Source organism: Ochotona curzoniae, unplaced genomic scaffold (assembly GCF_017591425.1).
Source record: "Ochotona curzoniae isolate NIBS_2020 unplaced genomic scaffold, NIBS_Ocur_1.0 scaffold_4505, whole genome shotgun sequence".
In the NCBI taxonomy this organism is placed as follows: Eukaryota; Metazoa; Chordata; class Mammalia; order Lagomorpha; family Ochotonidae; genus Ochotona; species Ochotona curzoniae.
In genome coordinates this window covers 26571616-26643704 of record NW_024467118.1, presented here as the reverse complement: position 1 = coordinate 26643704, position 72089 = coordinate 26571616, and positions in this window count along the sequence as shown.

Genomic DNA, 72089 nt, shown 5'->3' with positions numbered 1-72089 from the left:
AAAATGTTTTGCACTTCGGATGACTTTTTTTTATTTACCAGAATTTACTATTAAACTTCTGAATATACAGGGGAGGTTAGAGTGAGAGGGAAAGAAGAAAGTACAGGGATACTATTAAGGAAGATTTTTTTTTTTTAAGGCACAAAAATTGTGGGAAAGTGGGAAGGTTATTTTGGACAAGTGGAAGGATAGGCTCTTTGGAACAGGCATAGTGAATACTTGTATGAATTCTAGTGTATGGTTGCCAACAAAATAATAAAAAAAAATTTCTTTCAAAAAATCTTTAAAAATGCATGAAGAAATGAAAAGTTTGAGGGGGAAAACCTTTTGAGAATTATATACATTTAAAAACTTTAATCACCAAAAAATCTTGGTTACAATAATGAAATATGCTTGCTTAATTACTTGCCTGTGTAAATGGTTTTGAAAGTATGCTTCCTTGACAGCTGAGAAAACCAAAAATTGGACATCATTAACCTCAAATACCTGAGGCACTTGTTATTTATGCATACTATAAAACAATGGAATCCAAGTCTGGACACATGAGAACAATTATAGGGCAAGCTGTTTATTTTTGTGTCCTATAGTACCTTTTGGGAAAGCCATGATTTCTACCTGAAGAACAAAGCAAAATTCACTTTGGAGTTTTGTTTTCTGTCATTTAGTTGCATCTCACGTTCTCTTTTATGTCCTTATATGCTCACTTTTGTTCCTGAGAAGAAACTAATAAAACTTTTCTTACCAATCATAAACTTGGAATCTATGAAGGGTTTAATGAAGTTTCCTTTCAGTTGGCTTCTATACAAAAGTCTCTCATAGTTTTGTGATGCTTCTAATCCTATACCAGTACATATGATTGTGTTTTAATTTCAATGCAACTAATATTGTTGCTAACTATCATAGTACATGCTCAGTAATGTGCTAGATATTGAAAAATGTTGAGATCAAGACAAGAACCCTTCCCCTCAACAAAGGTACATATTCACCTCAGCAAGAAAGGCAGAACCTAGCCAGCTGGCCTGGTAGTCCACCAGGGGAACATGGATCTATGCTATTTATTAGACTTTCTGCAACATGGGGCCCTTTCATTCTAGAATTGAATGAACTGCTCTTATTCTCTTCCTAAATAATAAAAATTTTAAATCAGAGTTGCTAGAGTTACTACTTTAAACTATGGTTTCAAATCTTACAGTATGGGCCCGGGATGGTAGCCTAGTGGCTAAAGTCCTCACCTTGCGTGTGCCAGGATCCTATATGGGCAGCCCCGCTTCCAGCTTTCTGCTTATGGCCTGGGAAAGCATTCAAGGCTGGGCCAAAGCCTTGGGACCCGGCACCTGCAAGGAATACCCAGAAGAAGCTCCTGACTCCTGGCTTCGAATTGGCTCAGCTCTGGCTATTGCGGCCGCTTCTTTGTGTGGTCCCCATCCAGTCATTATGGTCATTATGGTCTGGAGTGAACCAGAGGATGTTCTTTCTGTCTCTCCTTTTCTACTGTAACTTTGCCTTTTTCAATTAAAGATAAATCTTTTTTTTTGAAGGATATATAGCTGGCAGATTATTTTCTAAATCCTTAGAGAACACATTTTGATGTGATTATTATGAGAAATAATCATAGTGTTCAACTTTTGGAAAACTGTAGCTCCCATACTTTCCTTACATTATTTAATACAGTGATTTCAGGGTATTGTAAGCCTCAGGGTCACTGTGTGACAAAATAGAAAATGAGTGGGTGGCATCAGTGCTGGTAGGGAGATTAATGATGAAGGGGTGGTTAAATTTATTTTCATTAAGCATTTATTAGAAAGTATTTGATCACTTTCAGTTATATAGCATATCTTGTCTTTGAGCCAGAAAGAAGACCTGTAGCCTGCTAAATACAATTGAAAAATTAATGATAATATGTGACACTCTAATTAAACTGCAGCAAATCAGATAATAGGAAACATTTGTCATGGAAATGTAAGGGGGATCAAAGCATGGTCAATAGGGACTGTTCAAATCAATGAAACTGATGCTTACACAGGAAGCTGAAAAGAGAGATCACATCATTTTTGAAAAGCAGAGTAACACACAAGGAAAGGAAAGAGATCTTTCATCTGCTGGTTTGTTCTCCAGATAACCTCAGTGGCCAGCGCTGGATTGGACTGGAGCCAAGAGCCAGGCACTTCATCTGGGTCACCAGTGTGGGTAGTACGAGTCCCAGAACCATCACGTGCTGCTTTGTTGGGTGTATTAACAGGGAGCCAGATCAGAAATGGAGCAGCTGTGGACAACACCTGTGGTGGTTTAATGTGTTGGACCACCGTGCTGGCTAGCGTATGCTATACAGTGAAAAAGGTAAATGATTTAAGAACATAATTAATCATGAGAATTTTACAGAAAAACAGTACCTTTATCATGGTGATAGGCAAACAGAAATGCTAGAGAGAAGGTAAGAGATCTAAAAATCATGATGTCTTTAAAATGTCCAAGAGTTCCTAACCATTTAATTTTATCTGTTTATTTTTTTAAAGATTTATTTATTTTTATTACAAAGTCAGATATACAGAGAGGAGGAGAGACAGAGAGGAAGATCTTCTGTCCGATGATTCACTCCCCAAGTGAGCGCAACAGCCAGTGCTGCGCCAATCCTAAACCGGGAACCAGGAACTTCTTCCGGGTCTCCCACATGGGTGCAGGGTCCCAAAGCTTTGGGCTGTTCTTGACTGCTTTCCCAGGCCACAGGCAGGGAGCTGGATGGGAAATGGGGCTGCTGGGATAAGAACCGGCGCCAATATGGATCCCGGCGTGTTCAAGGTGAGGACTTTAGCTGCTAGGCCACGCTGCCGGGCCCTTATCTGTTTATTTTTAAGACACTGATGAGAAGAAAACTTAGCAAGAGATAATCATGTTAAAATAATAGCTATATGCAAAGTAGAAACTTTTAAGTACAATGTAATAAGTACTGAAGTTTATTGCAATATGAGAAATACTAAATAATAAAAATTAATGTGCATCCTAAAAATGAAATGATTTGTGATAATTTCCAGATATGATCTACCAAATAGAATAAGATTACACTACTAGCAAAAAATAAAAATTCCAAGCCAATGGAACAACTACGTAACAGTGTGAGAAACACTCCCACTTATGTAGACAGAGAATTACTGATATTTAGCACTTGAAAGTGCTAAAATATTTCCAAACCCCAAATAATTCCCCCATATTCACCGTTACAAGTTACTGTGTCACTAACACAGTATAAATCACATGGCTTTTAAATTTTCTAGTCTTTTATAAGGAAACATTTTAGTTTTAGTGTAGCTGTAATAAATACTAAAACATGGGCTATAATTTAGTTGAAAACTGTAAATTTCAAACAGAGTAATAAAAAGAGTCTATTAAGAAGAGATAAATATTGGGTGCAAAGTTGCTTAGACCTTTGATTGACACTCAGCTTAGGTCTTTCTTGACAAAGACATGTAAGAGTTGAATCACAATTCTTGAGTTAATGTTTGTGAATGCAAAACTAGTCTTGCTCTAGCTGATGAGGAATTTCTGAGGACATTTTTTTTTCTTAGTTGCAATGAATCACACTCTAGTGTGCACTAATGACAGCTGCTCTAATTGGCTGAAGGCTTTGGGGGAGGTGAAATCACATCAGAAGAGTCGACTCCCATGATTGCTAGCCAGGGGAGATTAGGGGATTATGTATGAAAATACCAGCACTCTTTTATTTGAGAATGGGGAACAAAGGAAGAGAGAATAAAGACTGCTAAATAGAATAGCTACTGAAATTGATACGTGAGTTAGTGTGAGTTTTATGATGTTTCCAACTCTGTACACAATCCAATTCTGCCCAAATACTTTCATTGTGCATTTTGTATTGAGGCCATTGGGATTGTCTTTGGATAGTTTTGGACCTAAATTAAGGAGCAGAAATGGAAAGTAACACAAGGGTTTGAGTGGATTAAAAAGGGTCAAATGGAGAGGGGAGGGCAGGGAATGAATGAATGAGAATGTAGAGGGTGATAGCGAATTTAGCAGCAGTATCTTCTGTAGGTAAATATCTGCTATTCAGAGTAAGCAGAATGTTGACCAGAAAAATTAATAGCCTTTACTCCTCTTCTGTGTATCTGTCTCCTCCTCTTCCCCTAATTCTATCCTTTATTTTAACAATTAATTTATTTCAATTTATTTGAAAGGTGCAGAGAGATAGATACAGAGATTTTTTTTTCTCTATTCTACTCACTCAATGTCCAAGACCATGCTAGGAGGCTGGTTCTTGTTTCAGATTAGTCAGCTGATTGTCAGGGACCCAAGAATTGAGCTATAACCTATGGCATTCTAAGGTATGCATGAAGAGAAACTGGATCAAAGTCCAGTAGCTGAATGTTGAATCAGGCTGTCTGACATGTGCTGTAGATTCCCAAAGAAGCATCTTAACTGCTACACCAAATACACAAAAACACACACACACACACACACACACACACACACACACACACACACACACACATTGCCATGTTTAAAGACTTTAAATTTTTCATTAGATTGAAAGGAAGAACAGAGGTCAATGTTAGAAGCCAAGAACTGCATCTATGTCTGTACTTGGGTGACAGGGGTCACACAGTTCAGCTAACATTTTTTACTCCGAAGTGCATTGTCAATGCTTATCCAGTGCTACATTGGATATGGAGTAGTTGGGACAGAAACCAGGACTTAGATATAGAACATGGGTTTGCTGAATGACACCCAAGTACACAGTACAATACCTACCCCCCACTTTAAAAATAGACTTATTGATATTTTTTATTGGAAAGTCATATTTACAGAGAGAAGGAGAGACAGAAAGAAAGTTCTTCTGTCTGTGTGGTTGCAACAGCTAGAGCTGGAGCCGATTAGAAGCCAGGAGCCAGGAGCTTCTTCCGGGTGAGTGCAGGGTCATAAGGTTTTGGGCCATCTTCTGTTGCTTTCTCAGGCTGCAGGTGGGGAGCTTGATGGAAAGTAGAACAGCAGGACATGAACCAGCACACATATGGGAACCTGGTGCATGCAAGGCAGGAACTTGGGCCAGTATAATACTATTGCCAGGCTTTTTTCTTTTTTTTTCTTTTTTTTTTTTTTTGATTTTTAACTTCAGTAAGTCAGAATGCTAGATTCCGATGAACACCAAAATTTCAGAGCTCCCAATTAATTAAAAGAAACAGTAGAAAATCTTACACAACAGTGATGTGATGTGTGAGGAGACAAAACCTCAGATCACCATTTTCAAATTCTGGTGTAAATAGTTGAAATTTTTTAATTCAGATTTGAGCATAATTGAAAGAACTGTTAGTTCCTTGTTTGCTTAAGATAAGCAAAACTTAATTCATTGGAATGGAGGCAATCCTTTTGAAGCTGATCTCTGCATTGTCTTTTGGCAAATTTAGGAAATGGCATCTGTGGGATGTGCTTTCATTGAGGTACTCCACTGACTTAAGGAAAGAATATGGTCTTGATTTAGTATATGGCTTAAAACTGAGAATTGTCACAGATATCTAAGAGAAGGAAAGATTTTTCCTAAAGATCTTAAGCAATTTTCCAAGAGCAAGGTCAATTATGTCAAGAGAGTTTGGCATGGAACGTTGTAGAAACCTTATGCCAGAAGCTTATGGAATTAAACTGCCAGAATCAAAGATAGTAATTACAAAGAACAATACTGTCAGTATCCCAGGACAGGGTCTAGTTAAGAAATAGTTCTGATCTTAAAGCACTTCCAAGATGAGCTGAACTTCATTGATAACCTCTTCAATGTAGCTTGATCTATTTTAAACTATATACTGAATTAAACTTGTTCCTCTTATTAGTTTTTCATTGTTATGAATGCTCTTTAAAACTTCATCCACTGACACATCATCTATGAAGGAAATAATCATAATCTCATTTATTAAATATATGCCTGATGTTCATAAGTGGGAAGAGATTTAAAATTTAATTGAATAGGTTTGCTCTTTTACAGTCTGGTTTTCATCATTTGGACTTTTCAGTGTAATACAGAGCATCTTGGGGGTTAGTGAATCTTTATTGAATTAATTAAAATTTAGCTTGTGAAGTAGTCAGATACTACTTGGAGCCTAGTGTTAGGGCAGATCATAGATGTAGCAGAAATATATATGTATCTCTAGAGGGGTGATATTTACAATGGCTAAATAATGATAAGGAAAGATTTTTGACATTTGGAATTTTGTAGTTATTCTATTTGCTATATTATATTATTCATAAAAAGAAAATTAAGGCAATATCTTCTATATTGCACATTTTGAGAAAGAAATGCATACACAATGATGAAATATTACATTTACTTTTTTGTTGTGTTTAGTTCGAATAGCACTCCATCACAAATCTAATTTCTTAAGGAGGCATGAGGATTTAGTAAAAAGAGAATTTAAAATGAGTTACCAAGTGGAGACTCTGAAGCATTTTTTATCCCCATGTTCTAGTGAAATTGCCTGGCCATGTCAGTTACTTTGTGAAAGTTAATCTAAGTAGACTAGAAAAATGTTTACCTTATCTGGGTCTAAATTGATTGGGCTTAGGCCAAATAAAAGAACTAAGGTAAAGGTGTTTTTAAATGCAGTGCAACATCGTACTTCCTGTCCACAGTCTTGCCTTGTTTTGAGATTATATGTTCATTTACATAATCTCTGAACACGGATGGATGGCAGTGACAATAGATTATAGTATCCTGCATGTAAACACACTCCAAGTTTCTGTGGCTTGAATATCAATGGCTTACTTTGTGCTATGTCCTTTGCATTTCCCTGGGACTGTGGTCTGTTCCTATTCCCCAAGAGATGAAACAGCAGCCACCAACCACCTGGATGCAGACAGTGTTTGTGTCTTGCTGGATTACTATCAGTATGGTAAAGAGAGGTCATGCAAGACAGGTTAGCAAGGTAACACTCACAGTGCATGGGGACTGAATTTATTTGCTGGAATTGACATAACAAAGTGCAACATACATTTATTTTCTCCAATTTCTGTAGCCTGGAGTTCTGAGACCAAGATGTTGGCAGGATTATTTCCTCTGAGGCCTCTCTCCTGAGTTATGGATGGCTGTCTTCCTGTGCCTTCACATCACTTTCTTGCTGTGTATCCTGTGTGCTGCAGTATCTTCTTTCTATAAAAATACTGGTTTTATTGGGATATGGGCCCCTATTGTGATTCATTTTGATGCAGTTACCCCTAGAATGAACTATCTGCAAACACAGTCCCATTCAGAAGTACTGAGGGTTAAGATTTAAACATACCATTGGCCAATCCTGTAAGTACAGGACTAGTTTCCGGCTAGGAAACACCATCTCAGCATCAATAGTTTTAACTGGCTCCTGCTGCTACCAGAAGCCATGAAAGCCATAGGTAGGACAACTCAGAGGGCTGAGACGGCACACTCTGAACTCTGACTTTGGGCATAAGCCTTGGAGCTAAGAAAATCACTGGTTGTGGCTGTGTTCCCCTTCACTCACTCATTCTGGCTTCTGGGGTGAGAGCCTCCTGCACACTAGGGACAGAACCCACAGAGAGGTTGTGGCACGTACCTCAGAGTGAGGCAGTTTTTGGACTGTGTATGTATTTGGGTGGGTGCAGTGTGCCAGTGCCATGAAATCACTCTAAGCTGTAAATCACCTAATTCACCCTTGTACAGAGAAAAGCCATGACTATGAATAGAACACAACGTGGCAGTATCCCTGCCCCTCTTACTTATTGTGGCCAGACATATTGTGCTATACCCATCAACAGTGGCCAGAACTCCGGGTGTAAGACTTTGGTACTCCAATGAGCCCCAGGGATAGATTTCCATAAATAAAACTGTCAATCAGCCAAAAAGAAATTCTCCAGAATAGACAGCATTAAGTGATCCTTCAGAAACACAAAAATCAGTGTAGCTTTACAAAAGCAACATGAAGACAGACCGTAGAAATGTCAAAAATTAACACAATAATACATTAATAGTGTTACACGTAAGAGGAGATTGTGTGCCAGAAAAGAATTAAAAGGGATCTTTGCAAGGTTACTCAGAAAAATACATAGAAATTCAGGAATGAGATACTGAAAAATAAACACAAATATTAGAAATAAAGTATTCAATATGTCAAATAAAAAATACAGTAGAAGCCATAACAGTGGACATGGTGAGACAGAATAATGCATATGTGACCTAGAAGATAGATCTTTAGAAGTATCTGTCAGACAAGGAATTGGAAGAAAAATTAAAGCCAAAATAGATATTCAGGATCTATGGCATATCACCCAAGGATCTAATATATAAGTCTTAGGAGTTCCTGAAGGTATGGGAAAAGAGCTTAGAAAATCCTACTCAATGGCGTAGTAGCAGAAATTTTCCCAGATTTGGAGAAACACGTGGACATCCCATTATAAGAAGCATATAGAACTCAGAATAGGCATAAATAGAATAAATCCTCTTCACAAAATATTGTAGTCAAAATTTCAAAAGTAAAGCATAAAGAAAATGTCCTAAAATTTGCAAAAGAGAAATATCAGGAAAAGTTTATGGTAACCCCCATCATATTGGCAGATACGTATCAGGAGAAAATGAGCTTTGTAGTCCAATTCTTACAACCTGCCAGTGAAGACTATTTTACCCAATAAAGATGTCATTGATAAATGAAAGTGACATAAGGTTCTTCCAAGACAAGCAAAAAGTAGGAGTTTGTCACTTCCTGGCTAGCCTTATAAATGATACTGAAAGAATGTACTACACACAAAAACAGTGAAAAACAACTACAATCATGAAAGAAAGGGAAGGCAGAAATTATTCTAATAAAAGAACAATGGAGATTCAAAACAAATAAGAATATTTAGGGGAAAATGTCAGGGCCAAATCATTACTAATCAGTGATAACCTTGAATGCAAATGGGCTCTATGCTCCAGTTAACATAAATAGACTATTTAATGGGTAAAATATCAAGATCCACCTATATGCTACTTCTAAGAAGCAGCATACAAATGCGAATCAGAAGCAAGCAGAAGCACCTAAACTCATATCAAACATAGGAGTGTAAGTGGAAAACTTAAAAGAATTAAGAAAGGTCATTATGTAATGACTAAGATATCAATTCCACAGAAAGATGTGACAAATGTAAATATATATGTGTGCAACGCTAGAGCACCCGGTTTTGTAGAGTGGATGTCAGTGATACTGAGGGATGACATAAGCATCAATGCAGGAATGATGGAGGAATTCAACATCCACTCTCATCAATGTGCAGATTAGACAGACAAAAATCAACAAGTAACACAGCTAATCTTCACTGTAGACTAAATGGATCTAATAGAATTTTACAGATCTGAAGCTGCAAAACATACGTTCTTTTCTTCAGTATATGTGGCAATTCTAGGAAAGATCATGCACCACAAAATAAACTTAAAAAACAAAAAGAGTGATGTCATATCATTTATCTTTTATATGTAGAATGAATTGAAGCTATAAAGAAAAGATTGCACCAAATATACAAACACAGGCAGACTAAACCAAATACTCCTGAAAGAAAAGATCAGAGGATATGAAAAAATCTTAAAGTCAATGACAATTAAGGTTAAATATATTAAAACTTCTGTTATACAGAAAAAGTGGTGGCCAGGGGAAAGGTTACAGCAAATAAATGTCTACATCAAAAAAGTGATGGAAAAATGTCAAATAAATGATCTGAGAATATGTCTAAAAAAGCTAGCAAAATGAGAATGAACCAGTCTCCTCTCCCAATACTGGAATTAATGAAGTAATAAAAAAAGATAAAAAATAAATAAAATAAAAATATAAAATATATAACATCAATTAAATTAAGAGATGATTTTTTGAGTAACTAAAAGTGAAAAACCATTGCCGAACTAACTGACGACAAAAAAAAAAAGACAGATTAAGATCAGCAAACTCAAAGATAAAAAGGAGTTGCTACAGGTAAAAAGTAACACAAAGTAAAAATAGTTGTTAGGAATATGTTGTATAAACTTGATGGAGTAGTAGCCTGCCATAAAAAAGAATCAAATTCAGAGGTTTGCAACAAATGGATGGAATTATGAGCAAGCGAAATATACCAAACCTGAAAGACAAATGTCACCAATTTTCTCCCATTTTTGGAAGTTAAAACAGAGTATAAAAATTATATTAATATCTTGTCAGTTGATATTTAAGTACAAATACTGCTTCACTGGATCATACCATGTAAAAATAGATAATATATTCTTCTTTCTTCATGATTAAAAAGAAATAGAGGGGTGAGAGTTCTTGGGCTACTAGCAGTGTTTTGTTTTTAATTTAGGTGCTGTGTGTGTGTTTAGAGGATAAAAATTCATTTGTACCATTATGTGATTTTCTTGGTTTGTACAGTATATGTAGTAAAATGTTCAATTTAGAAAAAACAAAGGAAGCAAAATGTCTGTTTCCATTTGAAAATTGGAGAGGTAATATTATCTATGTTTTACAACAGATGCAGTAACAATTGATAGGACATTTGGAGGCTCTAAAACATCTATATTGTCTTAATTTTCACCATTATAAAGGTTGAACTCAACCCTCCCTGCCTCTGCAAAAAAAAAAAAATACTTCAAATGAGCAATAAATATCTTGACATTGGAGATAAATGAAGGGTTAATTTAAAATAAATGAGCAATTTGCAGGGATGATGGTGCATGTCATCTTTTGCCTTTGTCTCACTTAGGGGCTGATCATTTCTTATGGGAATTATTAATCACTGCAGCAATCACCTGACCTCTAGCCTTCATTCACTAGAGAAGCTTTGCACAGACCATATAATACTTACATGAAGATGTTTAATATTTTCCCTTCTAGAGACTTCAGAAATGGTTTTTAGCCTGCAGCCATCTTTGCCCTCCATTCTACTTCTCTAAGTTGTTCATCATAGTTATGTGAGATGTACACTGCTATACTCTAGAACTATGGTAGTTTTCCTCCCCCCTCCTTTTTTTTTGTTGTCTTGTGCCATAGGATATGAGGATATTTCAGAAAGTTTGAGAAAAATGGAACTAAAAGATCAATTTGTTTTGATGTTTAAGTTTTTGAAATGAAACATACAGGGGGCCTTAAAAATACATAGGAAATACTTATGAAAAGAAACCTTATGAGGGTTTAAAAATTATTTTCTTTCACAATGAATGTACCTTTAAATTCCATTTTCACTTAATTTTGGAAGAATTTTAACATAGTTGTTTTTACCCAGCACACTTTTCCTAACATCTGTTTCTTTGTTATTAATTATTTGAAAGGTAGAGATAGAAATAAAAGTGTAGATACACATATAAGGAGAGAGAGAGAGAGAGAGAGAGAGAGAGAGAGAGAGAGAGAGAGAGAATGGTGAGTGCATGTTTGACTTTACTTCCAAAATTCCTGTAGTGCTGGGAACTGGGCTAGTTCAAAGCTAAGAATGGGGAACTCAGCTCAGTTATCCCAGAATACGAATGGCAGCACTCAGTTAGTTGAACTTCCCTGGTTCTGCATTAGTTGGCTCTGGAAGCAGGAGTTGGAATGGGAACTTGAACATATCTACTGTGAACTGAAAGATGTCTCACAGGTATCTTACCAGTAGACCACATGGCCTTCTCTCACTTCCTATTTTGTCTGATAATTCTTTACTATTTCTTTTCATAATTTACATTACATGTTACATTTTGAAATCCTTCTTACTGTTAGTTGATTTAATATTAGTCTTCTGGGTTATTCTGTACACAATTCTAGTGTCAGACTTACATTTGTTCAAACTTGTGCCTCTTTCACAATACTTTGAGTTCTTCAAGGGCAGAAAACATGGTTTTACTTGTTCTTGAAAGACCAATGTCTGTGGTGATGTCTCGAACAGATTATGAATGACTGTTGACTGAATAAATGGATTAATAATTGAGTATAGTAAATCTTTTTAAAGATTTATTTTATTATGTTTATTTTCTTTTGAAAGGCAGATTTACAGAGAGGAGAGAAGAATCTTTTACCTGCTGATTTACTTCCCAGGTAGTAATACGGCCAGTGCTGAGCCAAACTGAAGCCAGGAGCCAGGAGCCAGGAGTTTCTTCTGGGACTCCCATGCTGGTGCAGGGTCCCAAGGCTTTGGGTTTTCCTTAATTGCTTTCCCAGGCCACAAGCAAGGAGCTGGAAGTGAAGTGAAGCCAGGACATGAGCTGGCACTCATACGGGTTTCCAAACCATGCAAGAACAGAACCTTCTCCACTAGACTATGGCACAGGTCCCAAACCTACATAAATTTTTCTCAGATGAGTTTCTACTATTTTAAAAGCATTTTTATTTTGTTTTCTATTAGATTTATTGAAAATTAGGTAATAGAGTTTGACATGTAAATTACTATTGAGAAGTAAGTACACACGTTAACATACATGATTTGCAGAGGTAATAAGAGCACTTATATGATGTCATGGACTAATATGAGATGAGATATGAAAAATCACCTGGACTTCTTGCTGTCTACACTTGTGACATCATTTACCTAAATATATTTCATATTTGTTGAGAATAAATGTCTCAGAATATACTGATAAATAAGATTATGCATTTGAAGATGAAAGCATTCAAGAAATGTCCATTTTTTTCCCTACTGCAACCATGTGTGCCAGATCTGTTAAAGCAGATAAATATTGATGTAACTTATCAAACTCCAGTATAGCACTTGATAAATTCTTCTGGGTTTGACATGGTCTTAGATAAGATAGAGAAATGGGTGTTAAGGTATAACAGTTCGATAAATTTCACAGTTGGCTTAATAAATAATTGTCATCTTGGAGAGAGGCATTTTATGCCATTAGGTTTCTTATTTAGCTTTATAATTTTTTTTCTGTGGCTTGAATAGAGAGACATTTATCAAATTTTTAAGTGATCTAATACTAGCAAGGGAAGCTAAAGTTTTAGGTGACATCATTGTGATGCAAGCATTTTGTCCAACAGCCTTAACTTGTAGGTCCACATTACAAAGAATTCTGATAATTTATGAAATTTTAAATTTATAGCAAAAAGATAAATTGGAAAAGTATAACCTGGGACATTTGGCCAAGCACATATCAGATTGTATGTATTTTTAGCATAATAAGAGCTAATAACAGAAATATAGATTGTTGTTGATTTGTGTAGTCTGCAGTGGAATGCCTAAATATTTGCATCCTGAGATTTTAGTACAGATCTACCAATATCTGGACCATTGCTATATAGTCACTGTCTCAAATGTTTCTTGGAGGAGGGGGACTTTACATATTGAAAATTATTGGTATGATTGAGTTGGGTCCTACCTTTAGAATATTCTCTACTAACCTGGAAAATGCAACCAGAATCAAAATTCAATTTGGAAAAGGATGAAGGAATCAAGCTTTGTATGGAAACAAAGCAGAATTGGGAATATACAATGTGGATGATAATACCAGCAAGGAGCATAGCAATCTTATTCAGCCTCAGAAAGGTTTTTGTTTAGAAGCAGAATTAAGAATTAGCATCAGGGAGAAAAAAACTATGGTATCATCTCAGAAAGAAATTTTATTTAATCAGATAAAAGTGCACAGAAATTTGAGGGTTCCTGAATTTAGTTGGGTGGAGACTAGATCATCTTACAAGACTCTCCTCCTTTTGGTAACATTTTGTGAGATGATCTTTGGTGGCTGTTTTCTTTTGCAGATTTCCCACTCCTTGTTTTGGTTTCTGGTGTCTTCTGGTAACTCACTGTTAGGTATCTCCTAATTTCTGTGATAATAGTTATGAACACCACAACAAAAATATTTGAATCTAATTATTAAATTGAAATTCAGTTGGATATCAATGGAGTGGGAGCTTTTGAGTTTACGTTGGGAAGTGTAATAGAATCACAAAACCCAAAGCATATCCACTTAAAATATATACATACATATATACGTATGTACTACATTGATATTTGAGTGTACTGTTTAAAAAGATGTTTAGTATGCCATTTTCTCATGTATGAGTTTCATATTATTAAAAATATCAACTCTGCAATAAACATATCCAATGTGTATCTTTAAATCTTCCCTACTATCTCTTTAACAACATTAACACTTTATAAATTGATTTGGAGAGGATACTGTTTGTTCTTTTTTGTGGATAGATCCACTGCTGACACATTTGGTGAGCATTTGTCAAGGAATTCTACAGAGTGAGCATTAATGTTGAAAAGAGATATGGTGTGTTCATTTCCACAAGTGGGAAAATCATTGATTTGTGTTAGCTTCTTCCTGTTAGTATCTTCAGAACCGACTGACCTAGAAGAAATGCAGAGTCTATCTTCCTGTATCTTCATGGCTCTGTCTATTGCCCTTGGATTAAGGTTAAGAATTAATTGAGCTCTAGGGTCAAATTTTTATCCACATCATTTAAAAAATCAATTTAGTTTTTAAAGTGTTATATTTATACAGAGCTCATAAACTATTAATATTTATGCTATTTTTGATGGAAATTGTATTTATAGATAATAAGTTCCAGAGTGATTTAGCCCTCCTTGCTGTGAATATAATTCACTTGGCAAACAACCATAGAAGTGTTTTTTTCCAATTAATTGTCATGGTGAACAGAGCATATATGTATGTATGTTGTAAAAATGCCCTGAAAATATAGGTGCTAAGCCCTCTTGCTCATATTACTATTAGCATAGTTGGTAAGAGAAAATGTGAAAATGAAATTAATTGAACATGCATCTCAGGAATACATAAACAAGTTTTAATCTGTTCAAATCAGGATTATCAGAGGAAAAGTAGTATCAAGAAGTAAGGGTGTAACATGTGTAATAGTTGAGTCAGATTTGCTGTTATTTCTACATTTGAAGATGAGTGAGACATAATGCCACTAACTTGAGAGTAAATGAATAAAATCAGAGAGAGAAAGCATGAAAATGAACACATGTTGATTGTATCACAGAGTTGTAAAAGATGACCACTGTTCAAGTAAGAATGATTTGTTCACCTGAAAGATTCACTGCAGCCTTCGCTGGATTATTATTCTAACAAAAGACTGGCCTTTGGAAGTTCTGCTTGGCTGCAGAAACAGGAAGAAGAGAATCTCAGAAGCAAATGTTGCTGATGTGATGTAATCCATCTCTGAAATTTCATGGAAGCATTAGTACCATTTTTTTCCTCACAAAACAAATATTCTTTTCTATATTTGCTTATACTTGCACTGCTTCTATATGTTACTGTTTGTTCTGTCTTTGCATACTGGCATAAAACAGTTACCCCAAAATTTCTGGTGCCATTCATAAAATTCAGTATTATACATTTTTGTCATGACAATGAAGTCATTTTGTCTGCTACAAGAGAACCACACACTGGTTGTTAGCATTTATAAACTTGACTGAAGGAAGAGGGCTGGATTTGAAGATTTTCACAATGATGTCTTCTCTCATCTGCAGTGTATGTTCCCTAAATTCATTTCCCTCCAGAATCGTGTCTCAGAAATGGAAATGCTGGAAGCAAATATCTCCCTAGAAAGACTTTCAACTTTGGCTATAATTTTTATTCTTATTACTGTTTGTACTTTTTGTAGTTCTATAGCAAATCACTTTATGTCTTGGTTCCAATATTGCTTCTTTGGGTTTCGGCTCTATCAGAGCAGGTACTTTAGCTGTCATTTGCCTACCTCTTTACTTCCTTTTCAACACTGAGTTTGACCAGAAAGTTATTATAACAATCTCTTGATAACAACTTTCTTGTCAGCTTCCATGTAAAACAGGGCATATCCAAGTAGAAAATAAGACTCCTTGTCTTAAGTTCTTTCTTCAAAGTAGAATATACATTGCTTGAGGACTCAACAAATCATTTTTGAGATGTCCTGTCATCATTTTTGTAAACTTATCAGTTATTTTTCTGCATATAGATATAAATATAAATATAAATATAAAATTTATGTTTCAGACAACACTGAAGCAGCAGGTGTATTCTTAGTGTACAGAAATTTAGGTTTTGAGCATTGAAGGTCCAAGGTCAAGCTGAAAACCAGTTCTGTGGCTGAGTCTCGCTTGGAGGCATCTTCCTGGCAGTCTTAGGCCATCATACTCCCTAACACTGTCTGATGACAAGCAGTAACTTCCTAAAAAAGCCAATGTATTTGGCTATGATTTTTTTCAGAACTAAGTATGTGCTGAGAACACTGTTACATTTTATATAAGTTGCTTATAATGTCACAAGTCTAGAAAGAGTTTGTAGTAGACTAGGAGTTATATTCATCCAATTATCAAACAATATAAGATGTATGAATCATATTTACAAGTCTGATTGGAACATCCTGCTGATTCTGCTTGAAGAGCTATTAGAAATCATGTTGATTTTTAAATACATAAAAATAATTTATAATTGTTTAATATTTCATGTCAAATTGGACTACATAGCAAAATTTTTGTTAGAATATGTAGAAGGAAATGATAAAGACCTTAATTAAATTACTAGATTTATGACATGATCTTGAAATTGATATAATGTTAAATATATTACAGAGATTGGAATTTATTTATCTACAAGTAATTTATAATCTTTGGCTTTTAGTGAGATTTATTGTAAATGTATGCAATTACCTAACAGTCCCTGATACTGGTGAAAGTTCTTTACCTGCAATAGGTTTTCACATTAGAATATGAAAAATCATTCTATTTCCTTGGAAATTTTCTAAGATGGGCTCAAATCTAGTCTGGTTAAGCCATGGGGCTATTTTTTGGGGGGATATGGGTGGTTGCTTATTTGATGTCATTTGTATTAATTAATGATTCTGCCCATTATGTTATGTCATTTTTTTTTCCCTCATGGATATGATCTGTAAATCTGCTGTAACCTTTTGGTCTCCTTTCCATTAAAATCAGATCAACCTTGGCAGTTATTCAAAAGCCAATCAGAGAATTTTTTTTTGTTTGGAAGTAGAGCATACAAAATTATCCGCAGGGCTCTATAAAAAGGGGGAAGGGAGAAAGTATATTGTTTTTGCTGAGAATGTGTGTGCTGTGCCAAGCAAGTTCTTAGATGTGTAAAACTTCTCACGTAACAAATTCCTTGCATCTTTGATACATTTTTGTTGACGTTAATAATCAGTTTATCAGAGCCCTATATTCAGTAGATTCTTCATTCCAAATAACCCACATTTTGTGAATTAAAATTTCACTGTCGTGTGTCTCTGGAAAACATTTCTTCACTAGCTGACTTTTTGTTCTTATCCAAGTCATTTGGGACATACAATAGCTCCAATATTCTCATCATGTCCCTAACAGTTTGTTGACAGAAACATTTTAGTTAGGTTTGACAGAAAGTAGAATCTAAAAGGGAATTAGTAGTCCAAGAGTCTTATTTTAGTTAATGTCTGGAAAAGACCAAAGGATTTAAAGTCATGAGTGGATTACAAAATAAGATCCTGACATTGATATGATTCCTTGAAAGAGAATAAAGGAAAACATGTCATTTAATGAAGTTCCATAATTGCCACACAACAGTCTGTGAGTCTCATTTCTGTTTGAGCACATCACCCTTTATTTCAAACATTGGAAATGGACTCTAACAGATGTTTATAAAAAACTTATTGAAAATGTATTTGATTGGAACTCCTTAAAGAATACAGGAGAGGAGAACAGAAAGGGAGCGGAGAGGGAGAAGAGGAAGGGAAGGAGGACAAGGATATTGTTATGTTCTTAGCATTGTATCACACCAGGCCCTTAGAATTTGATCTACACATCACATTGGATTTGTTAAAAACTAATTAAACATTGAAATTAAAAATTTTAGAAAGTAGGGAAATTGGGCAGCCACTATTTCAAAGACAGAGATGACCCAGTTAGGAAATAGAAACCACAGGTATGGAAACAACAAAGGTGGAAGCCCACTTGACTTCCATTATAGTTTAGGAAGCTGTGTGTGTTCATCAGGAATCATTCTGCCAGTGTCCCATAGGAGGGAATCCAAAGCTCTTATATATGGAATTAAGCACAAAGGGCACTGGGAATTCCTGAAAGTCCCAAAGTCTTCATGAGGATATATGGGCATAGTCACTACCCCTCTTTTTTTTTTAAAGATTAATTTTATTTTTATTGGAAAGTCAGATATACAGAGAGGAGGAGAAACAGAGAGAAAGATCTTTCGTCCAATGAATCACTCTCCAAGTGAGCGCAATGGTCAGTGCTATGCCGATCTGAAGCCCGAAGCCAGGAGCTTCTTCCAGGTCTCCCACATGGGTGTAGAGTCCCAAGGCTTTCCCAGGCCACAAGCAGGGAGCTGGATGGGAAGTGGAGCTGCCGGGATTAGAACCGGCACCCATATGGGGTCCTGGCACATTCAAGGTGAGGACTTTAGCTGCTAGGCCACCATGCTGAGCCCGTCACTACCCCTCTTAATGCAGGAGGGACAGACCTTCAAGATCTAGGTGTATGTTAGGATCTCCAGTACAAAGGAGATGAACCTGCTCAGATAGAGAGAGACATAGATAAAGAGAGAAGGAAAATTACTTTTGATTTTTGTTTTGTTCTCTAATATCTCCCACTCGGGTCTTGCATTAGCTCCTCCTAACCAGAGGAAAATTCTTAGAGGATCCTAGAAATCATAATTTTCAGGACAATGGCACATAAAACAGCTAAAACAAATGGATAAAAATCTTGTGTGTAGAGTATGGATGCCTTCTCTATGGGACTGTATAAGCACCAACATTGTAAATGCTAGCTGTACTGCCTTCCCGATTAAATACTTTTTGAAAAACAAAAATATAAACCACTTCCTCTGCAGTGGGTCCTCCACAAATTACTTATGTGACACACAGAACTAGTCCCATGTCTTAGACCTATTCCTTACTGAGCATCCTTGCGTGTTTTTGCTGAGACTATTAATTCTTGTAAATTTTCAGAAACTCTTGTCATTGATGCATACCCTTAGCTTAGGATATCTCTCTGCCACATAAAGGAACAGCAAGATACACTACTGAACTTCATCCTAGTAGGAAAATATCAGGTTTTATTTGCCCTACTCTACTCTGATTGCTACAATTCCACATCTGGAACTACAGCTTCAATCAGAAACCTCATCAAATTAAGTTTATAATAATTCAGTCATTCTTAAAGATCCATCTGTCCTTGAAACTGGTTAAATCAGGGAGTGAAATAGGCCATCATAGAAACCATTATTCTGCATCATTGGAGTCTTTGTTATTTGTACTTACCTCTTTAAGTTTACTGCTGGTGCGATGTTGCTTTTCTCTTACTAAGATGGATTATAATGGGTTGGTTTCTGCTTCCATAACCAGTTCTTATTCAGAATTCTGAAAGCTGGCTGTATTATTTCTGGAAATTATACAATTGGAAATGAGAAAGTTGAATATCACTTGAACTCAGTGTCTCAGTGTGTATTTCAGGGAGGTGGGCATGGGTCAAAGTTACAATTTTGTTTGATCTTTTAGATTTCATGTTTATTTATGTAGGAGCAAGGATTCATTCAGAGTGTCCATAGCACATTTGACAAAATCCCTTGAAAAAGACCAGGAGATATATTCTTAGCATTGCTTTGTGATTACGCTGTAAAATGTTTCTGCAAAAGTACTAGATACCCTCTTATTTCAAGGGTACAAGCTCTGCTAAAGGATTTAGTTCTGAAAATCCAATGAGAATTTATGATGTTTTTATGACTTTCCCTAACAGTAATTCATTTGAGAATTCAACACATATTATTTGGCAGTTTGTTTCAGCTCCATTGGCATATTTATGTAAAGCTATATAAACATATAAATTATGATCCCAGTATACTTTCTGTGGCCAAGGAACTTGCCACAGAGGTCACTGGGGATTTAAAGGTGGTGACAGTCCGGATGCTTTGGTTGCCTGAAGTGGTTACCACAACAGATTGGCGAAAGGAACATAGGCCACTCTTTGACACACCCATCTGGTACATTTCTATGCAAAATTGGAGAGCTCATTTCAACAGAGGAAATATATTTACTTAAGTATTATTAATGCTATGGTACTCCCAGAAACAGTCTCATTCTCAAGAATTCAAAGCAAGGTTTGTGTCCTTTGAGAAACTTATGAGATAGATATGGAGGGGAGAGGAGATATAACTAACAAATCTCTGTTGACATTTGTGCTTCGCAGATGTTTGGATTCCTTTTACGTTACACCAAATTGTGTCTCTGTCATCTCCATTCTGTTTATCAAGGACTCCTCTGTGATAAATATTTTAGTCAGACAATGCCAACAGGATCATTCTCAAATGCTCAGAGTATCACACTGATTCTGAGATCTGTAGTAAAATTGGTAGCCTCATTTAACACTTTAGTAGTCCCTCATTGTAGTGGCTTTAATGAGGGTGACTTCTATTTACATACAATTTTGGTTATAAATGAACAAAGTTTTAGATATTTGCACCACTGTACTTCCCAGGATAATTTTAAAAAAGCATTTATGGTAAAGATAGGGTCAGGGAGGGAGTGAGAGCGAGTAGAAAAGAGAGAGAGAGAGAGAGAGAGAGAGAGAGAGAGAGAGAGAGAAAGAGAGAGAGAAAGAGAAAGAGAAAGATAGAGAATCTTTGCAAATAACCACAACCACCAGTCCTGGACCAGGTGGGAACCCACTACTTGGTTTGTGTCTTCCAGTTGAGTGGCAGAAACATAACAGGGCTTTCTTCTCTTGGAGATTTTGGCAGACAGACTTTGTGGGATAAAGCCAAGTATACCTTTAAGATGGAGACCCTGCCATGCTGTGATGTTTAAAGTTTGATTTTCCTTAAAACAGCTTTGCTCTCCAGACCTCCTTCTGCATTTTGACAAAATCTTGAGATATCTAAGGATACACAGGATCTTCATAAAGTTTGTGGAAAATGTAAATTATGATAAAGATGTGGGTTTTAAATCTTTCAGCACCTACAAGGAGCCTGTCATTCCATTTTACTTTAGCATTAATTTTTTGAAGCACCTTTATATTTTGGAGATTTTATCTTGCCATTCTCTTCCTATAAGGTATTCAGTGCTACCCAAAACCCACAGTTCTTGAGTTCCTAGTGTACTTTTTGGAAGTCCTTAAGTCTTGCCTTCATTTTACAGAGGTGATTTAGTTAACTGTTTCAATATGAGGTACCATAGAGGGCAAAATTACCATCCATTATTAACAGAATTTCACTCCACTCATTAAAAATAAATAAGATTATTAAAGGTGGTTCAATAGTATACTGCTGAAATTTACATCCACATGGAAAGTCAGACTGTGAACTAATATGCAAATAGAATCTATGTAAGTAAAATTAAGATTAGGATAGGAGTGAGATCATCTCCAATTGGGCTAAATCCAGTGAGAGTGTCCTTAAAAGAGGCAGGAAAGGACACATCAGGGCAGAAGGCCTACGAAAGTACAGGGGAGAGGGAGATGACTCCTGCATAACATGCTTGAGTCACCAGAAACTGGAGGAGTTAAGGATAGAGTTTTGTGGCCTTCACAGGGAACTTGGCCCTGCCAGCATCATCACTTCAAATTTCCAGCTTTAGAACTGTGACAAAATAAATGTCTGTTGTTTTAGTCTGTCAGCCTTATGTGGTAATTTATTGCAGAAGCCCCAGGAAGCTAACACAATAAAAAAAATAGGGGTGTCTTTATTTGTCAGAGTTATGTGCACTATTCTGATTTTATCTCCTTTGTACTAGTAAGGATTCTGAGTTACAAGCAAAACACTGCAAACTTTTTTTTTTTTAATCACAGAAAAACAAAATTTACTGAGGGATATAGACCACTCACAGAATCCTTGCTGAGTTTTGAAGATATTTAGAAGACTGGTAGGGACTCCTAACCTAGGCACTCAGAGGCAGAGGCGCCAACCAGAGACCCCAACTGACGACAGATCCCGTCTGAATCTCACCTGTGGCTGTCAGCCCAGCTACCATGGACCCCAATCCCCAAGTACTGTGGATGCTGTTGGATTCCTCTTGTCCGGATTCTTGCTTTTAGAGAAGTACATTTGGAGTCCTAGTGTGTCCTGTGAAAAGGAGCTCTTCTAGGTCAATTTCTATGACCTTGTTTGCTGAAAGAAAAAACGACTGAAGATGCCATGGCCTGACCTCACGTAGGAGAAGACTCTGCCTTCCAATGGATCTCATGAATGTTGATGGCTGTTGTAGATTTTTACAGTGACAGAAGGCACTGTGGATATTTAAAGCCAGTTCCATTGAACGAGGAGAAACTCCTTCCTGACTCTCAAAAATCACCTTAGTCTTGGTGAAAAGGTGGGAAAACTACATTAAGTCTGTTAATCAGATACAAAGGTCAACAGCATCATTCCTTGGAGCTATGGCATATTTATCTTTCTAATGTGTTCCCAATAGGTTTTGGTCCATATTTAAATGCCATGATATCTTTGTTAATGCCATGTTCAAAAATAAAAATGATTAACTAATAATCTTAATAAAATGAAATTTTGTTCACAAACATGTAAACACATCAGACATATTTCTGAGACTCAAGAAATCCTTACTTTTTATTTGAGGGCATTAACTAAATAAATTAAGTGTCAAGTTATAATATTATTTCAAAGCATATTAATTTACCATAATAGTTTAAAAAGAGAACATGAAAAATTATTAAAAGGTAGCTGGATGGCTGGGGAATCCTCCACTTGCAAGTATTAGCATCCCATATGGGCCCAATTCATGTCCAGGCTGCTCTTCTTCCATTCCAGCTCTCTGCTTATAGTCTGGGAAAGCAGTGGACCATGGCTTATGGCTTTAGGCTGTTGAACCCAAATGGGAGACTGGGAAGAAGCTCCTGGCTCACAGATTTGGATCAACTGAACTATGGCCATGTGACCATTTGGTGAGTGAACTAACAAATGGAAGACTTCTCTGTCAACCTTTATCAACCTTTCAAATAAAAACAAATAAAAAAGTGAACAAATAAATAAAAATAACTAGTGATGAAGTTGTATTTTTCAGCTATGACAATGTCATCTAGCAAACCAGATTCAATGCTGTCACTGTTGGTACCAAAGAAAAATTTGCTTATCAAAAATTAAAAATGCAAGTCCGTTTCCATGGTCTATGCAGTTCCCTCTAGTAAAGTTTTATTACATTTGACTAAATGGCTGTTTCTTATGTTGCCGCCCAACAGCAACACTAAAAAGAGGAGGCACACTCTTGAGGGTCTGGGAAAACCCGGAACTGCAACCGGACCCCTCACTTCCAAAAGCGGCCACTTTTAAACCCTTTCCTTCACTGCCCCTTTCCCCGTTTCGTCCATCATTCTTTTCCCAGTCTTTCTCCTCATCGCTCCCCAGTCTTTCTCATCCTCGTCATCGTCTGTCCGTTCTGTCTGTCGTCTGTCCGTGCATCATCTGTCCGTCGCCTAGCTTTTACCAGCTACTTTTATATCGTTCTCCACCAATTACTTCTCCCTGTGGGTCCACTTGGTGCTACATGATAGGCCAGTAATCACAGCAAGGGCATTAGCCTATCCCTGTGACTTCCTGTTTACCTGCTGGTGAGACCAACTCCGCCTCCTGGCCCTGGGCCAGCTGCCATCTTGCGACGGCCCCTCTCAATCCTGGAGCAGCTTCTGCACCCCACTCCCCACAATCTTGTGCTTGTGATAATTGTAAAAATTTAAGTTATAAATGCAGCACACAACACTTAATAAAGCCTGAGGAGCTGAAAAAAAAAAGCCCAATATGTCACATAATTTTATCCCATAAAAATGTGAAATCTGTGTATTCAAAGGATCTTCAAAAGGTCATGGAAAATTGGTATTAAGGAAACAGTTGGGTGATTACAATATTTTTTTCTTCGCTAACATGAACTTGTCTTTTAATTCCATTTCTATAATTTTCTTGATACTTTATTTGTTTAAAGTTGTATCTGTGGTAAGCATTGAGGATGGCTTTAGTGTTCCTCCACTGCCTTAGTATTCAAGCAGATGCAAATGTTTTTTTAGAATCCTTTCTAAAGCAAATACTGAAAAATTCAAAGTTACGGTTTCAGTATTCCTTGGTAGTTAAGTTCTGAAAGCTAATTCCCACAAAATTTATTCATCCAAATGAGAATGAAGCCATATTATTGCCATTTTGGTTACTTCTGTTGGTAAGAAAGGTCATTAAAATATGAAAAGTATTGCATTTGTATTCCAGTTTCTCTTATTCAGGTTTCACATTGTGGAAAGGCTGGTATAAACTCTAGGATCCAGGTAAACATTTGCGTGTAAAGAGTTTTGGATTTAGCAGTGGTCTGCTGGCTCTGGCCTTTGGAAACCTCACATTCAACCATGTCAGTGATAGCTGTTTAACAGATCATTTCTGAGGGATCCTAGTCCATTTGTAAAAACTGTTTACAGGCATTCACATGGCAACACTTTTGAACATTTAAAAAATTTATACTAACTTTATACAGTGTCTCTTCTGGACGGACAAATAATACTTTACCTTTTCATCTATATCCCTGAGTGAATTATGAAATCTAATCAAGTAGAAGGAGTTCAGCTTGAAGGAGAGACATTTTTTAAATCTCTGTAGAGTTTTTGACTCTCTTAAAGTTACAGGACATAGGAAGGATAAAAAAACTGACCAATACCACTTGCTCAAGGGGTTGGTTAGGGGAATCACTGTCCAGTCTTTGTGACCCTTAGTCCTTTCGTATCACTAGCATATTTATATCCTTGCTGCTGTTAACCCTTCACCTGAATTATGGATAATGAGGAATCTGATATGTAATGCAAGGATTGTTTTAATATGGAAATCAGAGAAGGAATAAACATGCCCATCTGTCTGATTTTCAAATTGAAATTTATTGTAACTTTTTAAAAGTGATTTATTCAATTTATTTTGCTCCACTCCAAATAAGTGATTATATACTTGTGAAAGATGACTAGACTTGAGAGAGTACACATTGTGATGACTTTCTTGTACATTTATTCTCTGTTCATCTGCATTAATTTTTATGGAGGTGGTAATTAGTGAATTTTTTTTACCAAAATACCTTCCTGCTTATTAGGACTTCATGTTTTGCAATTTTTACTGAGTTCCATAAGTAATAATGATGAAAATGTATTTTGACTCATAAAGGATAATGTCATTTAATGAAATTTATAGTCTATCTTGCCAAAGTCTTACATGAAATAATACGTTGCATAACAGAAGTCATGTTAGTAGGAATAAACAAACACTGGTGTGAAATAAATCTGTTTCTGATTTTGTATACAGTTACTTGCAATATTGTTCCTAAGGATGAGAAACAAATGATGTCAATGAATTTGTGTATACATTTCATGGTTTTCTGCTGGTGTTATAAGACTATAAAACCTGGCTTTTGGCAAGCAGCTATTGGGGGAATTTTTTCATGCAGCTCTAACGCATGGTAACTGCATTTTGTTTGTCTAGATTTCCTCTGACAGCAATTCCAAGTGTCTGCTGAGAGAAGTCAGTGTGATTTTTATGTAGAACTGTTCAGAAGACAGACAAGTGCTATCAGGAGCAGCTCACCCTGATTTGCTTCTGAGAAATGAAGACTCTTGATGGTATAAAAATGTTACCCTCAAAGACCAGGATAGGGAGGTAGTGTGAGCTCAGTGTTTTGAGTGGAAATACAGAGAAGTTTATGCTTCCCATTTGGGGTCTGAAGATATGTCATATACAGAATTGCACAAATTTAAGGATATGATTTAAAATACTGTCATGTGAATAAATTTAGTTGAATTCTTCATTGTCAGGCTTTCTGCCAATCTTCTTGTACCTTATCCATGGTGTGAGTTTGTTTTTCTCATATTTGGCTCAAAAGACAGACTACAACCATATTTTATTCCAACATTAATATCTACATCTAACTCTTGGTGAGGTAGTGGGGGCCAAATTCTCAAGGATCATCTATGAATTCTCGACCACATCTGTATTTCTTTCTTCTCTGCATACTGCTTTTCCTGGTCACTGTTCCTTGTGTCTGACATGTAACTGCCTCCATATCCTAGTTCTTATTTCTTGGTCCCTCTCATCATTTACACTAATTCTTTGCAAAAGGTTATCCAAGTGCAATCTGGAAATATGATCTCCATGTTTATGGTCATCAAATTAACATTACTAACTCAGACTGATTTTTGGTTCTAGACTTCTAGATTTATGTACATATCTAATTTTAATGTGTTTGGAAAATAACTCCAGTTTTTATGTCTGGATGTGCTTTCTTCCCAGGTCTTTACTTTCCACTAGTTTCTTTTTCAAAAAAAAGCATTCACTCACTTATTTGAAAGGCAGAATAGTAAAGATTCAGAGGGAGAAAATGCACACACCATAGAAATGTTCTGTCTGCTCATTCATGTTCAAAATGACATTTATTTTTATGTTTCTACCTTATTAATTGACAAAATTGAAAAGCACTCCTCAATGGCTGCTATGGCCAGAGCTGAACTGATCCAAAGTTGGGAGCCAAGAGCTTATTCTAGGTCTCCCATGTGGGTGCAGGATCCCAAAGCTTTGGGCAATCCTCTGCTGTTTTCCCAGACTATAATCCTAGGGTAGGATCAGAAATAGAGCATCCAGGATACGAACTGACACCCATATGGGATGCTGGCATCACAGGGCAGAGGATTAGTGCCTGCCCTATAAGAAGGCATTTCTTTCTCTTCTCAATAGCAAAGAATGATGCTACTGTTCACCCATCCATAATTCATGACTTTTATGGATCCTACAGGGATGATAAGTTTCCAAGCTTTGGCACTCATTCTGCACTTCTCACAAACCTAGTGCTCAACAATCAGGAAACAGAAAATTGAATGTCACTCTAATGCATCCTGTATTCTCAGGCTAATGGGATCTAATGACCTTGGGCTCACACACTTCACACACAGGTGATAATTTTGCTATTTGCAATAATAATTTTCAAGATTCTCACTGTAATAACCCAGAAAATAAGTTGTACTTATTTTATGTAAGTGAAAACTAAATCGTGAAAATCATTATAAAAATTTAAAATCCAACAGCTATGTCTAGGGCTAAAATATGTTTCCAGTCTATATTTTGTGTTTTTTGTCATTGGGGTAAGGACAACACAGAATCTTGACCACCATTTTCAGTGAAATGTATTTGTTGCTGCCCTCCAGGGTCCCTGAAGAAACTAAGTAGACACAGTTGGTTTCTGGCTGCTTTCAACTTATGATTCCTCAGTCTGTTTCTTATATTCATCCTTTCCAAGGGGTCTTTAATTTCCAATTTTTGGCCCAAATCTCCTACTACTGTATTGCATAGAATTGTTTTATCTTTGTTGCCAGGAGGAATTTCCAGAAAACTGTAGTTTAAGGGCTGGATTCCCTTCCCTTTCTTTCCCTTCCTTACTCTTCCCTACCCTGCCCTGCCCAGTCCTGCACCCCTATCATTTGTTTTGCTAATAAAACTTTGACAAAACTATTAACTGCAATAAAGGTCAAATAACAACAGTGGTGAGACTCATGAAATATTTGAGGGGTGCAATGGCAAGGTATTTATTCTTATACATTTATTAGTCTAAAGAATGTGGACTACCTTTTGGAGGAGGTGGGACTTGACAGGGTGACTCTGAAGCTTGGGTGTTCCATATTCAGCTCAAGGTTGCCTACCTGGAGCCTTCTGAAAAAGTCTATTGTTGAAGGGGATATTCCACTACATATTCTGGTAATCCTTAAGCCTTAGGTTTGCATCCTAGTTCCTAGCAAAGACATTTAAAAAAAAAAAAATAAAAGTTATGCTACTTTCCAAGCACATTATTGTGAATAGAAAGCCAGGTAACAAATTTTTAAAATAAACAATTATTTGTGCAGCAGTGTGACTGTGCAAACATTAAAGTAAGATATCAGGTTCATTTTTTTTTAATACAGTAGGAACAAAACACACATCTGCTTAGAAATCAATGCTGAGTTATCCTTGTACTGTTTAACATTTATTTTTGTTACATACAGTGGCCCAAAAGCAGTGACAAAATCTCCTTATTTGATTTTAAGCCATCATCATCACTGTGAGAAGTTCTCATAGTGCTATCTCTTAATTGGCTGCTTCCACACCACCTGAAAACTCATTTGAAATGCAAATTATTTAGTCCTTTTCAGAAATAACCATGATTTCTGTTGGTAAGTCAAACAGTCTTTTAACAAACATTCTGACTTGTAAGGTTTGGAAACCATTCTTATAATGTAATAGAGCTGCATAAGAAAATAGATATTTTCATTTAATCTACTAGAGTGTATTTGTTAATTACATAAAGAAAGCAAGAAAAGTAGCCGAGAGCTTATAGAGGAAACACAGTTTTCTTCTAAGGGATTGCAAAGTTGTGTGTGTTTGTTTTGGCTCTTGCAATTATATACAATTCCATATCCTCATATTTGGAAACTAATGTGGATATTAGGTAAATAATGGTTTCCATCACAATAAAGAGTACACCAGGGACCAGTGCCGTGGCCTACCGGCTAAAGTCCTCACCTTAAACGTGCTGGGATACCATATGGATGCTGGTTCTAATCCCAGCAGCTCCACTTCCCATCCAGCTCCCTGCTTGTGGCCTGGGAAAGTAGTTGAGGATGGCCCAATGCTTTGGGATCCTGCATTTATGTGGGAGACCTGGAAGAGATTTTTGGCTCCTGCCTTTGGATCAGCACAGCACCGGCCATTGTGCTCACTTGGGGAGTGAATCATCAGACGGAAGATCTTCCTCTCTATCTCTCCTCCTCTCTGTATATCTGACTTTGTAATAAAAATAAATAAATCTTTAAAAAAAAGAGTATACCAGAAAACATGCATAAAATAACTATATTCCTTTAAGGTTAAAAATTATGGCTAAGACTACTAGACTCTTACATTTCACAAGTGTAAGACTTTAATCAAGCATCTAAACTCATTCATCTGTATTTTTGATGTACTACATCTAAGGATACTTTGAGTTTTTTGAAATAAAGCAAGTAGGACATAACTAATGGCCATTAAAAGTCAGTGTTAAGCTTGTGATCATAAAATAAACTTCAAGTATGCCATTGCAAAACCGAAAAAAAACAAGGGAGCATGGTGACAGGAAGATAAACCTGTTTATATGAAATGCATGAAATCTGTTCAATTTATAGAAATAATTAGATAGCAATTAAATATTGGGGTACAACCTAAAGAAAGGTCTGTATGTAAAAATGATTCTAACTGATAGAATAAATGAAACATTAGAAAAAATAGTTGGTAAAGAGAATTAGGAAACAGTTTTATTGTATCTTGTCAAATTTGAACCATTATAACCCCTAGACCCTACATAGACGTATCATCTGAACTTGGCTCATTTTAACCCTTGTTGTGTCAGACATATAAAATTTTAAAAAGTTTTAATTCTGAGAACAAAATGAAGGCTGACATTATAGGTTGTGTTTAGGTTGCCAAGTGGAAATCTGACTAATTTAAAAAATCAGAACGTTCAGCAAAACAAAAGCCTCAGATGTAATTATTTCAAAAGCTATCCCTTCCTTGTTTTTTTCTTTGTGCTAGTTATAAACATATTTTTCTCTTTAGTTTTCAAATGAAATCAATAAAGTGAAAAATCTATCATTTTTAGTATTTTTCAGTTAAAATATCTTACTATCTTCTTGTAATTCACAAAATGGGCTAACTTCGTAAGTAACCTGAAGATAACTGTATTTTCCTTGTGCTTCTTAGTCCTCAAGGCTGAACAGAGTGTAGATAATATTTTTGAAATGAATTAATTTTATTTGTGCCTAAAGTGACTGAATCTTAACTCTGACTGTTTAAATATTTATTACAATTTTGTTGTATTTGTGGAATAGGCTGTTTACTTGAGGTTCACCTTTTGATGCCCACAGTGTACTGAATGGATCATTTTCATAATGATGTAGGTTAGTACTTAAAGGACTTTGCATACTTGGTTCCTCTCTAGACAGCATATCATTCTATAAAGTTTTTCTTGTCATTGACCTGTTAGACGCATATAAAATTAGAATGTTTGAAAAATGATTTCTGAGATTTCTATATATTTTTAGCTTGTAATTAGTAGTTACATTCCTTATTTATCTTTTTTCCTGATAGTAACACTATAGATTTTTATATACAAATAATTTTTTAAAAATTGGTTTCTGTTGAATAACCTTCCAAGAAAGCAGAAGGAAGACTGAATCAAAACATTGAGTTAAATTCATCAGATTAAAAATCCTAAATTACTTTTTGGTGTAGCTCTTGGAGAAACAATATTAACTTACTTTTCCCCTGAATGATTTTCTTTCTGTTCTGTTCAGATTGTAAGGAATTATAAGTTCATTCTCAGTTTTATTAAAATTGAACATTCCATCAAAGTTCTGCTCATGGAAATCCTTACTTGTTGGAAATAAATGTCTCAGCTGAAAACTATGAGTAACAATCCTGTTGTGTTATTTGCTATACATAAATTATGCATTTTTCTGAAAAAATGTTTCCCTTTATTCTCCTGTAAAATCAAAGTAAAGTGTTTGGTGCTTCTATTTATGATTGTATTAATTTATTTTTCTGAAATATGTAGGCTATAGTAATTTACCTCTCAATAAACCAGAAATAAATATGACATAAAATAAAGATGTTTTATAAATACTAATGCTAACTGCTATTTACATATTGTTAAGTGGCAGAAATTAGTTATTTAGCAGTTTCTCCTGTCATTGGTGTGTTTAGGCTCCTTGACATATCTAAACTTGAGTTGATAGAATAATTAGATTGCTCAGTCCTTATTTCTAATAGTTTGGAATATGTCACACATTAACAGAAATAGAGTGGGAGAATAATGGAGATGAAATTATGTTCATAAAATGTTCATGATATTAGTAAAGGAGTAATGATTCTATTAAACATAGATATATTAGAAATCCTAAGTATGGCTTAATTTTTCAAATTACAAGATTCTAAAACTTAACATTCAGTAGTCTTCAAGTAAATGTTTTTATGAGTTGAATTGTTTTGAGGTTTACTGGTTAGATATTATTTACACTGTTTCCCATTTTGGGTTTTGTTTGAGATTTTTATCATAGTTACACTGGGGAAATATGCATTTTGAGGAAGAGGACCAAAAAGATAGTATTTCAATCATACCATATTATGTTAATACTGCTAGCTATCCGCATGAGTTCTTATGATGGGTGTTGACCTGGATCACCTGCTTGAGATAGTCCCCATCAAAACATTTTGCCTTTTTCCCCTTTGTATAATATGCTGATTACAAGGGTGCCATTATGTGAACCCAAACTTATGGGGATTTGCTTTCTGTGTCCTTAAGAACTTAGCTACAGAAAAAATGTTTAGACTTCTTTCACATGGGACAGTTTTTATAACTTTTTTTTACCTGAATAGTTTTGTTTCATCTGCTTTATACTATATATTTTAAATTGTTTTAATGGAGATTTGCTTTTTAAATATTGTTCTTGGTTGTCTGCTTGTAAGATTTCAGAGAAAATATGTTTTATGTGTGCAGATAATGCTTACTGACTATGAGATTGATCATTCAGGATGTGAGGGTGATCTGGCTACGACATCTCACCCCACTGATCACCAAGCTTGATTCGGCTGATCTGGCTGGCTAGGCTCGTATCCCCTTCCTCCCTCACTGCTGCATGTGCGTCCCTCTCGAAGCTGCACACACGGTCAAAGAGGACGACCATCCCAATAGAGGAGGACCCATCTTCGGTCAAGGGTATACGAGTAGCTGTGCTCCCTTGCTAGAACCTCCAAACAAGCTCTCAGCATTTAGTGTGGCTAATAGAATGAATAGTCCTACGTCTTATTATTGGCTGTTTTTGGAGTCTGCTTACGTATATGTTACTATGGGATGGTCAGGTTCTTCAGTTAGTAGTATGTTCATAATTTCTAGTGCAGATATCTACAACTCTGCTTTGCCAAATGATGAAGGAAATCTGAGAGTCCAATTGTTTTGCTTTTATTTTTCCTCCTCTTTGCATGTCAGGTATGAGTAAGTTTAATTATTTCTTAAATATCTGTCAAGTATATATTTAGATCTATCTTTCTCAGTACTTGCAAAAGTGTCTTCTGGAATCATAAGCTTTATGCGAGTTTTTGAGCTGGAAATCAGACTTTTTTTTCACCCCTCTCTGTCTCACTTCCCACAGACTAACTTGAGATTCAGCGTTCTTACAGACATGTCAATCAGTTTCATCTGTTTCTAGAATTTAAAATATTGTTGTTGTATTATTCTTGCTCTCTTCATCCTAAGAGTTTATGACTTTAAAAAGCCTTTTACTGTTACTTTAGTGGTGTTTTGGGAACAGATGAAGGTAAATGTACACATAAAATCTTTTAATTAGCTAGGTTTTATCTTCATATTGACATAATGAGGTTGGGAATATTGTTCTCCATGAATGTTTCATGCCCTCTTTTTTTTTAATGCCAGCCGAAAAAACAGATTGGATCACAGAGATGCTGGGTCCTAGACCTACCCTGGTGGGAGGCATTGCTGTTATCCACTAGAAGCCTGGGAACTAGGTCCAGTCTGGGGGAAGTGGAGACTCTAGGAATGACTGCAGGGAGCACAACAGGAAACAGTGGCAGCAACTGAGGAAGGTGATTTGGAGAAGTTAGCTAGCATGTTGGGAATTATTATCACTGGGACATGGGGGGTGCAGATCAATATTTAGGGATACTTCTGTGACTTTTCAAGTGCAAAATTCTCTGTCTAGTGTCCTCAGGAATATCTTTTTAATTAGTCAATAGCAATAATTTTCTTTGTCCTGCCAGATACTTAGAGTCACATTTATGCTTCTTTTTAATGTGACTTTGTTGAGATTGTACCATCTAGTCTTCCATTTTCTAGTCAAAAGAGTCATGTATTTTATTTATAATCCTTTTGGCTTCTTCCAAAATTCATTCTAGAAAACATATGTAGAACAGATATATTTACATAGTATATCTGCAAATATGCAGACTAATTTGAGACACATAATAAATACATGGGGAAAACACCTGGCTGAGGCTACCAAAGCTCTTATGGATAAAAATGTGATACATACCAAGGCTCTTGGGGCAGGTAGTTGGAACAGCAATTAAGCTGATGTTTGAGATGCCTGTAATCCCATATTGGCAAGGTGGATACAAGTCCTGACAATTTTACTTCTGTTGCAACTTCCTGCTAATGTACATCTTGGGAGATGCTGGTGTAGTTCTAGACTCTCTGCTTTGTCCTGGTCTTGCTCTGGCTGTAGCAAGCATTTGCAGAATGCACCAGAAGATGCACTAATTAGTTTCCTATTGCTGTGGTGCCAAGCTGCCATAAATCTGTGGTTTAAAACAACACAGACTTATCTTTGTACATTTCTGGATGTCATCAGCTTTCTAATTAAGCTGACTGTGGAGTTCCATTCTTTCTAGAGGATTGTGGGAGAATCTGCTCCCTTGTCTTTCTCCATGTTTGGAGGACTCCCACACCCCACATGCCTTACTCTTTGTCATCTGTCAAATTGACAGTGCAGTCTCTCATTGGTATCTTGGACTCTAACCTCCTCCTTCCACTTATGTGTATTTTGCTGATAATCCAGGAGAGTCTGATCTCAATATTCTTACATTTGCAAAGCTGTTTCTGCCATAAAAAATCTGTATAGACTTCACCCACTAAATCTACATAAGATGAAGAATTAATGTGCTAGTGAGAAGGAGGATGTAGTATATTAGTCCAAGTTAAACAGCATAGAACTTTCCATTGCACTTCACTATTCACACATTTACTTATTTCTTTGATCATCGACATCATTTAAACCGAGAAGAGAAAAGGACATACCAGACAAATAAAGTCCCTGAGACAAGAAGATTCTGTGGCAGGAATCGGCTGTGTCTTAGGCTATTGGAACTGCTCTCATCAAATACCATGTTAGTTCACTGGTAGACAGTAGGAATCTATTTCAGTCTATTCTGGAGGTTAGGAAGTCCCAGATCAAGCTCCTAGGAGGTATTTTTCCTTTTATGATTTTTGTTTTGTTTTTATCTGTTGAGGATTCAGTCTCTGCTTCTACAATGACATCTTCTTTTTGGGCTTGTTTCAAAGGGGACAATTGCTGTCACAGATGGAAGAGAAGAACAAGGCAACAATGCATATCTAGTTCTATTGTCCCTCTTTAAGCACAGAAAATCCCTTCATGACAGCATGATCCCTTCCTAGAAGGCCTACTTCTTAATACCTTTTAATTGCAGGCAAACTTTTGGAGTTGCGTTTTGAAGGGAGTGTAGATATACAACTATGAAGAGTTGCCTATTGTCTGTATTGTGTATTCTGTTATATGCATTTGTTGTCTTTTAGAAATGCAATTGGCATTCATTTGCACAGGGTTAAGATCTGGACTATAACATTGTAACCATAACTTTCTTTAGAAAAATATTTAAAATGTGTCAAAACAGATTCCCTACTTTGAATATGTATTACAAAGCATAAACAAAAGAGAAAGTTGCCAAATAACTTTAGAAGGTGGCATTAGTTAGGATGTTACTGAGAAAACCTGAATTGGAGTTTTTACTCTTGTTGATTCAAATGAGTTTTGCAATTTTATGTAATGCTTCTATAATATATGAGAAGCTTAGAACTGAAAATGGATGGTTTAGACATAAATCTTGTAATAATCAATTATAAGGTACTTATTGACTGAAGTCTAAAGTCATCACAACACCATATCATGTAGGATAGATAATTACTAATATCATGTTACGATTGTTTGCATTTTTGACAGCAGTTTGTAAAATGAAAAAAAACATAATTAGCACAGTAGTTTTCAGGGTTTCAAAAGAATTCTTCTTGTTCAATGAGATTTAATCATTGAATTGGATATGAAAGATTTGTTTTAATTCTTAAAATGAAGTAGAATAATAACAGTAATAATTTCAACCCCTCTCTACGGTAGATCTTTTAGACTCTGATTCACTCTCCAAATAGCCACAATGACTAGGACTGGGCTGTGCTGAAGCCTTGAGTCAAGCACTCCGTTCAGAAATTCCCCGTAGGTGACAGGAACTTAAGCCCTTGGGTCATCATCTGCTGCTTCCCAGGCACATTATAAGGAAGCTGGATCAGAAGCAGAACAGCAGGAGACGGATAAGCACTTGGATATGGGAGTTTTGTTTGGAGTATTTCTCCTTATATATAAACTGAAATGCATCAATGTTGGCTTTATAATCTAGGTGACTTGGCTTGATTCTTGGCCTTGCGTATTCATAAAATAGCATGCAGCAGGAAGTTAGAAACTGTATTTGATCTAACCGTGGAAATCCAGAGCAGGAAACTTGGCATGTCTCACCCATTAGTCAGGTGTACCCCTCTGCTATTCTCCAAGCAGTTGAATAAATACAGCTGTTTTATTTTTGGAGTACTTCCCAAATAGAGAGGGACTATACATAATTTATGAGTCATCCTTGGGTTTCATAACCCAAGCTAGTCAAGCTGTAAAGTTTTTAGACTGAAGCAGACACAGAATTTATTTTGGCAATCTAATCAATAATGCTGTGTTTTTGACATTTGTTTGTTTATTGAGATGCAATACTTGGTATTTTACCTAAAACAGTCATCATCATATTGAGCTAACTAATCTATATTTAGCATCCCTTGAATGTTGTTCATGAATTTGGTAAATAATGCTTGTTAACTTCTCCCTTTGTTATATAAAGCTATTTAAAAAGCATTGTTCAATTTATATCATTTTGTTCTCTTTTTTCTGTGAGAACCTAGTGAATTGTTAATGTGAGTCTATCTGAAGATTCTTTATTGTTATATTTGTTTTTCTATTACTCCACTGTGTATTGCATTGTTTGGCTTTTCTCCATGATTTTCACTGCTCCTACTCCCAAAGCACACACTTTTAATAAGTTAAATATGTATATCTATAATCCATATGTTTTGTAGTATGTATTTTTCCTCACAGCATGTAGTATTTCCATGCTTGTTTTAGCATCTATCATTTAATAATCCCTATTCGAGGTTTTCAGGCCTTCATTTCTGCCATCTTTTTGTGTGCTTTACTTTCATCTGCATTTTGAAATTTACCAATGTGTGATTTTACCATGTTGTTTTGTAGTTTATTCACTGAGCCATCTATATTATTTCCTTATTTTTATCATCTTTCTTTGAATATTCTTTAAAAGAATGGCTTCTATGGTGTTGACATTTCTAAAGGTTTGCCGTAAATAAAATACCTTAATAAAATACCTTTTATTTCCGTTCATATTCATTATCATCTTCTTTCCGTACTCTTCTCTCTTCATTGCCTTCTACCTTTCTATTTTCCTTTTGTTTTTAAAATGTTTTTTATTTGAGAGGCAAGAGGGAGGGGGGAGAGAGAGAGAAAGAGAGAGAGAGAATATGAATATCTCCTTTTCATTCCTCCACTGCCTGAAATGGCCTCAGTGTGGGGGTGACCCAGGACGCAGCAGATGAATTCAGATTTCTAATGTGGGTGGGAATCCGATCTCCTGCCTCCTAGCGTCTGCAGCAGTGGAAAACAGGAGTTAGGGATGACTTGACATTGAACTGGGACAAGGTGGCTTAACCAGCATCCCTACCTCTGGATCAAACACCTCTCTCTTTGTCTTCTGGCAGGATGACTTGACATTGAACTGGGACATGGTGGCTTAACCAGCATCCCTACCTCTGGATCAAACGCCTCTCTCTTTGTCTTCTGGCAGTGAATATTCACTTATTTTCATTTATTTCATTATTTCTAATTTTAAAAGCTACCAATATATCCTTAAGTGTACTTTAAAATGTATTGCATAAGTTAGGATAAAATATTAAGATGAGTATCCCTTTTTGATGATTTTAAAATATATTTTTTTGAAGTCAGAGTTTACAGACAGGCAGGTCTTTCATCTACTGCTTTATTCTCAGAGTGGACACAGTGGCCAAAACTGATCCAGACTGAAGCCATGAAACCAGGGTTTCATCCAGGTTTCCTACATGGATGGCAGGGACCATTTATTTGGGATATCTATCTTCCACTGATTCTCCTGAGCTATTAGCAGGGAGCTGGAACAGAAGTGGAGTAATCGGGACATGAACTGTTACTCTTTAGGGGGCATTGGTGTTGCAGGCTGTGGCTTCATTTGGTGGGCCACAGTGCTGGCCTCATATTTGAGTCTTAAAAAATTTTTTTTAAAGATTTATTTTATTTTTCATTACAGTCAGATATACAGAGAGGAGGAGAGACAGAAAGGAAGATCTTCCTTCCGATGATTAACTCCCGAAGTAAGCACAATGGCCGGTGCTGCGCTGATCTGAAGCCAAGATCCTGGAGCTCTTCCAAGTATCCCATACGGGTGCAGGGTCCCAAGGCTTTGGGCCATCCTGGACTGCTTTCCCAGGCCTCAAGCAGGGAGCTGGATGGGAAGTGGAGCTGCTGGGATTAGAACCGGCGCCCATATGGGATCCTGGCGGGTTCAAGGCGAGGACGTTAGTCTCTAGGCCAATGCTCCGGGCCCGAGTCTTTTAAAATTTGCCTTTGATTTCTTATTTAATATAAAGTGTATTTTGTCAAAGTGAATGATTTCTCTGGGGTTCGTTTAATGCAGTATGGGCCTGCTTCCTGGAGCATGTGTGCTCTTCCAAGTTCTTCCAGAACATAGGGAGCTTGGTAACTCTTGGTTTTCTTTTACACGAGCTCTGCTCTCGTAACCTCATCAGCTCTCACATGCCCAGGAGGATTTATGTGTTTCTATTTGCACATACATTTCTGTGAGCTCTTTTAATGAAATTTAGCATAAGTGTGGTTATTGTTATGTTAACATAAGAATTTTTAAGAAGCAGTAAATGATTTTTGGTGGAACAAAAATAAGAATGAAGCAAAAAGAAGTAGATAAAATAGAATTCAAAAATATTCGGGGAGAGAAGAGAGAAGTAAAATCAAGGGATATTCAGCGAACCTATTTCAAAATGAATCTGAAAAGAATTTTGAAAAAAAGTTTATAGGGTTAGAAAATAAGATCATTAGGACTTTGAAAGATCTGACTTATGTAATGCTAATTGCAAGATTTACAGTATTTTGAATATAGAAATGTGTGACGGGGGAAATTTCATGAAAGACCTGAGTTCAGCTCAGCACCTCATGGATCCAAGGATGGATCCCCATTGGAGAGATGAGGTGTGTTTTCATCCCAGTGAAATATGTTATGTTTTTTCCCATATTTTAGAGTTAAACCTCAGAGAACCTTAGAGTCTCTTATTATACACAGGTGATTTATCAACTGACTCCTTTTCAAAACATACATATACACTTTGCTTTTTTCTTATGGCATTTCAAAATTATTTTCCCATTTTTAATCTTATTACTCTTGAAGTAGCACATGAGCAATAACTACATTTTTGTTTTCTTGTTAATGTCATATAATATTCAATGAAAGCCTTTAATTTAGGAAATTATTCTTAAGGATTTTTTTTGAAAGGTAGATTTATAGAGAGAAAGGAGAGACAGAGGGAAAAATCTTCCACCTGCTGAATCACTCCTCAGATGGCCACAACTGCCAGAGCTGAATTGAGCTGAAGGCAGGAAGCGAGAATATCCTGCAGGTCTCCCATACGGGTGCAGGTCCTCAGGCCTTGAATCACATTCTGCTGCTCTTCCATGCTATAGCAGGGAGCTCAATTGGAAGTGAAGCAACCAGGACTAGAACTGGTGCCCCCATAGGATGCCGGTATAGCAGGGAGAGGATCAGCCTCAGAGCTGCCTCTCTGGCATCTGGAATATTCTTTTAGAGATCAGTGTCTCATTTTCCTTATGCACTTGATGTATCTGTGACTCCCCATGTGTTATGAGAGTAGAACTCTGCAAACCTGAATTTAAATACTACCTGTCAATTTAGTATGCAGGCTTGGAGGAAAAATGATTGATGAGCAAACAGCCACAAGAATAAGCCGTCATACTAAATCACATGCTTGTTGCCATGGTGTCATAAAGTCCAAGCTATTTGGAATATTTATACATTTTATATTCAGCTTTCTTCGAAGATGTGCTTCTAAAACCTCTGCCTTCATGATGAAATTGGGCTTAGAAACATGATTCTAGTACATACTTTTGACTCTACATAAGAAGATAATCTTTTAGTATTCTGGGCAAAATATTTCCTGAGTATGAGAATTTAAATACTGTTTTTTTTTAATAACACGGAAGGGAAGGGAAGACATTGGCCATAAGTTGTGCATTATTTTTATCTGATTGCTTTGTTCCTTTTTTATAATAACAGAAATTTGGGCTCGCTAAGACAGAGATGCTTAAGAAAAGCATACAAGTGCAAATGGCTGAGTGGTGAAAGAAAAAATAGGGCATGATTTCGCAGTATCTTCTAACTCTGTAACATGTGAAATTTAATTGTATGTATGGGGCAGAAGATAGCACTACAATCTTTAAAAGTGTGTTAATGTCAGTTGGCCTGAAGCATACAAACAGGCTAGATTACCAAAATTCATTTTGGCATGTTGTGAAACACAAAACATATTTATATGAAGAAGCAACAAAAAACATGATCTTTAAAGTGATAATTGTTTTCCTAAGCTAAGCAACATAATTTTATTTAATATATCATGTTGCTTAACTGTGGGGCTAAGAGATATTGCAGAAGCTGGATAAGATTTATGGAGCTCGCTCAGTGGGAACTGTTGTCAGAGTCTAATCTGATATTTGGGAAACATGCCTTACCCTTTGGCATGTTAAGGAGGCTTCCAGAATTGGTGGTCCCAGTGGAAGATCTGGAGCTTTGCAAGCTGAAAGTGGATTAGAGCTGGAAGTAACAACAGCTCACTCAAGCAGCTCAAAGGCAACTCATTATGTCTCCCTCCTGAAACTGTGGTTTCTATCAAGATAGGTGTTTCCAGTTGATATCCTTGTGTAAAAGAAAATATAAAACCCACAGTTTCCAGACAAAGGCAACAAACTTGAAGTGGCCAGTGATTATCCCAGAACCATCGAATTAGGATGGTAGATTCAGATTTAGGACCTACTACATGTTTCGCAGGGTCATGTACAAAATAAAACTGTAGGAATTTTCCTTCTAAAACAAGAATGAGCTTTTTTTCTTTCTTTTTTCTCTCGCAGTCTTGTTCTCTTGTGATCATAAAGTTTTCCTTTTTTTTTTTTTTTAAATTTGCTGTTTAGTGCTATGCTCCTGTAGGCAAGAGTTTACTTTGTGGAGTGAGTGCACTTCCTGACAGATGCATGGGAACCTGATTCCCACTCTGGAGTGGGACATGCGCGTAGCACTCCTCCTCCTTAGGTGGGTACCTAGATTCTAACCAGGGGTAGCAAGTGGCAATGGTTGCTCAGGGGATTTTTGAGCAGGTACAAAGAACTCATCCAGAAGTGAGAGGGTTTGAGTGTGTGTGTGGAAGAAAAGAATGTACTGAGCCGGAACACTAGCACCCAGCACACATATGCTCTAACAGCCAATCAGACTTCAAGCCACTAAAGTTAACAGTAAAGTCAATCATATCGACCCTTAGCGAAACTGAGGGACTGTTACTAAAGAAATAAACAAGTTCACCTAAGATTGTGTAGAGCTGCAGCTCCGAGAAAAGACAAAATTCAGGCAGTTTTGAATTTGTGCTCTCAGGTCTTACAGATTTCAAACAGACTTTAAAAGCAAAAGCTTTACATCAGTTGTTTGTCAAGAATCCAGATGGATTCAGCCGTGGTGGCATAGTATCTGTGGATAACAGGATGGGTAACTACCGAATGGACATTGACAGTTTTTAGTCCGGGAACACAGAGACATGAATGAAGGGTGGGGCGATCCTGCAGCCCCACTGCAGAGTGGACCTGTCCTGCTTTAAGGCAAAGCACTGTTTTCAGCAGAGTAAAGAGGAGGATGTGAGGGATTAGGTACCCCGAGGGACCTCAGCATATGCTGATTAAACAAAGGTCCCTCTGCACAGCATCAAAACTGACTTTTATGTGATTCAAGTCAGGCCTTATATGCCTTTCTGTCCCAAAGTTTTGAGCATATTTCATTGCATTTTGTCTTTTGAGTTTCGGTATATTGCTCTAAGAATTGCAAGCACTGATTCCTGGCTTTGGAGCCTCTTTGGGGTGTGATCTCTGTGAAGGTGAGGTGTTTTAGCTATTAGTCACATTTCTATATATGATGAGCAATGGAAATAAGCAATATGCAAAAGAAACACTATTCATACTGTTTTAATAATCGAATCAATTGGTGTGCTTTCTCAAGATGTAGGTGAAATTTATATTACTGTTTTGTTGGTTAGAGTTTCAAATTTTGAGAAAATATTTTAAGGTCAATGTTCTTAGTTCCATAAAGGGAAATATTTATAAACACGAGTGGAAGTATTTATTTTTAGGGTCCAGCACAGTAGCCTCGTGGCTGAAGTTCTCGTCTTGCATGCATTTTAATGGTCTGGTTTGATCTAGAATGATAGTTATAGCTTCTGCTGTATCTCTCAAAAGCACACTAAATCTTTGTAAATGAAGGAACATAGTTAAGACTGACAGCAGTTTCCAAACTTGCTGAGATAGAATTTTAAAATATTTTATGTCCTCCAATATATGTGAAAAGCAATAGAACTGTGACATTTATTTTGAAATGAATTAAGGGGATCAGTATTTTCCTGGACATCCACTTGTGGGTACTGTGGCCTAGCACTGCCAGATAGGCCCCTTAACCGTAGCCTTTCTGTGCACTGATAGGCAGCGCTGATACCACCTAACCCAGCTTGGGCCTTCCATGTGGGTGGGTGCGTTGCTTTAACCCAGACATGCCTCTGGTTACCTGCTCTAAACCATCTGGTCTTAGCTCCCTTGTTTACCTGTGAGTGCAGTGACCTGTTTTGCCATTCCGTAGCTGAAAAGTAGTTTCTTGGTAGCGCCCGCTCCCACACATCCCCACATCACCTTCTCCTGGCAATCCACACCTCACATGCTGTCCCAGGCCTTGTGGTGGTCTTCTGGTGGCTTGCTGGCCCACGGTCTGAAGTATTGTTCAATTTTTGTGTTTTCTTGACATGCTAGACCTCTGTGCCTAGTCCCACTGCAAATATTGGCCTTCCATCAATAAAGATGTATGCATATTTTTTTGAGGGGGAGTGAAATACTGCTTTTCTCTTTTGAACTGTAGGCTTAGTAAAGGATGGGCAATTGTGTTACACTTCTGTAGGACAGACAGTTCTAATTACTGGCATTGGAAAGAAATTTGTGGCGCTTTTGAATTTAGGAAGGGAAGTAAAATGCAGCGTATGACCACTGAGGAGTTTGTTTAGAGATCACCCATGGAAGAGGATCATCCATACATGCCCTGCTGTACCAACACCCGTGGTACTTATATAAATATGTGTATATATGTATGTATATGACCATATCTTAGAAACAACAGTTGGAGGGCAGGGAGGAGAAGACACCCATATTTAGAGAGAAAAAAAGCTTCCACATTCTAGCTTAAACCACATCTTCTAAGTCTTTATGTCATGATAGTTTCTTGAGAAACTTGTAATATATAGATTTCATCCTTACAGGTAAATCTGGCTTCCCTTATATATGACTATAGCCATGGCCTCTGCAAATATATTCAGACGCTGTCGTGACTTTGAAGGTATCTCCATTCTCTTTTAGGTAGATAGAATGATCTGCCACTTACAGTTTCAGATTTAAAGGATTAGTGGCTTATTGAGTAGATTCCATGTTCCCACAAATTAAGGATGGGGAGTAGGCATGTATTCTAGAGATTAAGATGCTGCATTCCACATCTTCTGGGTTCAGTCCCTGGCTTTGTCTCATGACTCCAGCTTCCAAATAATGTAACCCTTGAACCAGCAGTGATGACTCAAGCTCTACGTTCTTGCCATTCATGTGGGAGCCTTGGTTTCTGTTCCTGGTTTCTGGCTCTGGCCCAGCCACAGCCATTGAAGGCCTTTGGAGAGTGAACCACTGGATGGGACCTCTCTTTCTGCCTCCCTCTTCTCTCCCCTGTCTCTCTTTCTCATAAAGAGAGAAAATTAAAAATCAAAAAAGTAAAAAAAATATATAAGAATGTTTTTTGTGCCAGACTGAATTTCAAAATTTTTCCTCTCCCAGACATCCTCCACTTTTGTAGTGCACAGATTGTATGGGTCTGTTTATCAGCATGGAGATGGGTTCCTAGCAGAACATTGTTCAATGTTAGCTACTTTTCCCAAGATCTAAAAATAATCAAGCAGAAATAAAATACCTGTGTCCTCTGGGCTTACTACCTCAGAGCAGTAACTACAGTTTTTTTGTGGAATATCTTCTGAAATGAGATGGAGAGCCTATTAGCTTGGAGTCCTAGCTGTCTTCAGGATCTACATTCCAGAAACCGCGGGAGCATGCTTCAATCAGAGCATGCCCCTCTGTACATGAATGAGCCACGAGTTAAAGATTTAGGACAATTTAAATTCTTCAGAAAAAACTCAGCATTAATCTAAGTAAAGCTTGCACAGGGATATAAATCTGCTACAATAAACAGTAAATTTACATTAGTAAATACAGCACTTAAATGTTTAATCCATAAATTCTTCCTTTCAGTTGCTTCCCTGCATTTAGGTCTTGCCTAACTCAGAAGCCTGTGCCAAATGATTTATATTTCACTGCTCAAAGGGAAATGGCACAAAGATAAATTAAAGTTTTAAAGTTTAATAAATAGAAATTCCTTTGAACTTTTAAATGACAGTTTTCCTAACTTTAAATAATAACTCCAACCTGAACTCAGTCTTCAGCTAGGAAAATATCTATGACTTATTTCATGAAAATCTTATATTATGGAAAAACACCCTGTATTCTTTTTGAGACTCTGTGTAGCATTCACTTTCTATAACATTGCCTTTCAAATAAATAAATAAAATTTAAAAAGTAGTACACAGGTTTCAGATTATTTGCATTCAAATAATTATTCATTTAATGCTATCTCCCAAGAATATTTTATAGTCTCTTTGTGTTGTCAAAAAATCTTGATCAAAGCATAAAGATGTAAGGTGGTAATGAATTAATTTTCTAAAATGATCTCTTAAAATTTTCTAAATATAAAGGAATAGATACATTTAGTAAATATGGTTTCAGAAACATAATGATACTTCCGCCTTACTCTCCTTAGTTCTCTCATTCCCACCCTTCAATTCGTCCTTTTTAAATTTTCTTTCACATTTTGTAGTGACATACTTTCAATTTATTTGATAAGCACCAGTATCACTTATTAGACTGTCCTTTCCTCATGATATGCTGTTGGCACTGTTGTTGAAAATCACTTGGCATAAGTACGTGGCTGGATTCTGGGGTTCTCTATTTTGTTGTCAGTCTCTGTGAAGTTTTTATCTCATGACTGTACTCTTCTGGTTACTATAGATTTGTAGTACATCTTATTTTCCAAATCTATAACACAGTTGAAAGTAGTTTTGCAAGAAACCTGTTAGTGTGATGGAAACCGTGAAGGAAAAGTTAATGTATTTGATTATGCAGGTGTTCTCATTTCTCACTCAGAGAAGTTCTGTCCATGTGTATGTGGAGTACCCACACTTGGTTAGATCTGAAATGATTATCTGTGAACAAAAAAAGAATTGTTATTCATCACAACACAGCCATAAATCTTACATATTGATAGTTATATATATATAACAGACTTGTAGAGAGGATACCTACTTACAGTACACTGAGCTCTCAAATGTGTTGAAACATCAGTTAACTAACTTTATTTTTGAGTCATTTCTGTATTTTATTGCATATATTTAAGATGTTCAACATGGTAGTTTAGTATTTGTAAACACAGTGAGATGATGGCTGTACACTCTTGTGTTTGAGGGGGAAGGGAGAAGCATGGAAAATCTACTCTTTCACTGAAACTCCAGCATGCAATAGAACAGTATTAACTTCTGCTATATTTATTTCCAGATATAGTTGCAAATTTGCATCCCCATTTCCATATATTTGCTTAACTCCCAATGTATCTGGTAGTCCCTTCTTTGTTTCTGGTATTTTAGCATGGTAGTCCTGTCACAACAAAATGGGTGAACTTGGAGGATATTATGCTATGTAAAATAAATCAGACTCATAAAGAAAAAATACTGAAAATACTGCATCCTATTCCATAAAATGTTATTTTAGAATTAGAAAATTGATGTTTTGCAAGACTGATAAATGGAATCTGACCATGTCCTATATTTGAACTGTTCAATTTTTTGCTATTTGCTGTATCTTAAATAAATCTGTGGAATAGTTGATAAGGTATAGCTGTCAGCTTACCAATGATTTCTGTGAGTTATTGATTATCTTATTGAATGTAAACTAACTTTCTCCCACTGAGGTTTTACTTTTCAATGTGTTACTGCAGATAGTTTAATAGTGTCACTGGTTATCTTGTAAACATATAGGTGATACTTCAGAGCATAGACAAACATTCCATGCTTCCCAAGGTCCTGTCGAATGTCTGTCCGTGGCAGGCACATTTGAATTACGTCATAACTGAAAAGTGCTGGATTAAGGCTTTGCCAGGTCAGTTTCACCATCTAAAGCCAATGGCTTCTGTCTGGAGATTTGCAACTATGGCAGAGACATTGGAATTTGTTACAGATGTCTCACAGTTCCCAGTCCAACTCATGCCATACGAAAGGATTAATGCTGTGCCATTTTAAAAAATGTTTTATCTCACATTAACTTTCCTGATGCTTAGTGGAGCTTTAATCAAGTGTGATAGAAAGACCACATAGTCAAACTACTGAATACTGAAAAGGTCACGACACTGCAGCAAACTCCCATAATTTACTGTCTCTTATTACACATTCTAAAAGTGATTATATTCTCTTCTCAAAGACAAAGTGCTATTTGACAAAATTGCAGGACACAGGTCTCATTTATGCAAAAGCTGCTAGAATTATGAAATGAAATAAAAACACACCAGATTTGATTTACTTTGTTATTAGTGATATGAAGTGGGAAGAATTGTATGTTTATATATAATACAGAAACTTTAAAAAATCCTGGATGGTATATGTGTGTTAGTATTAATGTAAGTGTTAGTAAGTATTTGCGCTTGCATGATCTAGACAGAATGGTCATATAAGACCTGCTGCTCACACAGGTCTTATTGCTAAAGCTCTCCATTCCCTTCTAGCACACTAGAGTCTCCCTGTATCCCATGGAAAGTGCTGTCTTGTATGAATTCCACTGACTCATACCCACCATTGCTCTGTTCTGTTACTGTTACCTTAAAAGTATCAAAATTAAGCTCATATACGACAGTGTTTTTGAAAAATGAAGTTGCATTTAATTTAAGGCCAGATAGTGTAAGACCATGTATTAATACGTTATGAACAACATGTAAAGTGCAGCTAAATCTATTAAGCTATTTCTCTGTTATAACCCCTTTTTAAAATGAAGTCAACGGTGAACAACAATTGGCAAATCATTTTGGAAAGAGAAAATTTAAATTTAGATGAGTAGTTCACTAACTCCTTTATGTCACAAGAGTCAGATCGCTGAAACTCTTTTTTCGTTTGTCTGCTTTTGTAAGGATTCCTCTACCATGCATGTATGTTAGAATCATTTGGGAACTTCTAATCCCAATTTTGGAGATTCTAATGGAAATTATTGTGTTGTGGTCATCAGAATATTTTAAAGCTGACTCAAATTGTATAGCCATGGTTAAGAATTGCTACATTGAGTGCAGGAGTCAGTATTATATGACTTGCACCCAAAACATTTTAGACTATAATTTAGGGAATAATTACTAACTTAGGGTTTCCACATTAACCACAGGTCAGATTCTAGAGAAATATAAGAGTTCATCCCATCTCTTATGATTGAAGAGAATAGAAAAAGTATATGAAATTTATGCTAATTAGTCTGCTAAAGTTGTAAATTCTTCAAGTACAGAATTCTGCATGGAATCATATAGAGCTGGAGCAGAACCTCTTACACTTAAATATTCCTAAGATCAAGTACCTAATGCTATTCACTATACTCACATATATAATGTTTTTGATGTTTTACTTTATCATTAGGAATAAGTTAAAATGTACCCAGAACACTGAGACCTAGAATGAAGAGCTTGATTTATGAGAACTGAAAGCATAGTTACTGATTTTTTTTCCCCCACACAGGTCAGATATGATAGAAGTAAAAGTTTGTGATACTAATTGTATCAAATAAATAACAATTTTAGCAGGTGGAGGGTTAGTTTATGTTTGGCTTTTCTGGAAGCTACAACAAAATGAAAGGCAGGCCTTGGTATTTGTCTAAATGTTAAATTATTACTGTTACCATTTTCATTGCTTTACTTACAGTGCTAATTAGAGTATTCTCTATAGCCCAAATCTTGCAATCCTGCACCCGCTTGAGCGACCCAGATGATGCCCCTGACTCCTGCTTCTGATTGGCTCAGCTCTGGGCATTGTGGTCATTTAGGGAGTGAACCAGCAGATGGAAGATCTTTCTCTTTTGTCTCTCCTCGTTATTAGTCTGCCTTTCCAATAAAAATAAATAAACTAAAAAAATAAGTTTTCAGATATCTGGACATTTTATTTCCTTTTTTCCCATTTCCGTTTATAGGAAAAATAATTATAATTTCTAATTTTCTGCATTTTACAAACCATTTTTACAATGATTCAGCAATCTCTCATCACAGTCCTTTCATAAAGCTATATGTATAAGCGTCTCTCTCTCCAGTCCTGAAGCAACACTTTTACTAATTCTCTTACTTAGATAGGAATTTGGAAAGGGGGCATTTAACAGAAAACAAATTAGACTAAGAAACAACTTCCACCTAAAATAAAGTGAACCAGCGATATCATTTTTGCATAGCAAGTAAAGCTATTGCCTGCAATTGCAGCATCCCATTTCAGCATCAATTCAGTATTGATTTCTCCACTTTGGATCTATCTCCCTGTCAATGTGCCTGGGAAATTAGTGGAGGATGATCCAATTGCTTGCACTCTTGCATTCACATGTGAGACCTGGCTGGCGTTCCAGCCTCTTGGTTCAGTCTTTCCTAGCTCTAGCTATTGTAGTCATCTGGAGAGTGAATCAGTGGATGGAAGAGCTCTCTGTGTATCTTCCTCTTTCTCTCTGTAACCTTCCCTTTCAAATGAAATAAAATGAAATAATAAATCTTTAAAAATAAAAATAAAGTGCATTATTGGAAAATTTTCCGTGACAATATTTTTCTTAGGATAGGTGTATGCTTTTGAAAGTAACAGAAATGTCAGTGCATGTATCTTTTATAAGTACTGAAAAACATGGAAAGGCAGAAAATCAATAGCAATAGTTTATTCATTAGGCAAACAGTATAATTAGTTGAGTCTGACACTTGCTGCACATCACAAATTTCATGTTCCAATGAGGACTGGCAGATTAATAGCACAGACACTACTCAGCAAATTCTTTTTGCATGAAAAATTATCAAACAGATAAGCTCTTCTTGAATTTCCTTTTTGTTGATTATTCCAAAGTGAAATTAAGTTATCTTGAAATGAATGCATGATTAATTCATTCCTTACATATTTTTGTGAATATTATTTTCAATATATCTTCTGAGGTTGCATAAATTTCTCAGAGAAAGTCATTACATTGCATGGTAGCTTCAGTTTTCAAATATCAATCTGATGGCAGATATGTTTGTTTACTTTTAGTAAGTCACAGATTAAATGAAACAATAACTGTCTTTCATATACCAATGACACTTGGAGAAGAAATGAGAAATGGGACACTTGGAAATAAAATATGGGAACCCAAAGAAATAAACAAAAAGGAGTACCAGAATTTACTTTTTTTCCCCCTCCATTTAAGCCTTAGAATCACCTCTTAGAAGCAGCAAGGTCTCGTGTTACTGTATGGTGTTGTTTCTAAAAATGGACTCCAAAATATTCCATGTAGTCCACAGCATCTATCTTCAGCCAAATTTTGGCAGCATCTAACTACCTTTGTGCATCATAAAACAAGATGAAAGCCTACTTAGCATCTAGATCACATCTGTTTACTTTTCAAAGATGTTACTGCAAGATTATGGGAGGAATAAGCCTCAAGTTACATCTAACAAATTCCCTATCCTATGACTGATTCACAGGGCATCTGAGTATTATATTCACTTAAAGCTCTGCTTTATTCTCTACAAATGGCTGTTTATACTGATTGCTGATAACCCATGGTGATGGTTTATAAGGTACTATGTTGTCTTTGTTTACTTGAGTGCAGATTTATATGAATGCTTTGGCTTCAGTGTTTATTTTGTTGTGGGAATTTAGTATACATGTGTAGAAAAAGGCTGAGAAGTCTTCACACTCAGAGTTCAGAATGCTGATGATGACTAGTAAGCCCAAACAACCAGAGGAGTTTGTTTCCTTCATTCTCGGTTTCTGAGTATTTTTCTTTTCTGCAATTGAAGTACAGAGCAGAAGGAAGACAGATGAATGAATAGCTCTCTCACTTATATCATTGTTACTCCATGCCCTCAAGGACAAAATCAATATAATAGATTATATTTATCCAATGCTAATTTTGTACTCATCTTCTAAATGGTATACACGAATCAATCAATGCACTTAACAGTACCCTGAGAAGTGAGATATTAGTATAATTCTGATATTTCAGGTGGGATAAATAACACAAGCATGAAATTACTATAAATTTGTCAACATCACAAAGTTGTTAATCACTAAAATATAATTCACCTCTGAGAAGTTAGGCTTTTGAATTCACATGGTTAATCACCATGCTATGCTGTCTCTCAATTTAAATTGACACCTGTAAGAGTAAAATGAAAGGATGAAGCTCAGGTGAAAGAAACGCTTGACATTAGTCTATCCAAAGCAATTACTGAAAAATTATCTGATTCATTGAACATCAGTGATTTATTAACCTTAACACCTGTTTCTGAAAAAAATTAGAAACCATTTGAAAAAGGTTATGAATTTTGTGATAAATATTGATATCAAATATATTAGTAAATGAGATGGGCTGTTTACTAAAACATTATAAAATCAAGTGGGCAATAACTAATGGAAAATTTTGTCAAAAGAAGGAAATATTGTGATAGAGAACACAATGTTTCTGTTTATTGATAAAATATTTCAAAATTAGAGAAATAGTCATCAGTTTGTAAGGCCTATTTAGTGACATTAACAAATTCATCATCTTAATTAAATTTCTTCATTCTCCCTGAAATATATCTGTTGGAGATTTAATCCCCAGTGTGACTACATTTGTGATATGATCTGTAAGGAGATGATTAGTTGTTGGATTATGTCATAAGGATGGGTATTTAATCCTGTAAAGCCAGTCCTCTTCTAAGATGAGAAAAGGACAGCTAAAGACCCCTCTTTTTTTGTAAAGATTTATTTATTTTTATTGAAAGGCAGATATACAGACAGGAGGAGAAACAGAAAGGAATATCTTCTGTCTTTTAATTCACTCCCGAAGCAGCTTCAATAGCCAGAGCTGAGCCAATCCGAAGGCAGGAGCCCTAAGCTTCATCTGGGTCTCTGAGCAGGTGCAGGAATCTTGGACAATCCTCAGCTGCTTTCCCAGGCCACAAGCAGGGAGCTGGATAGAAAGCAGGGTCACCGGGATTAGAACCGGTGCCCATATGGAATCCTGGCCATGCAAGATGAGGTATTTAGCAACCAGGCTACTGTGCCAGCTCCAGCGCCTTCTCTTTACCATGTAAAGCCACTTAGAGTTTGTGGATATCTTCCAGAGGAGTGCCCTTAACATGGGCTGGATCAGCACAGACCTTAACTGTAAGAATGAAGAGCACAAGATGAAGAGGGGCCAGTGCAATGATACTACTTACTGGCTAATTCTCTACTTGCAAGTACAGGTATCTTATATTGGTGCCGATTTATGTCTAGGCTGCGCTGCTTCCCATTCAGTTCTCTGTGGCCTGGGAAAGTAACAGAGGATGGCCCAAAGTCATTGGACCCTGCACCCTCGAGGGTGACCTGGAAGAAATTCCTGGCTTTGAATTGGCTCAGCTTTGGCCATTATAACCATTTGGGGGGTGAACTAGAAGGTAAAAGATTTTTCTCTCTTTCTTGCCTTCTCTCTACAAATCTGCCTTTTCAATAAAAATAAATGAATCTATTTTAAAATGAACCCTAATTATCAAATATGTTTAAATCACACACTTAAATGGATAGATGGTAGGTATAGATAGTTGAGCACACACACATATATGTGTATTTAGGCACAAACACGAGGTATCTTCAAATGCTCATGGAAATAGCATATTGCAAGAAATTGTGTATGTAGCTAAAAATTAACATGTGCTTTCTAGGAACAATAATAATTGTATTCTGATGCTCTCAGAGCATCTCTCCAGATGTATCCCAATGCAAAAATTGTTACATCATGTCAATATTTGTTAGATAAGATCTTAAAAATTGAGAGCATGTTTAGGATATTTGAGCTTTTTTCCATGGCTTGCAAATTATTTTGTCCAAAAACATTTATTAAGTGCTGACCATGTTGAAAGTGTTGTTCTTGGCTCTCAGGTACAGCTGTGGTCCAAAATTCACAAATTTTGTTCTAATATTAGTCAAATTCAAAAAGGTAGAGGAAATAAAAATTGGATACATATTCAGTATGACTTGAGTGAGTAGATGCATTGACAGGGAGGAAATTAAGGGAATGAGAAAGGATAGAACAACTATTATTGCTAAAGTGATAAAAGCAGGCTTCAGTGATATGGAAAATTTGAAAATACTCAGTCTGAGATGGAGGAAGGCATGCATCTCTACATCTAGGGGAATGGTATTCCAAGTAGCTTATGGGGGGAGACTGGCCGGAAAATTTGAAGAGCATTCAAGGATGCTAATGCTGTAGCAAAATGTATCAGTGAAGTGAAAAAAAGTGAAGTCTAGAAGGTATTAGAATCTAGGCCATGGACATGGCTTTGATTCTTGCTTATTTAACTAGAAACTCTTGAGTAAAAGGTGTTAGGAATTAAATCATGCCCTTTAAGAGGAAAGTTATAATAGCAGGCTGTTGGATACTTAGTTGAGTGACACAAGTAAAGGCAGGGAATTTCTCTTTAAAGGGTGAAATTATTTTTGGCTCAGAACCTACCTGAGTGAAGGCCCTTGTAATGAAAAATCAGTTGTTATGACAGCTGCCGAAGGATTAGAGTTGTTTTGTCTTGACTCCAGTAGAACAGACCATGATCTCTGCAGAACTTCTCCGAAGGCATTTGGTTTTGTCTGTATTTTTAGAGATTTCCCTCTCCTGAGAATTAGTAGGTAGTATCTGATGTGTCCTTATCAGAGCTTTGCAATGTTTTTGCATCAAAATACATTGAAACCAAGAGTTTCGAATACATTAAGGATAGTCAGGCATGCTCCTAATAGGATCAGTATTTTCTAGATTCCCTTGACTACCCTAATCCTTAGAACAAGATAGATGTTTTATTCTCACAAAAATTCTGATGGACATATGGAGGACCTTATTTAAAACTCTGCTTCATTCAAAATGGAGCTAACCTGTTTTTGGAATCTCATCAGCACCTTACAAATTCCTCCTTCCAGTTTTACTACTTTTCTTCCTTCTATTTTCAAAGGCTTCGATATCTTACTTGAAAATTGAGTAGAACGTAATATTAAAATTATATTTTGTATGCTAAGAATAAATATTTTTGATAATTAAAAAATTAGGAAGTATGATGTGGGCAAAACAATTGAAGTCTGCCTCAATTACATAAAAATTTTGAGCCATTAAATCCTGTGCATGAAGAGAAAACATGTATAATATTTAGTGTCTTTTAAATAAATGGATTCTTGACTTCTAGAAAAAGCATATGTTGGAAAGATAATATCAAAAACCTTTTGTATATGTGGAAACTACTTTCTGTATCCCTGGTAAACTCCAACACTACTAGCTTCCATTAGTTTCATTTGCCAATGCATCAGGAACAGTTCTGTGTGCACCAGCAGTATGACCTATTCATTTCCTAGTCATTAAGAAATCAGTGTTTTTAGAGCAAATGTTACAAATGAATATTTAATGTACTTGCAATTAAGAATGTGTATTTACAGAACATTTCTTATTAATTAACACAAACTCAAATAGCTAAACATAGAAAAGTTTGACCTTCCACTGTAGCCGTTCACTTGACTATGTGTTATTTTCAGAAGCACCAGAACTGGATTCAACCAGCCATGCCTCCTTCTTTAAACACACCTCTTCCTAATGAGGTCTTGCTCCCCAGGCAGATTGCAGTAGGTTCAGTTCTTTGCATTTCTCTACAAAGAGGCAAAAATCTAAATATGGAGCTGATTCAGAGAAAAGTTTAAGATATGGTAGCAATCCTGACAAGCTACTATTTTAACAAGTCTTTCCTACCCCAAATGAGCAGAAATAGGTAGTTCTCCTCGAAGTGAAATTGTTAGTGCAACCATGTATACTCTATGTTTAGATACACCTCTGACCTCCAGCCCTAGCAAGCATAAAGCTGCATCTTAATTGAACTGCTTTTCACTTTTTAAACATTTTTGGCCTTTCTTACTAAAATCTAAGATTGACAACATAGTGTTACAAATTTGTGAAGAATTTACTAAACCAGCAAAGTAATTGCTGAATGCATGTGTTCACAAAAACCGTGAAAATAAAGAACAATTTGCAACCTGCTTGTGAAAGCTCAAGGAAATAATCTGTACTCCTCTTGATCACAATCACCCAAGGAAAAGATTATAAATCCACTGTACTTATGGTACACTTAATCAAACATTAATGAATTATAATGCCTAAGAAACCAAGTCCCAACTGTAGACAGTAATAGTTTCATAGTTCACTTCAACACTCTAGGAAAAATAGCCTGCTTTTGAAACCACCTGAGTTGCTTATAATTTTTTTTTATTAATTATGTTGCATTATGTGACACAGTTTCATAGGTTCTGGGATTCCTCCATTCCCTCCCTGTGCCATTCCCCCATGGTGGATTCCTCCACCTAGTTGCAGTATTACAGTTCAAATTCAGTCAAGATTCTTTCGTTGCAACCATATACCCAGCATAGAGTCCAACATCTTATTGTCCAGATAAATTCAACAGTTTCTTGGGGAGGCCTTTTCTGGTCTGAAGTTAGAGCTGGCAGAATATCATCCCTATCAATTGAAAGCCCCAGCACAACATCAACAACAATTTACAACATTATGGAATTAATTGGCATGGTATTGAGTAATCAATACATTATAACAGTGCTTATAAATTTTTTTTAACATTGCAGCTTTTTTTTTTTCTAAATATAGAGTCATGAAGAAATTACACAGTTCCAACTATAATGTCATCATCCCTGAAGAACTTTTATTGAGATTTTAAAGTTGGTTGGTTTTTGCTATATAGTAGGCATGTGTCCAAATTTACATTCTTGTGACTGGGATGCTTTATTGTTTTGAAAAGGTTGGCATATAACATTGTTATTGGCAGTAAGTAATTAATCATTTCTAGTTTGTCATCATATAAATAAGTGACCACAAGGTGGTTTCTTAAATGTTAATGAAGGGTCTTCTAAATTTATGAAACAGTAAGCTGTTTCTGTGTAGCATTTAACTAGACTACTCATATAGTCAAATAAATTCCTCTGAATAAACCAGGTCTTATAAAAACTCATTTGCACTTTTAAATCTCTGACACATAAAAACTGTGCATGTTTATTAAGCACCAAGTGTTTTCATGAGCTTGCACAATGTAATGTCCCATCAGCCATGAATGTTTAAAGAGATAAAGATTTTTATGTGTGCATTTTTGTCAGTTCAGGGTGGTGTAAAGAATACTGGATAGGCCAGACAGTCACGTATCACTTCAAACCTCATGATTTAATGGGAGAATTTAGTGATATTATCTGCAGGTATGGGGAAACTTGTATTTCTGCCAGCACTTAATTTTCATGAGAATTGTGATGATTTATGTCTAATGACCCACAGCATATGCATTTTATAATATATCAGTGAGTCACATAGAGAGAATCTGTGATAATACGTGATAATTTTATGGCACACGTTTCAGGTGGGCCCAAAGAGAATCTTTAGGGAGAAGTAAAGAGTTACATCAAGTTTCTGTCTTGGATGATTTAAGCAGGAGGAAAGATTAGTTATTTTCTTTATGGTTCTAAAACCGTAGCAGCAAATTATTTGCCAATACTGTAATAGGCTAGGCGTGTGTGTGTGTGTGTGTGTGTGTGTGTGTGTTAGGGAAGCCATATTAACCTCCCAACACATTTATCACATCCTTTGCTACACTCATGTCACAAACAGGGACTTCCTTAAATGAAGGATATAAACAGATTCAGTGGTACATTATTCCTCATTTTTCAAATTGGTATAGTAAGTACTATGTTTATACAGTTATAGAATAAGCAGTATTACAAACATATTTTACAATTTTCCTGAAAATTGTGGCTTTGTTACACCCACAAGACATTTTGAGACTTGTATTTCCTTATATCCATGTACTATTGATGAAAAGAAGTTGAGAATTCACTAAAATTTCAGGGGGCTGTGCTTTTCTATATTTTTCATCTTTTTCCTATATTCTATACACTTTGTGGTTATACATATATACCTATATATAGAAATACACATATATTTATATATTTCTGTATATATTTTCTCTATCTTGTAGTTATTTTGATGCTTTCTTTGAATTTAGAGTTTAAAATTATTTTAAATGTATTGCACAGTGTTATCAAATATTTGTTCATAGAGTTTAATCTTTTCTCAAAATATGATCACATATTCGCTGACAAAGTTTCAAAGCCCTTCATATTTGGTAACATCTGCATTGTTGTTTCAATCTTAATGTAGTTATATAGTTTTCAAACCAGAAGACATTAGATTATCTTTACTAAGTTTTTAGACATTTTTAGAGAACAACTTTTACTGAGATGATTTTTAAAATTTTATATAATTTATTTTCCACATATTTAACACTCCATTATGTGTCTGTATCAACAAATTCCAGGTGAAAATAATAATGACAATGAAGAATAGGATAATAATAAGCAAAGAATTAAAAAACCTGTCTCAAGTGTAGAAAGACTGAGCAAAATGGTCAAATTTCAATGTCACTTTTGAAGCTATAGATTAGTTTTTTAATATTGTGTGTACTAGTTATCACATGTCAGGCAAAACACATGATGCTTATATTTTGATAAAACCTTATTTCACTAAGCTTAGCAGTTTCCAATTACATCCTCTTAGTTGCAAAAGAAAAAAGTTTCATTATTTTTTACTGGCTAAGTAATATTCCATAGTATATATATTCCATATATATAGTATATACATATCCATTTGATTTATCTAGTCATCTGTTTTGGGGCATCTGGATTGATTCCATTTCTTTACTAGTATAAATTGGACTGCCATAAAAATGGGGTTTCAGATAACTCTAATATACTTTACTTTTTTTTTATGAATTCTAAGTAGTGAGAATTTTTTTTTAATTTTTGAGGTATGTCTATATTATCTTCTATAATGGTTGTAATAGCTTTCATTCCCACCAAAAGTGAATTAGGTTCCCCTTTTCCCTCACATCCTCAGCAGCATTTGCTGTTTTTTGATTTCCAGGTGATAGCGGTTTTAACAGGGATGAAGTGAAACGCTGAGATTTTTTTGAATTTGCATTTCCCTAATGGTCAGTCAACTTGAATATTTTCTCATATGTCTGTTGCCCATTTGAGCTTCATCACTTAAGAAATACCTGCCAGTCTTCTTTGCCTATTTCTCAACTGGACTATTTGTTTTGTTAAGGTTAGGTTACTTGAGATCTTTATAGATCCTAAGTATTAATGTTCTATCGGATGCATAGTTTGCAAAAATTTTTCATGCATTCAGTTGACTGGCTCTTCATTTTTGGGGATGGTGTCTTTTGCAGTGCCAAACTTCTTAGTTTGACGCAATTCCATTTTTTATTTTTATTTTAATTGCCTGAGCTTCAGAGGTCTTTTCTAAGAAGTCTTAGCGTACATCTGGGTCTTACAATGTGTCTCCAAATCTTTCCACAAGTAAATTTATAGTATCAGGCCTTAGATATAGATATCCAATACATTTAGAGTTGATTTTTTTTAAAAAAAAGATGTATTTATTTTTATTGTAAAGTCAGATATACAGAGAGAGGAAAGACAGAGGATTATCTTCCATCCACCAATTCACTCCCCCAAGTGACTGCAACAGCCGACCTGAAACCAGGAGTTTCTTCTAGGTCTCCCATGCAGGTACAGAGTCCCAAGGCGCTGCATCATCTTTTTCTGCTTTGCCAGGCACAAACAGGGAGCTGGATGGAAAACAGTGCTGGTAGGACTAGAACAGATACTCATATGGGACCCTGGTGTGTGTGCAAGGTGAGGAGTTTAGCCGCTTGGCTACCGCACTGCACCAGTTTTGGAGTAAATCATTGGATAGAGAATCTTCCTCTCTCTTTCTCTCTCTCTTTCTCTCTGTATATCCGACTTTCCAGTAAAAATAAATAAATCTTTAAAAAGCAAGATATATGGTAGGGGAGGTCTTGTTTAATGTTTCTGTGGATATAGATCCGATTTTTCCAGCAGCATTTATTGAAGATCTGCCCTTTCTCCCTGCAATGATTTTGGTTTATTTGTCAAAAATTAGTTGATTAATTTCTGGGATTTATATCTGTTCCATTGGTGTTATTTTCTTTTTGGACTTTTTTCCTAATACCAGGATGTTTTAATCCAATTGCTCTGTGGTACAACTTGAAGTCTGGTATAGTAATGCCTTCACGTTTCTTTTTGCTTTTTTAAATTGGCTTAACTATTCTGGGTCTATTGTATTTCCATATGAATTTTAACATCCTTTTTTCTATACCGAAGAAGAATGTCATAGGTATTTTGGTTGGGATCACATTGCATCTGCATGTTGTTTTTGATAGTATAACCATTTTGATTTTATTAATTTGGCTAATCTGTGGTTAGAAACAAACATGGTGGGATTCATATACATACATATATGTGTATATGTATATGTAAATATACATATTTAGTTTGCTGAGATTTGCTTTATCATGTGGTCTGTTCTAGAGCTGGCAACAGTGAATTGTTGAAAAGAGTGTGTATTCTGCTTCTGTAGCATGTAGTGTTTTGTAGATATCAATTAGGGCCATTTTATGCTTAGTAAAGATTAGATTTGTTATTTCTTTGTTGATTTTCTATGGAGTCAATCTGTACATTGATTAAAATAGGATATTGGAATCCCCGATTATTGTTGTAATGGATTATGTATCTTTCTTTGGATCCATTATCAATTGCTTTAAATAACCAGATGCACTGATGCGGGTATGTATAAATTCACAACAGTCACTTCTAATTGAATTAATCTCTTGATCATTATGTAATGACCTGAGTGACCTTGCTCATCTCTTTTAGTAGTTCTTGTGTTCATTGTTCATTTTTCCTTTCCATTGGCATGAAACACCTTTTTCCATCCTTTCACTTTCAATCTGTGTGTGACTATGTTGATGAAGTGTGCATTTTTGTAGGAAGCAAACAGATGTGTCTTTTTTTGTTTTAATCTGTTCCGCCAGTCTGTATCTCTTGATTCTAAAATTAGCATTTGCATTGTTGAAAGGTATTGACTTGGTCCTACCATTTTTCCAGGTATAATCTCATTGTTTGCTTTGGGTTTCCTTTTCTTTCTTTCTTTTTTTGCGGGGGCTTTTATTGAGAAATTTTATACCTCTTTCACGATGTCACACTGTGGGTGAATGGGAGGAAGAAGTGTTTTTCTTCCTTGTAGCAACCTGAAAGGGGAGGATCATGGTCATTCTCGGCCTTTCCAGGCTGACTGCAAACAGTGCTTCCAAGCTCTGTTCTATTCCACAGATTCTCCACTAATCCCCCTTGCTTCCTCAGTGCAGCCTCCTGCTAGCTGAACTTCTACAAGGGAATTGAACCTTTACAGATGGAAATAACGAGTTCCGTGATTATCAAAATATGTGAAAATTGAGCAAACAGAACTTTGCTGGTGTGTTCTGGGGAAGTTTATTTGATTATCCTTCTTTGCATTATGTTTGGTTATATAGTTCCTTGAAATATAGTGCAACTAAGGCAACAGTTCAGTTAGTAAGAAGACAATGCACATTTAGAATATGTTTAGTAAGCAAGGAAAGCAATAATAGTGTCAACTAGTACTTCCTGAGGGATTGCAGTGAGCTATTAATGGTGCTAAATATGTTGCAAACATTAGCATTTAGTTCTCAAAGCCCTACAAAATGAACTTAACAACTGTTTCACAAATGAGGTTATTAGAATGGTGATAATCTGTTTAACCAAACTTAGTGACAACAGAAAATCAAATCCCGTTCTTATACTTTAACCAATGAAAAAACATGCTTTTTCATTTGATTTTGAATTTTGTAGCTCAAAAATGTATAGACACAAAGTTCCAGTTTTTAAAAGAAAATTAACAAAAAGTGATGTATAGCATCACACAAAAGAAATATACAACATTAATAAATAGACAGCTATGGTGTGAAGACCAAAACATGAGTTAGAGTGAAGAGTTCATCCTATTATTGTTATTATCATCTTGTTTTGGAAGGCATCTTGAAACTTCTGGATTTTGTTTTCTTTTGCTACAAAGATGGAAAATAATAGCTATTTTTTATTTCTAAAATTTATCTGATGTGTATTTTAGGCATTGTTTTTGTGAAAATACATTTCACTATAATTGTCCAGTGCAATAATTTCATATTTATTTTTTTGAATAAGAAACTGAAAAGAAAACAATTTAAGTAATTGCTTTAAAATCATATGTGTTTATAGTGGATTTTTAATATATTTATTTTATGCTGTTTCCCTCTATGTTATATAATTTCATCACTTAAACACAGAGGTAATGCATAAAAAGCAGCTAACAAAACACTTGAGTAACATATAAAGTTACGTGTGTTAGAGTACTTCCCAATCTGCAGGGGTTATTTTCAAAGATCCCCAGTGGATGCAGGGAACTGTGGATAGTGTCTGTGCCTTTTTCTTCCACATACAAACCCTAGTAAACTTTTATTTATAAATTAGGGTTAGCAGGAATTTGATAACTAATAAAAAATAGAATAAGCATAGCAATGTACTCCTGTAAAGATACACAACTATGAATTGGCCTTTGCGGAATTTCCCACTTAGATATTCAGGCACTGTTGATGATGCTTAACTGAAACCATGGAAAATGAGTTTCAGGAAGAATATTTGATCACATATCGAGGAACCTAACTAGATAATATGCCTTAATGAAAGTCAAGTGAAAACATAAGGATATATGCATTCTAAGTCATACTGTTTATTATGATAATATACATCATCTTTAATTTGAAGGAGCTAACAGAATAAGCAAAACATTATCTTTTGTCCCAGTAAGCTTTATTTTCTTGCTCATATTTTTGTCACTGTATCACTGGTTAATAATTGTCCTGTAACACAGTGAGGTAGTGTAGGTTTAAATCCGTGTATTTGACAGCATGTGTAAAGCATACAGTTAAAAGAAGAATGCACATATTAAGCATACTATTTATGATTACTCTAGTAATGTAGAAATTCTGGTTAGTTTTAGTATCAGTGCCACTGTGACTTTCTAGAGTAGAGTTCACACCTGCCTCCAGGTTATTTTAACTTTGGTTACAGTCACAGAGTTTCCATTATTTTTCTGGTTTTATGAAAAAAAAAATCAAATTCAAAAGATGCAAATATCACCCAATCCATCTAAGTGTTTTAGAGAACATGTTTCTTTTAATCTATTCTTTAGACTTCATCTTTACAGTGGAGGCTCTTTATGCATTTAACCCATGGTTGTTACAGAATATTAATTTCTCCTGATTTGTGCTATGTAACATGTTTCCATGATGTTTACATTATGAGTTTGAAATATGTCTTCATTTTGTTAATGGTCTTACACGATGAGAATTTTATTTTATAGACTTAATGGTGTGAGTTTTGAAAATCATGGTAGACAGTGTAAGTTAAATTCACTTTTTAGTCTAGTCCCCATTTTCATATTTTTCAAAAATAGTCATGTTTCTAATGGCAAAACCATTGTTAAACATACATGTGCACTTAAAGAACAAGTAAAGTTTAAGATAGATTCAACAGGAGTTCACTGACTGCCGGAGAGCAGCTCCAGCTGACTGAGAGCTTGCGAAGGATGCGTGGATCGGCGAGATGATAGGAAAAGATAAGACACGGACCACTATGACTTGATGTTCATAATGGACAACTCAGAAAAGTTGCCTTCTTTATTTATACATAAATCATCACAAGCTTTTGCACAACATCCAATTGTTTCATTTTCACTTCATGGTAAGAAAATACAAAAAACAATCCTAAGGAAAATATTTTCAACAAACCATTACTCATTGAAACCTGCAGTCACCTGGATGAAGCCAGGAACTCCACGGTTGGCAGCGCATGTGGTTACATAAGTGGTTTACTTATACTCAAAATCAATTTTAACTAAACACAATCAAACCATATTGTCTAAAATATTAAGAGTACAGAATTAAAAGATCATAAATGAAAGGATGTTATAAAAGTATATAATATAGATTCTTTGCTAATTTTTATAATCAAATCATGCATTAAGTACGGTCACCTTCACCTAGTGCCAATTCAATTGTTTTTTATTCTTTTGTTAAAGGGCAGTGAAAGGGATTGAGGCAGCTCAGCCTGTCTACAGAGGGCCTTTACAAAAAACTTTCTTTCATCTATATAAACTATTTTCTTTCCCTAAATATAAGTGCCAATATAAGATAAAGATTTTAAACCATTTTGAGTGGGTTTACATTTATTTCCTTATTAAAGATGCCCCATATACTTTTGCTTTCTGTGGTAAGAAACTAAAATGCGCCATATCATGTGTTGTAACAGTTTGAGGTGCATGGTAAACAAACTCTTTGTACCTCCATGATTGCCATCTGTTGCAAGATATTAGCAAGCCATTTCTTTAGGAAAACATTACTTATACTAGGGTAAACTTTAGGACAAAAGTGGGCACATAACAGGATGTTTGGAAACATAGTGGGCTCAATTGTACTATTCTATAGTGTTAGCTGTGTGTCATAGCCTTATCGTTACTAAAGCTGTTTTTATCATGACATGATTGATCAATTTGAGGTGTTATACCAGTTACAGGAATCACTTCACATTAGCAGAAAAACAACAACAACACCCTTAGAAGAATTTTATGAAACATCAGAGAGGTGATTGAGTTCCATACAATGAGGTGAGGCAGCAATGAGGTGACCAGAGACATTCTGCTGGGCATTGCCACGCAGCCAGAAACTCCTCCAGCCTTGCTAACTGAGGAGCGGTGCTTATGACGCACCCATGCCATCTGACCTAACTACATGGCTCCCACAACTGACTTTCTATTGAAAAGTAGCTACACTTGGATTTTCAACTAATGCTATAGTAGAATATGCAGGAAAAACAAAACATTTAAAGCGTACATTGTATTTTTGTGAACATTCTTACTTGTGGGTTTTAATTATTTTTTACACCTTTCTAGGTTAGGCTTGTAATGCTACACTATGATATGATTTGATTGCCAAAATGTTAAAGAACAAGCAAAATGCTATATTCTATAGTGTATTGAGAAAAAGAATTGTGGTGTCACTAATTTCTATTATTAATAATCACTTTTGGAGGGCAGGTATCGTGGCTCAACAGGCTGTTCCTCCACTTTATGGCACTAATATCCCACATGGACGCACGTATGATTTATTATCCAATGAGAATTCACAAAATGATGCATCTGTCCATTTTAATGTACAGTGTTATACCTACCATGTTAGTAGGGCCCAAAAATGTGGTAATAAAGTATTCAGCTTATGTACAATTGTGAAAGAGATTGTTAAAATTTTATTGAATATTGGGTGAACTCTGTCAACGAAATAAATTTCAAAATCATTGGAATCTTAAAGATTTTGTATAAATTTATGAACGAATCAAATAAAATTATAGCAAGTATCTCACAAAGCAACTATTTCTATAAAAAAATATTGAAAGTTGCACAATTGTGAAATGGCACACAACAAGTAAGGGTTTGAACATAACTTTTTATAAATAAAATGGATTCTAGCAAGAAATAAGGCCACAGTCATCAAACACATAAATATATAAGAAACATTTAATTCACAATATGTATTTCTACAGCATTTTATGCAATGATGAAAATCATTAAATATTTTAAAAAGATTTTATTTTCAAATATTTAATTTAAAAAGGGGGTGTTGGTTCTAGTTTGCTTCCACATGTGCCATAAGCAGATTACGAAGAATATTATGAAGAACAAAGAGGAAAAATATAAGTAAGACTTTAAAAACATAATTTGCAGAGTACATCATGTGTGTTTATGTTGCAAAATAAATACATGGCATTTTTTCAGTGTGGTTTTTGATTAGTCAAGCATGAACTCTAGTTACTCCAAATGAATTTCTTGTACATCAGAAATTATATTTCTGTGCTACAGGAAACAATAGACTTTCTTCAAGAGAGGCTGATTTTTCAGACAGTTACTGAAATTGCCTTTAATTATTGAGCTGGAACAGTTCAGAAAAACGAGCTTATTTCCCTTCTGTATTGCATATGTAGTTTTCTTTTTAAAACGGGCCTAAGTACCTTAGATGCCCTGTTGATCGTAAACGGTTTAATCACAATTGTAGAAATCAATTAATGTCTGATCTAGTGAATATCATTAGTGAATATAAACCATGTAATCTATGCAAAAAATATGTAAACTTTCAGGCATTTGTCTAAATACAGCACTTGGGACACATATCTGTAATTCTTCTACGTTTTGGTTCATGCTGTTTTCTGTCTTGAGTGACTTCTGCTTTCATTCCACCTCGGTTTTTATGGGCGAATCACTCGGAATTGTCTCCAACTTCCTGGAACAAACTTGATGCTTAATTCCATATTTCTCCCATGGATATTTGGTAATGTTGTTTTTGTAGCATGTTCCATATTATATCGCTCTATTTTATTTAAAATCTTTTCCTCTAGGAGCTGATATCTTTAAAGCTGGAATTGTGTTAAATTCATCTTTGTACCCAAGGTGCATAGCACAAAAAAGGAGTTAATAGGACTGTTCAACATACCATTATTAAGGGTTTAAGTATCTTATTTTCTAGATTTAAACAGTTAAGAATAAATTCATTTATGATTTTAACATAATGTAGAGGGAAAAATACCAGAAAGGTTTTAAAGGGCATAGAATGTTATGGAGGCTCTTTATTAAAAAAAAAATTGTACATTGAATATGAAGTCAAAATATATTAGCTTTATATTCTTTGAAGGTATTCCCATTTCTGTGTGGCCAGTGCTAACAATTCACAGAGGGCATTGAAAATTCTATTGCTATTTTCCAGAAGTCCAACTGAATATACTTTCTTTTATTGGAATTTCAAAATTATTTAAACATATATATGTATATTTATTATTTTTTAAATGACATAGTTCCATAGGCACAGGGATTCTCCTTTCCTCTCTCCCCATCCTGCAATGTTTTTCCCCATATTCGAACAGTATAATCCTTCAACAATAGTCACAAGTCCACCATTCTGCTATGTGTATCAGAGCACTGATACATGCTCTGGTGTGTATCAGAGCCAGTGTGTCTACAGGCAATGGTAGAAAATTTAATATCATTGTCAAGGTATATTAAACAGCTTCCTTGGGGTTCCTCCTTTTATTTAGGAAAAAAATACAAATGTCATGTACTCTATGATTTAAGGCCATCTTCATGCAAGATGCAAGTTAAATAGGTATATAAGTAAACAGGTATATACATATATTCTCCTGGATGAACTGAATCATAGAGACAAGTGAACATATCTTGCAGCATGCATCTCTACATCTAAATAGATTTTCAGCTTAGTTACTCCCTGGCTGATTAACAAAGGTGTAGCTGACCCCTGCACTGGTTGTTAACATCCTGGGAAATATGCTGCAGGTACACAAGAGTAGAAAGTTACAATGTTACTTATTCTAGACAAAATATTGTTACAACATTTGTAACATGCATATTTTTAGGGGAATATGTTACTTGGCATTCCCCATGGCTTTAGATGTGGAGCCAGCAAAGGTGAGAACTGGGAACTTCCTGAGCTTCTCTTCCAGAAGAGATTTAGAAGACATGTATAGGGCCTGGCGCCGTGGCCTACTGGCTAAAGTCCTTGCCTTGAACGTGCCGGCATTCCATATGGGTGCCAGTTCTAATCCCAGCAGCTCCACTTCCCACCCAGCTCCCTGCTTGTGGCCTGGGAAAGCAGTCCAGGATGGCCCAAATCCTTGCGACTCTGCACCCGTGTGGGAGACTCGGAAGAAGTTCCTGGATCCTGGCTTCGGATCGGTATAGCATCGGCCGTTGCACTCACTTTGGGAGTGAATCATCAAATGGAAGATCCTCCTCTCTGTCTCTCCTCCTCTCTGTATATCTGACTTTTCAATAAATAAATGAATCTTAAAAAAAAAAAAAGAATACATGTATAGGCATGAGACATTGTTTCGTGGTACTTCACTTTATTGTGCTCTACAACAGTATGTTGTTGCAAATTTGAAGTTTTTGTATTAATCATGCTTTGAACAAATCTATAGACACCATTTTCCAATAATATATGCTTACTTCATGTCTCTGAATCTCATTTTGGTAATTCTCACAATATTTTAAGCTGTTTCATGTATATTGTAACAAGTAGCCAGGGGTCTTTGATGTTAAACTTGTAATTATTTTGTTTTGGGTGTTATGGACCATGCCCATGTAAGATGATGGAAGTTATGAAACAAGTTGTTCTGAGTGCTATACTAGAGTCATTTCCATCTCTTAGTTTCCATAAGCCAGCGTCTCACAATACCACCCACCAAAATGTTTGTATCACTCAGAAGATTTTTTTTTTTTGCCTTTTTCATTTGTATTGTCCAACTGTGGTTATTTCTATTAATGTTTTCCTTCATTTTGACTAACAGATTATTTTCTAGAATTCAAATAATTGTACAAAAATAGAAATGAATATAAGGGAGAACCACAATGGATTGTAGATATTTTTAATTACAAAAAACAAATAAACTTTTAAAATCCCAAGCCTGAAAAAAAAACTTTAAAAAAATTGAAGTCAGAATATACTTGATTAGGAATGGAAACAATTCCAAAGAGGAGCTATAGATATTATTAATAAAAATAATTATCTAATTAAAGCTTAATTAATATAAATTATTTAAAATATTTCTAAGAATACCTTAATGGTGAGAAAAATGAATGCTGGAAAGAATTCCAGAGTTAATAAAATAAATTGAAATTAACAAAAGTAGCTCCAAAGAATCAAATACTTATTAGTGTGTCTCTGAAAACAATGGTATCAATACCAAGAAGTCACTGATTGTATGCAAATCATTCCATGCATAAAATAAAGGCTTTTAGAAAATGCAATAGTGTTTTATTATTCAGAATAATAAACATCTAATATAAAAATCAGCAAAACAGATTTTGTGTTGTATTAGCATATCTAGATGGATACATAGGTAGATAGAAAGAATAAAAACATGAAAAAATTGAGAGCAAGCATTACAAATTAATATTTGCCAAGCATTTAACTTATTAAATATATCCATAAGCCAACCATTCTTCATTCTGTAAACATTATGCAAATCAGAAATGTGATATAACACTGCATGTTGCAGGAAATCTGTACAGTCCGTAAGAAATACTAAGACATTTGGAAAAGTGGCGTGAATCAAGAACTTCATGAAAAAGATCACTTTCTGCATGGTGGTTAAGACACTACTTGAGATGATTACCTCCTGTTTCAGAGTGCTTGATTTGAGTACTAACCACTCTGTTTATTCATCTTCCAGGTAATACACACCCTAGGAAATAACCTAAGCATATATACATGTGTATCTATATATTCAATTGTACAAACTGTACAATTGAAAGGCACCTTACAACATGAATATGAAGACTTCATCTAACAAAAATATCAAATCTCCCTAAAATAACAAGAATGTGTTTTCATTCCAAGTATAATCCTAAAATATGTATTACTAGAATTTGTGTAATAAGGTGTTCTTAAAGTTTAAAGGGAAAATAAATATTAGAAATAAATAACTAAATCAAAATGAGCAACGAAGGGGGAGCTCTTTTATACACCTACTGAAAGCAAATAATTTAATTTGTGGTTTGTATGTTTCAGGCATTTTGTGCCATAGAAGCTGTAATGCATAGCTGTCTGCTTTTACATAAACTTGGTAGTTATACTGTCATAAACCTCCAGGATTCAGAAATTACCTTGTTAATTTTGTAGTGATTTGTTTACTATTAATTATCTTAAAAGCTGAGAAATTATACAATACACATATACTTAGAAGTATAAAAGTATATAGTATGCATCTTGTATAGAGCTTACCTTTGTTATAGGAAACTCTGGGGGGGCAGGGATTATGGAACTTTAGAAATACAAAAGCATTTAGTGTGTTTCAGTGATTGTAAACAGGCACTTTTCAATGTCAAAAATCCATTTGTAAGTTTTGTCCTTCAGTAACCTTGAATCTGAATCCTATTTCCCACTCTGCAGCGTCAGTATATGTAGTGTTGATTCATTATTTTCTGACATTTTGCTTGCTGTTGAACAGGTAGAACTCTAAAATGGCATATAAATGCAATCTCTCAAATACTGGAATCTACTTTTCAATGACTAAGAATGAATCCACTTTTCAAACATTCATTTGAATACTAAATCTCAGGCTTGAAACTCTGAATTGAAGATTCCATAAACTTTTAAAAATCCTATTATTGCAGAGTATTTGGTGATTTAGTAATATTCTGCTCTTAGGTTGTGTGTAAAGTTTCATTATGAAAATTAGATGATATAAATAAGCATGTTGGATTATTTAAATTTTGGAATACTTTAAAAAATGTATTCAGTTATTTGCTTATTTATTTAAAAAGGCAGAGTGAGAAAATCAAGAAGTTGTTGTAGCATTCTAGTATAAATATTTCTAACAACTCCCATTCATGTTTCTAACCACTCTCAAACATTCTAAGATGAGTGTTTCAGGGAGTTGTTGCCAAGCCAATGTGAGGTTGAGGTATTTGAAAAGAAACTGTCCCTTTTTAAAGAACATATGTAACTAAATCCAAGAAGAAAATGAAAGGCGGGAGAAGCAGTGCTTCCCATTTGATGTTCGTGGTTTATGGTGTTCTGGAACCAAGTCAAATAGAACCAGTTGATGCAATCCACAAAGGTCAGTTGCAAAGAGCGTGGAATGGATTAGGGCAATCATCTTAAATTAAAACTGAAGTAGCTATTTTTTTTAAACTAGCTGTCCAAAATTGGATCCCATTATCTATGTCATCTAAAGTAAATACTAGATATCAATATTTTAAAAAACGATTTATTTATTTTTATTGGAAAGTCAGATATACAGAGAGGAGGAGAGACAGAGGAGAAGATCTTCTGTGCGTTGATTCACTTCCCAAGTGACCACAATGGCCTACAGATGAGCCAATCTGAAGCCAGGAGCTTTTTCTAGGTCTCCCACGTAGGTGCAGGGTCTCAAGGCTTTGCACCGTCCTCAACTGCTTCCCCAGGTTTCAAGCAGGGGAATGGGAAGCGGGGTTGCTGGGATTAGAACTGGGATTAGAATCCTGGTGTGTGCAAGGTGAGGACTTTAGCTACTAGGCCACCACATTGGGCCCTAGATATCAATGTATGTGCTTGAAGATACTTTGCAAGCATGAAATAGATTGCAAAATGAATGTATCTTTCCTTTCAAACAGGAATCCTGTGTCTCACCCACCATTTGAAAAGATTCAAAGTTTCTTTACAAAACAATATAAATGTGTAACCAATGAACTGATTTCAAATGAATGGATTGTTTACTTTGTTAAACAGGAAATTTACACACCAATCCCAAATGTCTTAGAAGAATAATACAGGTAAAATTGTGAAAGTAACAGCAGCATTAAATTGGCAATAGCCTAACTAAATATCTCTGCCAAAAGAATGCTGATCTGCCTCAAAATGACTTAGGTAATGAGTTTCAACCATGAAAAGAAAAATACAAGCCTATAGTTTGTTATTTATTAAGCCTTTCACACACCTTGTTAAAAAACCACAATAATACTTAGCTTTATCTCTTCATCATATGTTAAGTTTTATTACAAATTTTGTACAAAAACATAATGATTACGGTTTTTGTTGCAGTGAGTTCCCAACCTTTCTGGTGGGTTACCCAGAGGGACTAGCTGGAGGAAGGTGGAATGTCACAGGAGCAATTCTTCAGCTATGTAGGAGGGCAGGCTACCAACTCTGTGTTTTTATTTTCAAAATTTATTTAATGTTTATTGAAAAGCAGGATTTACAGAGAGAAGGAGACACAGAAATAGCTTTGTTTGCTGGTTCACACTCCGCATGTACACAATGGCCAGGACTGAGTCAGTTAGGAGTGTCCTCTGAATCTGCCAAGCAGGTGCAGGGTCCCAAGCCATCGGTGATGGCTTTCCCAAGCCGCAAACAGGAGCTGGATGCGAAGTAGAGCAACCAGGACATGAACTGACACTCATGACATCCTGGCACATGCAAGGCCATCGCCCTTGGCCCTGAATTGATCTGTTTTTGCCATTTACTCAGGCTTGTCTTCCTCCTCAGCTACTTCTTTCTTCCTCATTTCACTTTATGCATTTGGTTTCATCAGAATATTAATGAAAAAGCTGAGAGCTGAATATACTTCCACAAAATGAAGTCATTTAGCTCTTAAAAATAAAGGTTTTAAGATATACCTCTTTTATTCTAGAAATACCATTAATTAAGCCCAAGAAAAATGGGATCTATATAAACTATGTAAGAGTCCAAGGAATTAGTGAATTAATATAAAATTTAGCTACCTAAATATAGTTAAATCTACTGAATACCTAATTAGATTCATAATTTCCTTTGTAAAATGTAAAGCTCTTTGTAGATGTTTAACTGTATGATGGTTTGTGAATGTGATACAATGCCTGTATACAAGTCTGTTTTTGAAATTAATGTTCATTTCTCGGTTTCTACATGAAACCGTATTCTCACTTTTTATAATTCAGCACAATGTGCTTGAAGTAGGTACTTAAATAGATATCTTGCCAGAAAAGATCTTACAAGCACAAATCAAATATTCATATTGTAAAAATAACTCCTTTACCCTCTAGAAGTTATATTGTCATTGTTTTAAAGTTTTCTTCCAACAAGAACTTTATTCAAATAAATACATTCTTATTTTTAAAAGTTAACATATATGATTTTTTGTGTAAATGTGTATTAAAAAACTTAGAAATACATCCCCAAAACAAATCAGTCAGTTTTAAAAGAACATCCTGTTGTTCCTTTTGGCTATTCCGTTGAATTCAGATAATTTTCAGTTCCCTGTTGGCATGTTGAAAGGAATTCATTATGTGAAAATTGGGATAGAAATATATTTTAACCGCAAAGGATAACAATAAAATACTAATACCTCTTTTAGGAAGATATATATGTCCAGATATAAATCAAATGATAACTTAAGGAATAGGAAATATTAACATATTCTTTTCCCATATTCCCGACTTAGAAATATATGCTAAAATTGCTTCTTTATTTCTTATATCTTTATATATGATATTGCCCCTCAAGTTCATCAGAAGTATGTTGCTTTTGAAAATTCCTTTATCTCCAGATTGTACATTTTTTTTAAAAACAGAGACACTATCTTTTATGAACACAATTTACTTGCAGTTATCAACACTAGTATGTTTAGCATGATGATAATATATTTCCCTTCTGTATGATTATTTATCATTTCACTCAGTGATATCTTTTGTTTGACTTGAAACTACCAGTAAACTGCTTTCATTGTTGGAATTTAGTTCCTTATTTTTTAAACCAAATAACCCTCTTGTAGGTAATTATTTAATAATGAATGATTATTTTCCAACTCTATCCCTTCCTTCCTGGTGAGTTTTCACTTGACATTGTATAATCAAGAGCTCTCATTTCTCCCTTTTTACCTGTCGTTTTCCATCACCCATCTGTACCTATCAAAGTATTATTCATTTGTTTATCATATTAAACTTATGGAACTCTATTTTCCCAACTGCTTTGATTCACTTACTTCTTGATGATTCTGATGTTTAATATGGTGACCCAGGATTGAGGGTAGGAGTTCCTTCAAACTACTTTGTAACATATGCCATTGTTTCTTAGCACATTTTAAATTTGTGGCACAAATGATGTATCCAGCTTTTATTCTTAGTCTACCAAGGATCTGAAATTTCCTAAAAAAAAGTCCTGGTTCTCTACTATAGTAAATAGTATTTGAAACAAGAAATATATCCTGGGATTGGCTGTTACTTTTGCATGAATCCATACTGTATGTACAAGGCAAAAGGATGTAAAGACATGCATATTACTATAAAGTGTAGATGTGCATTATGAATATGCATTGTTAAAGAATGTCTTATTAAAAATTCAGACTCATGTCTTTTGCAAATGGCAAATCAATGCATGTCAAGGTTTTATCAGTTTTTTTAAAATTAATAATGTAGTATGTGACTTTGGTTCGAGAAGATAATTCAAAGAGGAGAGACACATAGGAATATCGCAGTTATGGATTTGATTTTGTTCTAAAAATTGATGCAAAAATAGATTCATTAATAAGGAAATAAAAAATCATATTTCTCTGAAGAAAACATCTATCTTTATATGAACAAGAATCATTTGCACTATCAGCAATTTTCAACAACTTACAGATTTGTGAAATACTTCAAAGATAAAGGATGGGGATGATCTGGAGAAGTATATTAAGAAGACCATTTTGAAATCCTTTGAAACGTGCATAAACATGTGCCAAGTGTAAAGATTCAGACACACCAGACCTTGCATAATCTTATAACAGAAATAATTTCAGAATTGCTTAACACTAGAGAAAAAGAATCCAAGGTGCTTTGAAGTTCCAGTAGACTGTTATTTTGAAATACTCAAATGCTTAGAAAACAAACTGAATAAAAAGAGATCTGCAGGTCTCTCCCCTGTGGTAACAAAAAGCAAGTCTGCATCGCTGTCCTCTGCAATGTCAGTGTCAGTATCTGAGAGACTAGAATTGACGCAAGACATCAGGTTCATTCAGGATCTAGCAGGTTGAGTGGCGGGGCAGACTTTGTCTCAC